Source organism: Felis catus, chromosome X (assembly GCF_018350175.1).
Source record: "Felis catus isolate Fca126 chromosome X, F.catus_Fca126_mat1.0, whole genome shotgun sequence".
Lineage (NCBI taxonomy): Eukaryota > Metazoa > Chordata > Mammalia > Carnivora > Felidae > Felis > Felis catus.
In genome coordinates this window covers 97,128,538-97,188,135 of record NC_058386.1, presented here as the reverse complement: position 1 = coordinate 97,188,135, position 59,598 = coordinate 97,128,538, and the positions used below count along the sequence as shown (strand labels likewise).

At 48.9% G+C, this 59,598-nt stretch overlaps 3 long non-coding RNA genes across 3 annotated transcripts in view; 1 reads left to right on the top strand and 2 right to left on the bottom strand.

Moving 5' to 3' along the window:
- Positions 1–88, bottom strand: part of LOC123383443 — a 1,358-nt gene extending 1,270 nt beyond the window's left edge. The window contains exon 1 of the long non-coding RNA XR_006593166.1: positions 28–88. This is a non-coding gene — a long non-coding RNA (uncharacterized LOC123383443). The remainder of the gene's footprint in view (positions 1–27) is intronic.
- Positions 89–28,012: 27,924 nt separating this feature from the next.
- LOC123383518 lies at positions 28,013–32,519 on the bottom strand. Its single transcript, XR_006593359.1, has 2 exons — positions 32,308–32,519; positions 28,013–28,212 (listed from the first exon to the last, which is right to left on the bottom strand). It is a non-coding gene; the product is annotated as an uncharacterized LOC123383518 (long non-coding RNA).
- Positions 32,520–32,980: 461 nt separating this feature from the next.
- On the top strand, positions 32,981–38,571 carry LOC123383455. Its single transcript, XR_006593198.1, has 3 exons — positions 32,981–33,051; positions 34,966–35,039; positions 38,360–38,571. It is a non-coding gene; the product is annotated as an uncharacterized LOC123383455 (long non-coding RNA).
- The last annotated feature ends 21,027 nt before the right edge of the window (positions 38,572–59,598 follow it).

Below are 59,598 nucleotides of genomic sequence, written 5' to 3'. Positions count from 1 at the left end.
TGCCAGGAAGTGACATTCTTTACTCACCTGGTAAGCCTGGCAGGAATTCTGTAAGCAAGGTATCAGCCCAACATTTCCAAGGGGCTTTATGGCTCCAGGTTTCATAAAGTCAACCTTAGCTCCTTAGAGCCGTAGGGTCATATCTGAGTCTATGCATGTCTCGCAAATATGACATTCCAGTCAAAGCCTTGGTAAAATAACCAGCCTTTCCAATGGTGACCTGTTACAAGGAGAATAGACTCTCATTGAACTTGTGCAAGTAACTGATTGTCACGAAAGAAAGAATACTTACGGAGAGCTTTTGAATTTCAGAGGGTTCAGCCAGAGAGAAAAGTTGAACGCCTCAATCTGTACACAAATGAAAACTTGAACACATTTCTATATGCCACAGATATTTTAAGGGAAAGTTTCCTCAATCTGGAAGAGCAGTCATCGGAGAGCCAGCAAAATTTCCGACAAGAGTTACAAAAACTACAATCTTCCTCCGTTTAGTCCCCTGTTACTAATTCTTGTTCAGTTTTGAACGCAGCTTTTTAGTTCTGGAAATCTTTAGCATTGGTTTTACTGTCTTAAAGATGTCAAATACCTGTATTTGTCCTAAAAGTCCTTTTTATAGATCTCCTTGAACATGAAACACATTTTCTAAGTGCATCAGAATAATAACTATAAATGACAAAAGACTCAAAGGTGAACATGGTTAATAATCTGATATGGGAGTTCATCACGATGCAATTCACAAGGAAATTTCGTTATTTCTGTGACACATAACACTTCAGTAATCAGAATATCAAGTGATGACCTTATACCAAAACATATTAATATCTTAGGAATTATATATATATATATATATATATATATATATATATATATATTTGAGCAGTTATAGCATTTACCCAAGCAATACAACCTAAGGTTTACCATTATTTGTTTGACAGGGCTTTCTAAATTTTTTTTTTATTTTTTTTTTCAACGTTTTTTATTTATTTTTGGGACAGAGGGAGACAGAGCATGAAAGGGGGAGGGGCAGAGAGAGAGGGAGACACAGAATCGGAAACAGGCTCCAGGCTCCGAGCCATCAGCCCAGAGCCTGACGCGGGGCTCAAACTCCCGGACCGCGAGATCGTGACCTGGCTGAAGTCGGACGCTTAACCGACTGCGCCACCCAGGCGCCCCTGACAGGGCTTTCTAAGTAACATACCAAGTAAAAAGGCCCAATTGGTTAAAAAGATTTCATTTATAACTTAAATCGTGGGAAGTTTGCTAAAACCTTAGAAAGATATAAAGCACATCCTAAACAGGATTACGGGTCATGACAAATCTTAATTATTTACTTTACCAAGGTGTCAATAAGAGATTCTAAAGGCAAATATGTAGGGTTGTGTAGTTGTTAGCAAAACCTAGCTCCTTTAACATTGAGAACTTTTAACTAAGTAATCAAAGACCTGATAAAGACAAAACATAAAGCTTTGGTTTCCCTGGCAGACAAAAGAGAAAAGACCTTTGTTTACGGGTTTTTTTTTTTTTAATCAACAAAAATGTACTTCCATTCCTTACACATTTCTTTTTTAATTTTTTTAAAATTTTTAATGTTTTTATTTATTTTTGAGACAGGGAGAGATAGAGCACGAACGGGGGAGGGTCAGAGAGAGAGGGAGACATAGAATCTGAAACAGGCTCCAGGCTCTGAGCTGTCAGCACAGAGCCCGACACGGGGCTCGAACTCACGAACAGTGAGATCGTGACCTGAGCCGAAGTCGGACGCTTAACCGACTGAGCCACCCAGGCGCCCCTTCCTTACACATTTCTAACGTATCTCCGGCTTTTCTACATACAGAGTTCCTTTCCTTATTTTCATCAGTCTTAATTACATTTCGCAGAAATTTAACTCTAAGAAATCTTAGTCTCTAGTGAAAACTAAGCGCTAACCAATTGTGAGCTGTGACACCAGAATTCTTCAGATGGCAAATTTATGAATCAACTAAGCATGAAGCAGGTTTTCCAACAGACCCAAATATCCTTAGTTTCTCTGCAATAAGTTAAACACACAAACCTACAGGGGCGCCTGGGTGGCTCGGTCTGTTAAGTGTCTGACTTCAGCTCGGGTCATGATCTCACGGTTGGTGGGTTTGAGCCCCGCGTCCGGCTCTGTGCTGACAGCTCGGAGCCCGGAGCCTGCTTCGGATTCTGTGTCTCCCTCTCTCTCTGCCCCTCCCCTGCTTGCACTCTGTCTCTCTCTGTCTCTTGAAAATAAATGAATGTTAAAAAAAAATTAAGAAAAACCACAAACCTACATTTAATCATTAATGCTTTAGCATTTTATCTGATTTGGAAAAGGCCTAAATGCCCAATGAATTCAATCCAGTTTATCATCGAAACAAAACTCAAAACTTTCAGGTTACCAAAGACCTTGAAAGCTATCTGAACAATGACCCATGAATTGAGACAGAACTGACCATCATTTTAATCATCTTTTTGTTAACAAGTTGCAACAGAGATATTCATGAGCTTATCCGACCTTCAGTAAATCTAGGTTAGAGAAAGTTTTACATTTAATGCTGATAACTCTAAAGACATGTCTATCTTAACTGAACCAACAAACATAAAAGTACCAAATATGTTCCGTTTGGGTCCACTTAAAAAAATTTTTTTTTACATTTATTCATTTTTGAAAGACAGAGAGAGAGCGCAAATGGGGGAGGGCTAGACAGAGAGGGAGACGCAGAATCCGAAGTAGGCTCCAGGCTCTGAGCTGTCAGCACAGACCCTGACACGGAGCTCGAACTCACCAGCCGCAAGATCGTGACCTGAGCCCAAGTTGGCCGCTTAACCGGCTGAGCCACCCAGGCGCCCCAACTTGGGTCCACTTTAAAAGGTAATTGCTTTGTTCACCATTGTTATTTTTTACCTGGGGCCCCAGTTGGGGGGGGGGGTCCGAAGTGGGCAGTGTAAGTCCAAGGGGGTGTTCTTCACTCCTTGACAGCGAAGGCAGGAGGAGGGACTGATGGTGGCAGTGGCATGGAAGATGTAGGGCGCTCCCAAGACGGTGCAGACGCAGGAGGAGGGGCAGGAGGAGACGGAAGAGGTGAGGTAACTCCAGGAAGGCTGGAGGTGATAAAAGCCCAGAGGACAGAGAAAGAAATCTCTCCGTCCTAAAGCCCATCAGCTTCGACAGATGAGCAGATTTTTTTTTTCCCCACCCACAAGCGGAAGTGGGCAGTCCATGTGGGGCCAGAGAAGACAGGGGACTTCCCCCAGACACAAGGAGTTTCGGGATAGCTGCTTGGGAATATTCCATAAAGTCTCCTTCCCAAGGTAGACTAACCAGAGGCAATAGGCTCCAATTTTAATCGTCATTAACCCAGGGAATGAATGAGGGAGAAGCCCCCACATACAGCTAGAGGAACCTGAGTCTATTAGGAAGGAGGAAGGGTGAGAGAGAGTGTCGGAGTCCCCTTCATCAGGGCCTGTGTTTGCTCCAGCAACGTGGGTTTATTCGGAGGAGGCCTGTTTAGAGAATCATCCAATATATCAGGAGGGAGTTTAGCAGCCTGGTTAGTGGCCAAACACATTCTGCGAGAGGCCCCCGGTTCTGGACCCTGATTTAGGACCATGAAAGCCTAGACATAGGGTACTTCAGTCCATTTGCCCTATTTCTTGCAGAAGAGATATGACTGATAGATTATATTAAAATTTAATGGCCCCTTAATGGGCCATTTTTCGTCATCTGCTAAGTATTGAGGCCAGGCAGTATTACAAAAGATCAGTTTTTTCCTTCTTAGATCTTGCAATCCAAATTGATTCCAGTGCGTTAAAAGGCATCCCAAGGGAGAGTCCTTGGGGACTGAAGAAGATCCCATGTTTCTAGAAAAGTACAGAAAGTCCCTTACCAAAATCCTCCCTGACTCCCAGGTGGCGTCCCACGCAGGATATGTCAGAGTTTCCTCATGTCAAAGCGACTGGAGGCGTCCCTCAAACAAAATTGCTCTGATCCCCGAACAGCCACTGAGGGCCCCAGAGAAGGGATGTTAGTGTCCCTTCGCTTCCCCATTGCATCCTGGGCTACAAATGGGTGCCTGGCGTGTGGTCCGAAATACCGTGCTGTGCTGTGCCTTGAAAGCCATCCCGTAAAAGGCTGTACCTTAGTTTACCTTGCCTTGAGGAGCATGCCATGAAGGTCATGCCTTAGTTTCCTTGAAGGCTGTGCCTTTTTTTTTTTTTTTAATATTTTTTTATTTTTGAGAGACAGAATACAAGTGGGGGAGGGGCAGAGAGAGAGGGAGATACAGAATCCGAAGCAGACTCCGGGCTGTCAGCACGGAACCCAACATGGGGCTTGAACCCACAGACCACGAGATCGTGACCTGAGCCGAAGTCTGACACTTAACGGACTGAGCCACCCAGGCGCCCCGAAGGCGATGCCGTTTTTAACCCACGGAAAACACTAGAAAAGTTTTACAAGGGGGAATTACCCAGTTCTGTAATTTAAGTACTAGGTAGAGGACATTGACAGAAAACAATAAAGATAGAAATCCATCATGATTTAAAGCGACATTCTAAAGTCTTTACAGCCAACTTCCCTAGGAAACAGTCCCCCGTTGGGTTTTAATCCAAATGGGTACTGGTTTCCGCCGGCTCCCAATGGTGGTCTCTTGGCCAGAAGCAGCTAGACTAAGTATAGGGAGGGGATCACATTAGACCAATGAGGAAGAAACCTCACACGGGAGTCTTAAGATTGGCAGCCATCCCGGTGACTTAGGTGGCTGTCCCGCGCCCAAGGCAGACAACTTTGTATGAGGACAGGAATAGAGGGCATCAAGTTTCCGGGTCTTACTACCATTCCGGCCAGGGTACTAACTTCCAGCCGAAAGGCCGGCTTTCTCCTCCCCGTCGAGTAGCCACGGGCTAGAGGATTGCGACCTGAGCAATTGACATGAAAGTGTTCCAGTAAGACCATACGCCTCGAAAAGCCCCTGAAATGGGAGTAAAGGGAGAAAAGAGAAAGTACTCACCGGGTTTGCACCAGCTCAGAGCCCAGATGAAAAGACTCCAAGCCCCACGTAAGGATTGCAGAAATGATGGGGTTCTTGAGCCAATGGCTAAGAAAGAATTCTTGAGACGGCTTTGGTGCAAAAAGGTGGTTTTATTAAAGCATGGGGAACAGGACCCGTGGGCAGAAAGAGCTGCGCTGGGGTTGTGAGGAGTGACTGATTATATACTTTTAAGCTAGTGGGGGTGAGGGAGAGCATAAGTCTCTAAGGAATTTGAAAGCAAGGCTTGCAGGACCTTGAGGGGCTAGCTGCTGTTAAGATAAGGTTAGTTTTAGTCTTTAATGAAACAGAAACATTAAGGAAGTGAGGCAGACAGGAGTTCCTTGAGCAAGGTGACACTCTGCGTGTTTCAGGTGTCTATCAGTGGGCTGCAACCTATAAGGAGATTTAATTTCAGCTACATTTCTCTTGCCCTTGTTTCCCTCATCAAAAGACTGTAACGATTTCTAAAAATAGAATTATTGGGTGAGAGCTTGTCGATATTTTTAATGCCCTCGGTGTGATGGTTGATTTTATGCGTCAGTCTGATGGGGCCGCAAAGTGCCTAGATTTCTTTCCTTTTTTAAATTCAGTTTAAAATTTTAATTCTAGTATAGTTAACATAGAGTTAACATATTAGTTTCAAGTATACACTTATAGTGATTCAACAGTTCTGTACATTACTCAGTGTTCATCATGATAAGGGTACCCTTAATCCTTTTCAATTATCTCACCCATCCCCCCTCTCCCCCCACCTCCCCTCAGTATGTTCTCTATAGTTAAGAGTCTGTTTCTTGGTTTGCCTCTCCCTCTTTTTTTTTTCCTTTGCTCATTTGTCTTGTGTCTTAAATTCCACATGAGTGAAATCATATGGTATTTGTCTTTCTCTGACTGACTTATTTTGCTTAGTGAGATAGTCTCTAGCTCCATCCATGTTGTTGCAAATGGCAAGACTTCATTCTTTTTTATGGCTGGGTAATATTCTATTTATATATATACACACATATACATATATCTGTATATATATTATATTCTATGTATCTATCTATATTATATTCTCTCTATATGTCTATATATCATATATATAATATGATATATATTATAGTCTATGTATCTATATTATATTCTATATAAATGTCTATATATATCATTACATATGTGTCTATATATATCATATATATATATATATATATATATATATATATAACATGTCTTCCTTATCCATTTATCTGTTGATGGATACTTGGGCTGCTTCCATGATTTGGCTATTGTAAATAATGCTCCAATAAATATAGGAGTGCATGTATCCCTTTGAGTTCGTGTTTTTGTGTTTTGGGGGTAAATGCCCAGTAGTGCGATTAATGGATTGTAGGGTAGTTCTGTTTCTAACTTTTTAATTTAATTTTATTTTGTTTTTGAATTTTTTTTTACTGTTTACTTTCTTGAGAGACAGAGACTGAGCATGAGCAGAAGAAGGGCAGAGAGAGAGGGAGACACCGAATCTGAAGCAGGCTCCAGGCTCTGAACAGAGCCCGACGCGGGGCTCGAACTCACAGACTGCGCAATCATGACCTGAGCTGAAGTCGGACGCTTAACCGACTGGGCCACCCAGGTGCCCCTTTATTTTTTTTATTTTATCTAAAGTTTATTTACTTTGAGAGAGAGTGCGTGTTTGCACGCGCACATGGGGGACGGGCAGAGAGACAGAGGGAGAGAGAGAACCCCAGGAAGGTTCCGCACTGTCAGCACAGAGCCCGATGCGGGGCTCGAATTTATGAACTGTGAGCCAAAATCAAGAGGAACTTTTTGAGGAACTTCCATACTGTTTTCCACCGTGGCTGCACCAGTTTGCATTCCCATGAGGTACTCAGATTAAAAATTATTCCTGCGTGTGTCATGTGGGCGGGCGTCATCCAGTCCATTCAGGACGTGAATAGAACAAAAAGCAGAGGAAGGGAGGCTTCGCCACCTTCCTGCTTGCTTGCTTGCTTGAGCTGGGACATTGGTCTCTTCCTGCCCTCGCACTGGGATTTACACCATCGGTTCTCTGGGTTCTCGGGCCTTCGGGCTCAGCCTGGAGTTACACTTGTGGCTGTCCTGGGCTTCCAGCTTGCAGACGGCAGACTGTGGGACTTCAGCCTCCATAATTGTGTGAGCCGATTCCTATAATGGATCGCCTTTTATGTATTTCTCCTACTGGTTCTGTGTCCCTGGAGACTCCTGACTAATACACTTATACTAATAAACCCAGCAATGTATGAGACTACTCGTCTCCCTGCGCCCTCCTCACCTAAACTAGGTGTGATTGTCCAAGTTTTTGCGTTAAGTATGTTCCATGCAATATTTGCATACTTGTAGCAAAAAACCATCCAGGGGCTCCTGGCTGGCTCAGTCGGTAGAGCGTGCGACTCTTGATCTCGGGGTTGTGAGTTTGAGCCCCACGTTGGGTGTAGAGATTACTTAAAAATAAAATATTAAAAAATAAAAGCATTCATTTTTTTCCCCCTGAAATTCACACTCAGCTGGGCGTCCTGTATCTTCTATGGTAACTCTTCCTGCAGTGGGTATCCAAATCCTTTTTTTTTTTTTTCAAGATTTCAAAAAAAAATTTTTAAGTAATCTCTGCACCCGACATGGGGCTCAAACTTACAACCCTGAGTTCTACCAACTGAGCCAGCCGGGCGCCCCAAACCTTCTTTCGTGAGGCAATCCTTCGCTGTGAATCTGGAAGGCTAGGTCTCACCTCCCGCCATGAAACCCAAGGGAAGCTCATTGCCTCTTCTCACGCCCCAGGCAGTTAGCGCACCACTAGGGGACCCAGGGTCTCACCAAAGACTTTAAATCTTGAGAGATTCATGCAGAAAGTGGCGGTTTTTGGATTCATTCGTGGCACCTGCATCTAGCCGAGGCCCCAGCAGCCGATATCCGATCAGTGGGGTCCAGAGGCTGGAGTGATTTGTGATGGCAGTATCCAGAAGCAGTAGAAATCGCCTTTGCCAGTAGTGATACACCAACCAGGCCAGTCCTATGGCATGACCTTAACTCGGGCCTCCTTTTCTTCCTACCCATTTTCCCAGGCCGGCTCATCTGCCTCCCTGTTGATTCTGCGAAATTCTCAATAATCTGCCACGGTCAGTTTCTGTTGCTTGTAATCAAGAACATTGGCTGTTAGGAATACAAGACCAGGTCCACGAGAGAAGAAGGTGAAATCGTCCTAAGGTAGTTCCAAAAAAATTTTTGTAGCCCTAAAAATGGTTCTTATTACTTTTGGCACGATATTCTCCCCGGGCGCCCGGCTGGTTCGGCCAGTAGAGCACGTGACTCTTGGTCTCCGGGGTCGTGAGTTTAAGCCCCACGGTGGCCACGGAGCTTACCTAAAAAATAAAGTGTTGTCGCAAATAAAATGTATGTATATGAGGAAGCTAGTCTCCCAACCCAATGATGGTTGCGTGAAGGACAGATTTGGAATTTCCCAAAATAAGCCCTAGATGGTGCTATGAGGTAACGTATTCTTGGTTGTGGCATGTGACCGACTAACTAGGTTTAAGACTGTCAGTAATATCACCACCAAGGGCGCCACTAGGAATAACTAGTGCTTTTTTAAGAAACGTATTTTAAGTTTATTTATTTATTTTGAGAGAGAGAAAGAGAGAGAGAGAGGCAAGGAGGGGCAGAGAGAGAGGGGGAGAGAATCCCAGGCAGGCTCCACACCATCAGCACAGAGCCCGATGCGGGGCTCGAACTCCTGAACCCGTGAGGTCACGACCGGAGCCGAAATCAAGAGTCGGACGCTCAGCTAATGTTAATCGAGTGCCTAATATGTTCCAGAAACTCTTCTGGTTTGCAGCATGAACTCATTCCCGACAACCACTAAGGCAGGTACTTTCACTACCCAGATTTTGGAGAAGAGGAAACTAAAGCATGTTCAGGTTAGATAACTTGTCTACAATCTGGAAATTAGCGATGAAAATCAGATTTGAACTCCGGAAGTCTGGCCCCAGAGCCTGTAGTCTTCTATGCTCCTCTACCTCTCATAACCATGCAATTTACCGATCGCCTGCTCCGAGTCAGATTCTGAGCCATTCTGCATCATGAGATTATTACCGCCACTTCGCAGATGAGGGGACTGAGGCTCAGAGAGGCGAAGTAACTAGTTCGTGTTCCACAGACAGAGGCAAATCCCAGAGCATTTGTGAACGCACTTCCCTCACGTTAACGATAGAAGTAAGTTAAACAGAAAGAATATTTGTCACCCGAGGGAGTCATTCCACTTTGGAGAGAGGGAAAAATAAGCTTTAAAAGGGGTCGGCATGGCAAACGATTCCTTTGCATTTCAGCTTTTAGACGAGTGTGGCCAAAATATTCTCCCTCTTTAGACCCCCTCCCTCTACGGGCTAAAGACAGCATGAAAGCTAATGGCTCAGTTGGAACCTGGTTCGTGTGGGCTCTCGCGTTGTTTATTCTAAGGATGGGGGGCTCGAACTCACAAACCGTGAGATCATGACCTGAGCGAAAGTCGGACGCTTAACCGACTGAGCCACCCAGGCGCCCTCCAAAACCACGGCGTTTAAAACAGTGTGATAGTTCCAGCAACAACATAAAACCTAGAGAAATGGGCCCTTTGGACTGAGATTCTCAGAAATACCCATGCTGCCTCTTGGCCCCTCTTGGCATCGGTAGGGTCAGTCCTACCCGGGGAGCTGGACCCTGGGCGTTTGGGGACAACTTGCTCAGCCATAGGGCTCTTCCCCATGGGCTTGATTTTGCCCTGGGTAGTTGGGCAAAACTCCGTGCTGAGTTGTTTTCTTTTTGTGAATCGTTGCATCTTATTTAATACTGACTTTTTCTATGACAGAGGATCAGAACAGCACAGAACCTACAATAGCTGAAGGATATCGAGAAACAGGAAAGCTAGAAAGTGGAGGGAAACTGGTCACCACCGAGGCACGGAGCTCTGTGCATGGAGCTGTCTGCATCGGCGCAGCTGGGCCTGGCCTGTACCCCTCGGGGCCTGAAGCTTTCTGGGGCTCCCAGGAGGCGGCGTGGGAGAAAGATGTCCTGAGTTTAAGCGGCCTGATATCCTTGTCACAGGGAAGCCCTGTGACCTGGAAGCCAAAGGGCCGGCGTGCCCTTGTTCACTGTGTAAGCAAGAGTAGAAGAACGTCTCGTGTATGGCAGAACCTTGTACAGGACAAATCCCGGTTTCGAGAAACAGAAGGGTAGTGGCTCAAGCTGAGACAAGTCAGTGGGATGGAATAGACGGCCCAGAAAATAAACAAGATAAAAACATGTGTGGATGCACAGATGTATACACACATATACAGGAATTTACAAGGTAGAGGAAAGGTCACAAATCAATGGGAAAGGGAAGGATTATTGAAGAAACGTGGTAGAACTATTGGCAATTTGGGAAAAATCACCCCATCATACACTGAGCTAAATTCTGCGTGTGTAAAAGATAAATGTTTAATTTTTTTCATGTTTTTATTTATTTTTGAGACAGACACAGAGCACGAGCAGGGGAGGGACAGAGAGAGAGAGAGAGAGAGAGAGAGACATGCACACACACAGAATCCGAAGCAGGCTCCAAGCTGTCAGCACGGAGCCTGATGTGGGGCTCGAACTCACGAACTGTGAGATCGTGACCTGAGCTGAAGTCGGTCGCTTAACCGACCGAGTCACCCAGGCGCCCCAGATAAATGTTTAATTTTTTTAATGGTTATTTATTTTTTGAGAGAAAGAGACACACACAGAGCACGAGCAGAGGAGGGGCAGAGAGAGAGAGAGAGAGAGAGAGAGAGAGAGAGAGAGAGACGGAGGGAGAAAGGGAGACACAGAATCGGAAGCAGGCTCCAGGCTCCGAGCCGTCAGCACAGAGCCCCACGCGGGGCTTGAACTCATGAACGGAGAGATCATGACCTGAGCCGAAGTGGAACGCTGAACCAACTGAGCCACCCAGGTGCCCCTAAAAGATACATTTTTAAAAGGAGAAAATGAGATTATCCATCTGATTCCTGGATGGGGAAATGAGTTCTGGGCAGACGTGATAGAAGAGATCATAAAGGAAGAAAGTGTTGTGCTTACATAAAACAGAAGCCTTCTGGACATTAAGAAACAACATAAACAAAATTAAGGGCAAAAAACTCCCCCCTGAAAATTCTTACAATAAATATCGAAAACAATTGATAAAGAGATGATGTACTTCAATAGGCAAGACACTGGGACCCCTGGCAGGCTCAGTCGGAAGAGCGTGCGACTCTCGATCTTGGGGTCATGAGTTCGAGCCCCATGTTGGGTGTAGGGATTACTTAAATAAATAAACTTTACAAAAATTGAAAACATAGGAAAAGACACTAAAAGAGCAAAAGACAAATGGGCAAAGAACTGAACAGATGAATCGCATGCAAAGAAATATAAATGTGTCATGAAATATTAACAAACTTTGACATCGCTTGAAATTTCAAAATGACAGCACGTTTCACCTACCCAGTCAGCAAAGATGTTTTAAGAATCATAAGCCCCAACATTATAAAGCGCTCTTAGGTACCGATGAGCAAAACGAATTGGTCTGGCCTTGTGGGATATTAATTTGGCCCAGATGCTTCAAGAGCCGTCTTTTGTCCCGGAAATTCCATGTCTAGGAATTTATTTTAAGGAACGAGTAATACAGATAGGGATTTTTGTACAAACACATTCATTTCAGCCCTGTGATTAACCTGAGGAGAACCGTTCGGGGGATGGTTAAATAAACCATGGGACAGCCATACAATAGAATATTGTGTAGCTATCAAAAATAATGTTTATCAAGGACTTTTAATGATAGAGGGAAATGTACAGCAATGAACCCGATAATCCAGATGAAATGGACAAATTCCCAGAAAGACACAAATTACCAAATTGACTCAAGAAGAAACCAGAAAAGTTGAGCAGGCCTATACTAAATAAAGAGGTTTGTGTTTTAAATGTTTATTTATTTATTTTGAGAGAGAGAGAGAGAGCAGGGGAGGGGCAGAGAGAGAGAGGGGAGAGAGAATCCCAAGCAAGCCTGACGTGGGGCTTGAACTCACGAACCGTGAGATCATGACCTGAGCCGAAACCAAGAGTCCGACGCTTAACTGACTGAGCCACCCAGCTCCCCCCACCCCCCCACCAAAGAAAGAGATTCAATCAATAATCAAAACCCTCCCCTTGTCACCCAGGCCACTCCCACTCCCGGTCTGTACCTTTCATAAAGAAAAGTCAATTTTTTTTTTAATTTTTTTTTCAACGTTTTTATTTTATTTTTGGGACAGAGAGAGACAGAGCATGAATGGGGGAGGGGCAGAGAGAGAGGGAGACACAGAATCGGAAACAGGCTCCAGGCTCTGAGCCATCAGCCCAGAGCCCGACGCGGGGCTCGAACTCACGGACCGCGAGATCGTGACCTGGCTGAAGTCGGACGCTTAACCGACTGCGCCACCCAGGCACCCCAAGAAAAGTCAATTTTTGATGAAACAAAAACTATAAGTAGTTTGAGGTTCAGGTTCTGGACCAAGGCAACACTGGAGCTAAATAACATTTCTCTTTACCTCCTTCTTTATATGCTTTTGCATCATCACAAGGCCACTATTTTCTCTTTCCAGTGGCCCCCTGGTACCACCCCTTTTCCCTCGAACAAGATTTTCTCGAAGGCGAAGAGCCAGGAAATGAATTAATAGTCGTAGTTGGCTGATACTGCGCATTTCCTAGGAATATTTGCGCTTTGATAGAGGCCAAAGCCTTAGCCGACAGAATGAATCCTTGAGGGGCTTGAATTCAAGGCACCTTCTCACCTCCTCTGGCCAGCCTTCTCTCCGACTACCCCCCCTGCAACCTGAGTCAGCCTTCTGACTACCCCCCATCTTCCAGCGCCAATGGATATACTGGCTGTATCCCCGGCCCCCGCTCCGAGAACCTTATATATGCTCAGTTTTCTCAGGATTTCCATTTGGAATCCTTCTTGCCTACCTTACCTAGCCAGCTCTCACCGCATCCTCTGGGACCCCCTAAATCCCGCATCCCTACCCGAATGCTTCTTTCGCGTGTTGAATAATTCAACAGTCATTTCTTGGGCACTTACTGTCTTCCTGACACCCTCTCAGCTACAGGAGATACGTCCAGGGTGACTAAATCACACACGGGCCTGGCCTCATGGAACCCAGTATACTGTTTGTACACTAAGCACAAGTAACAGGTAAACCAATACACGTCTGATTACAAAGTGTGCTATACGCATTGAAGGAAAAGAACATAGTGAGAGAGAATAATGAAGCCAGAGGAAGCAGCTTCCTTGCACAGCCCAGCTGACCCTGACCTCTCCCGAACTCAAGCCTCTAAAGCTTTATTGTGGGAACCCCTTAGGTGCTCACTCTCATATATATTTCGCCTCCTTTAAAAAAAATTTTTTTGGGGGGGCGCCTGGGTGTCTTGGTGGGTTAAGCGTCCGGCTTCGGCTCAGGTCATGATCTCGCGGTCCGGGAGTTCGAGCCCCGCGTCGGGCTCTGGGCTGACCGCTCGGAGCCTGGAGCCTGTTTCGGATTCTGCGTCTCCCTCTCTCTCTGCCCCTCCCCCGTTCATGCTCTGTCTCTCTCTGTCTCAAAAATAAATAAACGTTAAAAAAAAAATTAAAAAAAAATTTTTTTAAAATTTATTTTAGAGAGAGAGGCAGAGGGAGAGAGAGAGAATCTCTCAGTGTGGAGCTTGATGTGGGGCTCAATCCCCTGACCCCGGGATCACGGCTTGAGCTGAAATTAAGAGTTGGATGCTCAACCGACTGAGCCACCCAGCCTCCCCTGTATTTGGCATCCTTTATTCGCCAGGCCCTGTGCAATGATGATACTAAGTACCACTGAGTGAGCAATTATTATATGCTAAGCCCTGTGCCATGCCCTTTATATATATCCTCGCATTTAATCCCTAAAATGATTCTTAACATGAGAGAAGTCCGAAGGTCAGTCATTCCGTTCGTGACAAAGCTGGGTCTCAACCTCAAGCTGTCTGGTTCCTGAGCTGAGTCACTTAACCACAACAGTCTACTGGGCTCTGTAAGATGTGGTGTGTGTGTTTGGGGCGGGGGGGCTTGGTTGAAGAGATGGGCCTAGCTGGGCAGTCTGTCTGCAACACCCTAGTCCTCTCCTTGGTGCACATGGGAAAGGGAAAGGAATCTAATCTGCTAGGACTGGGGCAGCGGGGCGCGTGGGCAGTGGGGTTAGCGAGATGCCGTGATAGTATTTGAGCTATATCTTGGCTGAATCTGGAATTTGCGTGTGGAGAAGGGGAAGAGAATGAGAAGCCTCGAGAACAGTGTGTCCAAAGGCATGGGGATGGAAAGAACATAATGTGTTTGAGGAATGAGCAGTCTGCTCTTGACCCTGTTTGGGGCCAGGGCCAGGGCGGGAGACCGGGGAGGCCGGGTGGTGTGGACTTGTCCTCTTTCCTTCCATTTTTGGAAATACATGTTCTCTTTTCCCAGGGAAGGTGCCCGTTTCTTCACTTGGCAAGGCCGAGTTCATTTCACAATGCAAAGCCTGGCCTTGAGGAGGCATGGAGATAGGAGGTCACATGCCACCCCTCCGCTTTCCAGAAAGTGAACCATGGTAGTCGTAGAAAGTACGAGAAAGGCTGTTAAAAGCGCATTCGATCTCTTACAAAAACAGAGACAAGCTATGGTTCTCTTTGTTCCGGGGTAGTATGAAAACGGGAAATTTGTCCCCAAGCTAAAAGATGAAAAGACCACTGGCAAAGCATCTCTGATCTTCTTCGGCTCTTGCAAATCCTTTTAGTGACTTTAGCCCACTGTAGATGCCAGGGCACGTGCATCGCCCACAGTTCCTGGATGAGTGCTGGGCACAGACAAGGTGCCTCAGTTTCCCCGTATGTAGGACAGGCGTAGTGATAGCCCCTACCTGGTCGAATTGTCAGGAGGATAAGATAAGCTTTTGGATGAAGTTCTCAGCCCGGATCCCCTCCCCGCAGCACTGTAAGCCCCTCCCCCGTTTATGTTCATCTGATTGTTGAGGTCTGTTGATCGCAGGTGGACTTTTTGTTTTGTTTCGTTTTGTTTATTTTGTTTTATTTTGTTTTGTTTTGTTTTTGTAATAGTTAAGCCGGGAAAAGAGGTATTTGGTGGTGGCAAAGGAGTCTTTCTGTTTCCAAAACTCCTAAACAGAGACAACTTATAAGGTCCATCCTCCTGGGGTTATTTGAACCATTATGAATTTTAAGAGAAGCTCCTAACCCGTCACCAAAATAACCCCCATTTCCCTTGGCTTGCTTCTTGACCCAGGGCAAACAGAAATACCCTGCAAATCCCTGGCTTCTTTCTCCGTGGAAATCAGCCTACATAAACTTGAAACTGAACCAGCCACACCTTCTTGCTTCCTGCCCCCCTTTTTCTTGGCCGCTGGAAGCCTCCCCCGCTGATTCTCAATCCCAGGCTCAGCATTAACCCCCTCCTGGCTGCTCTGAGTTGGCACGCCTCGCCTCGTTAGCTTTGGTTCTGTAAACCATAAAATGGCCAGGCTGGAAAAGACCCTTAGATAACAAGCCGTCATGCTCCTTGCCTCATTGTACAAAGGAAATGTACCAGAAAGGGGGGAGGGGTGTGATTTTTGCCAAGGCCACACATCGAATTTGTGGCAGAGCATTGGTCCTTCCAGGTGCTTGGGGGCAGACCCCAGTTTGCCCTGGGTATAAATTAAAATCAAGTCTTGAGAGTGGCCAGGCGTGACCAGGAACTATCCCACGGAGGCGGTTCAGGGCTCTCGGGCTGACTCAGCAGCAGAGCTAGCCTGGGACAGGAGTGAAGGTGGATTTTGGCCGGTGTTCCTCACACCTTTCCCTCCTCACGGGGGTATTTTGGCGCCCAGTAAGCACTGCTCTGGACAGCGATTATGCAGCCAGGGGTGGGGGGAGCTAGCCCGGTGAGCCAGCTTGTTCTTCTTGTGCCTCGTATGGCGGGCACTCAGCAGCCGTTTGTTGAACTGAATTTCTTACAGTTCTAAGAAATATTCAGTGCGGTGTAAATGAGGATGTGCGCCAGAGGGTGCATTGCAAACCGCCTCAAGCAGCACATTCAAAATGGGGAGGTGAATCAGACGCCAGCCGCGTGTTGAGGGAAGACACGTTCGTGCCCAGAATCCCAGGGAAAGGGATGTGCAGACTTCATTCCTTTTATATTTATGTATTTTGAGACAGGGGTGGGGAGGGGCAGGGAGAGAGGGAGACAGAATCCCAAGCAGGGTCTGTGCTGTCAGCGCGCAGCCCGACTCGGGGCTTGATCTCACGAACTGTGAGATCATGACCTGGGCTGAAATCAAGGAGTCGGACGCTTAACCGACGGAGCCACCCAGGTGCCCCGAGCACGGTTCATTCTTATGTCAAGATTTCTCTGCGGTACTTCCGGGGCCGAGGGAAGCTTAGGTTACCTGAAACGTAAGCGCTGATCATTTTCATGGGGTTTGTTGGGCTTTTGGTTTCGTTTTGGTGGGTTTTGCTTAGGCCTTTTTTTTCCTTTTGAAGCCAGTAGCCTCGTCATCAGAGAAAACGGCCCTCCAGCAAAGGACCATTTAGACCACGTAAACACAGTGGCTGAGTATTAATATAGTAATATCAACTCTTAGGAGCAATAGGTGAACGAGATTAAGAGGTACAGGCTTCCAGTTATAAAATAAGTAAGTCATGAATGGGGCGCCCGGGTGGCTCGGTCGGTTAAGCGTCCAACTCTCGGTTGCGGCTCAGGTCACGATCTCACGGTTCGTGGGTTCGGGCTCTGTGCTGACAGGGCAGAGCCGGCTTGGGATTCTCTCGCTCTCCCTCTCTCTCTGCCCCTCCCCCCCTTGTGCTGTCTCTCTCTCTCTCTCTCAAATAAACAAATAAACTTTTTAAAAAACTTAAAAAAGTGAACTTTCCAAAAAAACAATTTAAAAATAAGATAAAAGAAGTAAGTCATGGAGATGAAAATTGTAGTATAGGGAATATAGCCAATAATATTGTTGGGGCGCCTGGGTGGCTCGGTCGGTTAAGCGCCTGACTTCAGCTCCGGTCATGATCTCATGGTCCGTGAGTTCGAGCCCCGTGTCGGGCTCTGTGCTGACAGCTCAGAGCCTGGAGCCTGCTCTGGATTCTGGGTCTCCCTCTCTCTCTGCCCCTCCCCTGCTTGCGCTCTGTCTCTTTCTCTCAAACGTAAATAAACATTAAAAAAATTTTAAAAATATTGTGATAATGTGTTTGGTGACAGATGGTGACCACACTTACCGTGGTGAGCACCGAGTGATGTATAGAACTGTCGGATCACTGTGTTGCACACCTGAAACGAATGTAACGTTGTATGTTCACTCTACTTCAGTAAGGAATTTTTTAAAATTGCGACCTGTCAGTGAAAATGCAGCTACCTCTCAGTGTGTATACACATTTGTGGGTTTCCTATGAGACACGGAGGCAGAAACCTGCTCTACCGTTTTCTTAAATAACAGATCTAATTTATTGAGATATAATTCACATATCATAAAGTTCATTCCTTTGAAGTGTGTAATTCAGTGGCTTTTAGTACATTCACAGTTATTCGACTATCGGCACTGTCGCGTTCTGGAACATTCCGTCACGCCCGAAGGAAACGCGATAGCAGCCACCCTCCATTTCCTCCTTCCCTGCCCCCCGAGCCCGCACTCCCGCTCTGGCGACTACTAATCTGATTCCCATCTCTATGGATTTGACTGTTTTGGACATTTCATACAAATGGAATTGGACAGTATGTGGCCTCTCTGATTTCTATCTCGTGTCCCAGTAACGAGCCCTTTGTATTAGCCTCTGAACACTTTTGTCTATGTCGTTTTCTAGACAACAAGCACAAGTGACAGTGCCACTCGGGTCATCATGACAGGGGAGTTAGGGATGTACCCAGAGTAATGAAGACCTGGAAAGTTGTTATCATGGAAGGTCATCTCTCTTCCCACCAGGGAGACCTGGGATGGTGGAATCCCAGGGCTGACCCCACAGCCCGCGCTTACCAGGCAGTGTGGTGCGGCTGAGACCTTCCAGAACTACCTCCACAGCCTCACAGGGTACGGCCCCTGGTCTGTGCCTCGCCCAGCTCACACTATCAGACAAACTGAACCGCTCAGAACCTCTGTTACCAGGCAGCACAAAGGAACACAACCCCAAGAGAAGGTTGATGTCCAAAGCATCACGTTCATCCTCATTGCCGTGGCAATGCAGACAAGTTCCCTAATCGCAAGTTGAGCTCTAAAGCCACATTCTGCTTCTCCCTCTCTCCTTTTAGGCCAATTTTTAAAAGACTTTGTTTTTGAGAGACAGAGCAAGAGAGAGAGAGAGCGTGTGTGAGCACGATCGGGGGAGGGGCGGAGGGAGAGAGAGAGAGAATCCCAAGCGGGTTCCAAACTGTCAGCACAGAGCCCGAGGCGGGGCTCGATCCCACAAACTGTGCGATCGTGACCCGAGCCGAAATCAAGAGTTGGATGCTTCTCTCACTGAGCCACCCAGGCGCCCCAAGGCAGATTTTTTGTGGTCGCAAACATCGGAGGATCCAAAAACCAGGGACCTGGCCCAGTATCTTAGCATTCCCTAAGGATACGCAACCTTTCCAGTTGTGTTCCCTGCCTGTACGGCCCGCAGAATCAAGTGACCTACTTCAGTGGCATATTTTGCTTCACTTTGCTGTCCCCAGGACACAGCTGGCACGTACCCCTAGTTCCCCCTCCAAACGGAGCCCCGCTTCCTTGTTCTCTTAGAGGCGGCGCCATAGCCCCCTGGCGAGAAGCCCCATGGCCACCTGGGATTCATCCTTTATTTTCTGCACCCAACAAGGCACCAGGTCTCAGAACCTGTCACCTTGCCTCAGTCCTTACTGGACTCTCTGCCTCTAGTCCTGTCTCTTTCCACATCAGCCTCCACGCTGCTCCTGTATGAATCCTAGGGACCATGACTTTTAGCGTGTCATGGTCAAGCCCACAAACTCTCAGAGCCCCTCCCCCCCCTCTTCCCGGCCACCATTTCCCACCCCAGCGGTCAACTGGGAAGCTCAACTCCATGGATTCAGTATCAGCTTCCACATGTAGATAAGGCTCTCTGGTCTCTCTCCCTGCTTCCTCCCTGCTCCCACTTCTTTTTTTTTTTTTTTAATTTTTTTTTTTAACGTTTATTTATTTTTGAGACAGAGAGAGACAGAGCATGAACGGGGGAGGGGCAGAGAGAGAGGGAGACACAGAATCGGAAACAGGCTCCAGGCTCTGAGCTGTCATCACAGAGCCCGACGCGGGGCTCGAGCTCACGGACCACGAGATCATGACCTGGGCCGAAGCGGGACACTTAACTGACTGAGCCACCCAGGCGCCCCCCTGCTCCCACTTCTCAGAGCCCATGAACCTGTCAGTACCTTCCACCATACAGACACCTACACACGCCCCACCCCCACCCCCATACACTCACCCCCCCCTCACTTCCACTTCCACTCGCACACACACACTCACACAACAAGCCCTTCACACACACCCCCACACACACTCACCCCCCCCCACGGTGAGCCCAAGTTTTATGTAGTTTCTTTTTTTTAAGGTTTAAAAAAAATTTTTTTTTAAAGGTAACCTCTACCCCCAACATGGGACTCGAACTCACAACCCCGAGATTAAGAGTCGCACGCTCCACTGACTGAGCCAGCCAGGCGCCCCTGGAGCTTCTTTTACAAAAAAGTACAACCAACCCACTTTTGAGTACCCATTGTATGCGGGTGCCGTACCCCCATCATCTCATCTACTCCTTACAACGAACCTATGGTAGCAAAGATTTATCTTTATACTACAGGGGAAGAAACTGGGCCTCAGAGAGGTCAAGGAAATTGATCAAGCACCAGAGTTGGCATCAGAACCTCGATCTACTGACTCCAGTGACATTTAATCGCCAGGTTCCTAAAGACAGGCACTACTGAGGTCACACTTCTCCCGGCATTCAAGGCTTTCCCTAAACCCGTCCCATGAACCCCCAACGCACCCCCATCTGCTCTAGCCATTTATTTCCGGTGGGTAGTCTTGGGTCTCCAACTAACAAAGGAGTCCCCTAAGGGCAGTGACAAAGGCTTTACTCATCTTGGGGTGGCTCACAGGGCCTAGCGCAGGGTGCAAGGTATTAGTTCTTGTGGAATAGAATCGACTTGTTTAAAATGGAATCCAAGCACTAGCAAGTTGTGTAGACGGGTGCTTTGCAAAGACTCGTTCCGTGATCTCTGATTACAAGTGAGGAGCCAGCACCTTTGTGTTTGGGGCAACAAACTGGAAACATTGAAAAGAAAAACCAATTAAGACTTGGAGAGGAGGTAATAAAGCATGAAACTAGGCGGCAGAGGAAGGGCAGAGAAGACACAGTGCTTGCCTCCGGTGAGAGAGCCTGAGGGGGGACAGACTGGGAAGGAGGCTTTTCCCTGAATGCCTTTTGGTACCTTTTGAGCTCTGCACCATGGAAATACCCTGACAATTTCAAAAGTAAATGAAAAAGAAAACATTTTTTTTTTTTTGAAAGAAAACACTGCAGAGGCGCCTGGGTGCCTCAGTCGGTTAAGCATCTGACTCTTGATTTCGGCTCAGGTCACGGTTTCACGGGTGGTGAGATCAAGCCCCGCGTCAGCCTCTGCCCTGACAACGCAGGGCCTGCTTGGGATTCTCTCTCCCCCTCTCTCTCTCTGTGCCTCTCCCCTGCTTGTGCTCGCTCTCTCTCTCTCTCTCAAGATAAATGAATAAACTTAAAAAAAAATAAAACACTGCACTACTGAGTGACATACAGGACGGTCTGATTTTCAGCTCTTGTCCTGAGAGGTTTCATTTTTTTTTTTTTTTTACTGTTTATTTGTGAGAGAGAGAGAGAGAGAGAGAGTGCGAGCAAGGGAGGAGCAGAAAGAGACAGAGACACGGAATCCGAAGCAGGCTCCAGGCTCCGAGCTGTCAGCACAGGGCCCGATGCAGGGATCGAACTCACGAATCGCGAGATCATGACCTGAGCCGAAGTCAGACGCTTAACCGACTGAGCCACCCAGGCGCCCCGTGAGGGGTTTCATTTTACTGGACTCTGCAAACCGGAGCTCACTGTGCCTCATCTGGCTCCAGGGTCTGAGGCCAGTACCCTAGGGTGCAATGTGTCCCCGGCATTGCTTAGCATCACACTATCCCACTGCTTCCCCTGATTTGAACACCGTCTCTGGTTATCCCTCCGAGCCACTGGAGCACGGAAGTCAGCACGTGGTAGAAATACACACACATGGGCAGGAATCTGATGCAACACTCAGTGAATCCACAGGTAACTTCCAGGCCCCGGAGCTAGAGCTACGTGGGTACAACTATTTATATTTGTGCCAGAGCAGAAGCCTCGTGTTTGGGACGGCGGCTACTGAATGATCCGGGTACGTGGCAAAGGGGAGAGACCAAGGCAGGTGAGGCTCTCCATATCACTCAGCCACAGTCCTTGGAATGTTCCCGACAGAAGGCTCACTGGGCCGACGGAGGAGGTGGAGCGGGAGAGCCAAGTCAACTGTCGTGTTCCTCTTGCCTGATGCAACAATCCAAGGATGATCTTGGCGGAGAAAGCCTGACATAAATCAGCGACTATAGAGTGAGTGACATCATAAAACGAGGCAAGATGCCTTTTGATCTCATTTCACTTAGCATGATGCCCTCAAGGTTCATGCTACTATGTCCTAGCGTAGTGCAGGATTTCCTTCCTTTTGAAGTCCGAATAATATTCCATTGTATGTGCACACCTCGTTTTCCTTATCCATTGACCCATCGCCGGTCACGTGGGTTGCTTCCCCGTTTTAACTCTCGTGAATAATCCTGCCGTGAACACTGGTGTGCAAATAACTCTTCAAGACCCTGCTTTCGATTCTTTTGGGTATGTATACCAGAGGTGGAAATGCTGGATCCTATGGTAGTTCTTTTTTTTCTTTATGTTTATTTATCTTTGAAAGAGAGAGACAGAGTGCGAGAGGGGGAGGGGCAGAGAGAGAGACACAGAATCAGAAGCAGGCTCCAGGCTCCGAGCTGTCAGCACAGAGCCCGACGCGGGGCTCGAACTCACAAATGGTGAGATCACGACCTGAGCCAAAATCGGACACCTAATGGACTGAGCCACCCAGGTGCCCCACCCCTTGCCCCTTTCTGAATGGGTTTGTTGTTGTTGAGTTTTAGGAATTCTCTATATATTCTGGATAATAATCTTTTCAGATACATGATTTGCAAATATTTTCTCCCATTTTTGGGGTTTGCCGTTTTATTCTGCTGATCATGTCCTTTGATGCACGATATTTAAAAATTTTCATGAAACCCAATTTGTCTATTTTTTCTTGTTGTTCCTTGTGTCTTTGGTGTCATATCCGAGAAGTCATTGCCAAATCCAATGTCATAAAGCTTTTGTCCTATGCTTTCTTCTAAGAATTTTATTTTAGATCCTTGATCTGTTTTGAATTCGTTTTTGTATATGCTGTTAGGTAAGGGTCCACTTTCGTTCTTTTGTGGGTGGATATCCAGTTTCCCAGCACCATTCGTTGAAAAGCCTGTTCTTTCCCCCATTGAATAGTGTTGGCACCCTTGCCAAAAATAATTTGCCCTTCTATGTAAGGGTTCATTTCTGCACTCTATTCTATTCCATTGGGCTCTATGTCCGTCTTAATGACAGCACCACACTGTTTTCATTACTATAGCTTTGTAATAAGCTTTGAAATCAAAAAGTGTATCTTCCAGTTTTGTTTTTCTTTTCCAAGATTGTTTTGGCTATTTGGGGTCCCATAAGATTCTGCTTACCGTCTTTTGCCATTGGATATAACAACAAGAAATCTTGGCCACTCAAGATGGAGGGGATGCTTTGGGGGGACAGAGACAAAGGAGGCTTTCTGCCATCTGAAGGGAAAGAAGGACACAGAGGTTGCGACTTTCTCTAATCCAGAAGTTCTTAGGATGGGGTACAAGGAATACTCCTCAGGGGGTTGCAAACACACCAAAACTAAGGGCATAACTGTAGGCCCATCCCAAGGGCATTTTCCCCCTGGGAATAAAGTCCACAACTATTTTATCAATTTCTCAAAAGACTGTGGGACCCATTGATGGTTAGGAACCACTGCCTTTGACTGCTTTCTCTTCTGGTGTCCCTCTCCTCTTCCTGTACCTGGCCCCTTTGGGAGACCAGATCTGAGCTCCAGCCATACTTTGGGAGTTTGGGAGTGGAGGGGTGGGGAAATCTGGTTAAAACTTGGGGTTCTCCATGTACCCCCCTCCAATTCCTTACACTTTTAGCCCCACCTCACTGGGAAAACTGCAGCAGGGGGTATGAGGGTCGGGGCTTGTGGGGCTCAAGCTCGGACAGGAGGTGAGGGCAGCGAGGGCAGTGTGCTCCTTGAGGCTGGAGCAAAGGAACAATAAATGCTAGGAGAAAATCGTGGCCCTTACTGGTGCTGCCCCAGGGAAGAAAGGAACGAAGGTGCTCTCTTTGGTCCTTTGGCTTTGACCTTCTGAGCTACCTGCACCCTGGAGAACTGTGCCCAGATGAGCATGGACATCGGGCTGGAAAGACCATCCCAGGGTGGAGGCCCAGGCCTGGCCAGTTGAGAAACATCAAGAGTTCCTTCATTCCCATGTGCCTAATGGGAGCCGCCATCGTCCCGAGGGCCTTCACACCAGGCTCCCACAAGCCCACCGGGCCAGGAGGCGGGCCTTAGGCAAACAATAGAATAGGTAATAGAAACAATTTCAATGGAAACTCCAGTGTAATGCTTTCTCTTTCTCATGCCCCCTTCTCCCAATCAAAATCCTCTTGCAGACCAACCAATCTCAACATCCCTCTCTGTGGGTGGAAAAGACTTAGACGCCTAAATGTATCTTCTCCCAGGTGCTTCGTCCCAGAGAACGTGGAGCTTTAGGTCAGCGAAAACCCTCACATTCTGCATGTGCATGGGAGAGACTTAGGGTCAGGGAGTCCTTTTTTCCTGGTGCCCCTTAAATCAGGTTTTCATTTCCGTTTTAGTCCCCAGAGTGGTGGGTCTCACGTGAGGGCTGCGCTTCATCTCCCCAAATCTGGTTAAACATATGGGTGCCTGAGACAAAATCAGCAAGGGTGAAGAAGAACTCAGTAACATCGCCGACCAACTAGATCTAACTGACATTTCTAGAACACTCCGCCCACTCCAACAAAATACACATCCCCCTCCTCCACCAAGTGTACAAAGAACATTCCAAAAGGGGCCATATCCTGGGCTACAAAACAAACCTCAGTACATTTAAAAGCATTCAGGGGCACCTGGGTGGCTCAGTCAGTTGAGCCTCGTGACTCTTGATTTTGGCTCAGGTCATGATCCCAGGGTCACGGGGTCAAGACCCGCATCGGGCTCTGCACTAAGCATGGAGCCTGCTTAAGATTCTTAAAAAAAATTTTTTTTTAACGTTTATTTATTTTTGAGACAGAGAGAGACAGAGCATGAACGGGGAGGGTCAGAGAGAGAGGGAGACACAGAATGGGAAGCAGGCTCCAGGCTCTGAGCCATCAGCCCAGAGCCCGATGCGGGGCTCGAACTCACGGACCGTGAGATCGTGACCTGAGCCGAAGTCGGACGCTCAACCGACGGAGCCACCCAGGCGCCCCTAAGATTCTTTATCCCTCTGCCCCTTCCCCCTGCTCACGCTCTCTTTCTTTCTCTCTGAAATAAAAATAAAATAAATAAAATTTAAAAGCGTTGAAATCATATGGCGTATGTTCTCTGCCTACAATGGAATCAAACTAGAAGTCAATAACAGAAAGTTAAGAGAAAGTATCTAAATACTTGGGAACTCAACAACAGATTTGTAAGTAATCCATGGGTCAAAGAGGAAGATTCAAGGGAAATGAGAAAATATTTCGAACTGAATGAAAATGAAAGTACAACGTATCAAAATGCATGGGGTGCAGCTAAAGCAGTGCCGAGAGGGAAACTGATAGCACTAAACTGCTTATATAAGAGAAGAAGAAAGGTCTCAAATCAATCATCGAATTTTCCACCTCAAGAAATTGCAAAAAGAACAAAATAAACCTAAGGCAGACAGAAACAAGGAAATAATAAGAGCAGAAATCAAAGCAATTGAAAACAGAATAAAAAAAGAAAAAGAAAAAGAAAAAAGCAATAAAATCAAAAGCAGTTTCTTTGAAAAGATCAGTGAAAATGATGGACGTCTAGCAAGACTGACGAAGAAAGAGAAAGACACAAATTGCTAATATCAAGAATGAAACTGGGGATATCAACACAGACACGGTGGGTATCAAAGGAATAGTAAGGGAACACTTCTAACAGCTCTGCACATAAATTTGGCAATTCAGTTGAAATGTTCCAGCTCCTTGAAAATCACAAGCTTCTAGGGGCGCCTGGGTGGCGCAGTCGGTTGAGCGTCCGACTTCAGCCAGGTCACGATCTCGTGGTCCGTGAGTTCGAGCCCCGCGTCGGGCTCTGGGCTGATGGCTCGGAGCCTGGGGCCTGTTTCCGATTCTGTGTCTCCCTCTCTCTCTGCCCCTCCCCCGTTCATGCTCTGTCTCTCTCTGTCCCAAAAATAAATAAACGTTGAAAAAAAAAATTAAAAAAAAAAAAAAGAAAGAAAATCACAAGCTTCTAAAGCTCACTCAAGAAGAACTAGATAATCCAAATAGGTCCATAATTATTAAAGAGATTAAATAAGTAATTCAGAACATTCTCCAAGAAAGCTCAGACCCAGCTGGCTTCGTTGGTGTATTCAACCAAACATGCAAAAAAAAAAAAAAAATGATAACACCAGTTCTACATAATGTCTTTCAAAAAATAAAGGGGGAAGAAGTACTTCTCTACTTATTTTATGAGACCAACATTAGCCGGATACCAAAACCAGACAAAGATGGTCCAAAAATCAATCACTCAAACCACAGGCCATACCCCCATGAATATAGGTTCAAAAATCCTCAACGATGTATTGGAAAATAGAATTCAGTAACATATAAAGAATAATATACCACAACCAAGTGGGGTTATCCAATAATTTGATGTCAGGAAGATTCTATATTTGAAAAATCCATCAATGTAATCCATCATATTAACAGTTTAAAGAAGAAAATATAGATGCCTGGGCCTCAGGTTGAGGCCAAGCGAATCAGCGTCTCTGGGAACAGAAGTGGGAAACCTGAATTTGAACACCCTTCCCTGCTCCCCAGGGTTTCTGGGGATGCTTCAAGATCTACAACCCTTCAGGATAAAGATTGCCTTTCTTAGCTTGGCATGCAAGGCCCTTCATTAGCAGGTCCCTGCTTACCACTCTGCCCTCATTGTTTCTCTCTTCCTTTTTTTGTTTAAATTTTTTTTAACATTTATTTATTTTTGAGAGACAGAGAGTCAGAGCATGAGTGGGCGAGGGGCAGGGAGAGGGAAACACAGAATCCGAGGCAGACTCCAGGCTCCGAGCTGTCAGCACAGAGTCTGACGCGGAGCCGGAACCCATGAACCTTGAGAATCGTGACCTGCGCCGAAGTCGGCTGCTTAACCGACTGAGCCACCCAGGCACCCCTCTCTCTTGCCTTTTAAAGCTGGGGAAACAGTCAACGACATAGGTTAACCACCATCTTCCAAACACAGACCGTGCAACCCCATCCACCTGTTCCAGAGCCCTCTCTGGCCTTAGCCTAGCCCAGCCTAGCCTTTGGCTTGCAGATTCTCTTTTTTCACAACTTAGCTCAAATATCACCTTCTCTGGGACCCCATCCCTGACCTCCCAGGCTGGTCCCGGTGCCCTTCTTGGGGATCCCACAGTCTCCTTGGGCTTTCCTCTCTGAGACCCCTGGCCAAACTGCACTGGGATTGTCTGTTACTTGTCTACCTTACCCGTGTCTTTCAGGCACGGCCGACACAGAGTAAATAGGTGCCCAGCACTTAGCACTTAGCGGCAAGGCAAGTGTCCCTCAAACAACTGTAGGGCAAAGGGCATCAAGCAAGCAATGGACACCTCTGGAAATTCCTCCAAGGCCAAGTGGCTAGTGGCAGACATCTGGAACCCCTCCTCCATAGCAGAAGGCCGAGTGGGATTTTGTTCTGAGCCTCATTCCCCCAGCTGCGCCTTACTTTCGTGTGGTCCTTTCATCCGTGTGGAGGCAGCAGTAGGCCAAGGGCAAGACCCCGGATGACGGTCTACTATCTATTTTAAGTGAGGGGGGAGGTGAGGCTAAAGGGATGACAGGTGTAAGCCATTTAGCGAAACTGCAGGCTTAGCACAGTGATTCTCAACGGGAGGATTTTACCGCCCAGGGACCTCTGCCAAAGTCTGGAGACAATTTTGACCGTTTCACGGGGGTGCGGGGAGGTGTGCTACTGGCCGCTCATGGGTAGAGGGCAGGGATACTGGTAAACATCTTCTAGTGCACAGGAGAGTCTCCCTCTGCCCCCAGGGATCTAGCCCCAGTGTCAATAATGTGAAGTTGAGAAAGCCTGGATCAGAGACGCGTGAGACAGGTGGCTCAGAACTGCCCCGGATGTGGAAGAGATCTTGTCTGGCAAAATGGCCTAGATAACGGTATGGACTCATGTGCCTTGGCCCCATGAATGAATGGGATAACGCTGAAGGTATGCAGTGGGTAGCCGGTCTCACAGTTTTGGAATGGTTAGTAGGTAAAGGCCCTCTAGCATAGTCCCATTCGCAGACTGTTTACAAATAAGTGACTTCCAAGTAAAACAGAAACCCCAAATAGTGCCTAACGGGACGACACTAAGTAGAGGTTCCCTTGACTTTTTTTTTTAAAAATAATTTCCTTTTCTTTTTCTTTTTGATTTTGTGAAAGTACTCTTCACACCCATCGCGGGGCTCGAACTCGCGACTCCGAGATCAAGAGTCACCCGCTCTACCGGCTGAGCCTGCTAGGTACCTACTCCCCCTTGATTTTTATGAATGAATAGATCAGGTAGGGTAATCAGCATGCAAAGGATGCTGCTTCTGAACTAGATGAAGCCATTTTTATTCAGATGGTTAATTTCCATAGCCGACTCCTTTTTTTTATAGTTACGACAAGGGTAAACTTCAGCCGCCTCTCCTCCTCCTCGTGTAGAGTGGATTATGGTTCTTGCCATTAATGAGATTTTGCTCCGCTGTTCAGACGTCCAGCCAAGGTTCCGTTTTCATGTGAAGTGAAGACTTTGAAACTGAGACCAAATCGTGTAGGAAAAAAGTATATGTGTGTAAGATACATTTACATCTCCATTCATGTAATTCCAACTAGCACACGCACACGCACCACACTCGATATTTTCCAGCAGTGGGGGAACCATGGCCAGCTCAAGAAGAGGGTGTTAGAAGGTTCTTCTAGGATTTGGGCTCGCGTTCTGTGATTTGGGGAGGGTTTCAGGAAGGCGGGGCTTGCTCTAGATTGGATACTATTAGGAAGCAAGGCCACTTCTATGATGGGAGACTCCAATAAATCTTATCTCGAAGGAAGGCAGACCCGAGCGAGGCTAAAATTGTACTTGGTAAAGCAGCAGCAGCCACGCAGGAAGCCAAGAGAAGGGGGTGTTTGGTCATTTCTGTGGTTTAGACAACGTTCGTGTTTTGTCCGGGCTCGGACATGATTAAGGAGCGGTCTTGTTTTTGCCTTGGGCCATTACTGTCACAGAGTGGCCTTGTCTGATGTTGCTGTTTGTGAAATTGTTTATGTTCAACAGGAGAACACCAAGGCCTAGCTGTGCGCGCAAGGCCAGTGGCTCGCCACGCCAAAGCCATCCTGGCAGGGGATGCTTTTCTCTTTCTCAGTATATTCTATTGTATTCTATTATATATATTCTATGAATATGTTATAGACACATACATGTATGTATATCCGTATTCCCATACCAGACTCGACTACTATTAACCTAGTGTTCTTTGCCCCAGTCATTTCATCAGTGCCCTGGCTTTCATTTGTTGGTTTTCATTTTTTTTTTAATGTCTATTTATTTTTGAGACAGAGAGAGCATGAGCAGGGGAGGGGCAGAGAGAGAGAGGGGGACAGAGGATCCAAAGCGGGCTCCATGCTGACAGCAGTGAACCCAGGGTGGGGCTTGAACTCATAAACTGCGAGATCATGACCTGAGCTGAAGTTGGACCCTCAACTGACTGAGCCACCCAGGCGTCCCACATTTATTGGTTTTCATGGTCCTTCTCCCTTCCGATCTGCCCACCTATCTGGATCTCCACGTGCGTTAGAAGATTTTCCTACTTGAGAACGCCACAGTATGGGTTCTTTCCCGGGGCAGGGGTGGGGGGCGGATTGCATTTTGGCAGCTGAGGGGACCTAGCTTGTCCCCACCCCACACAGTAGAAAGGAGGTCGTAAACGAAAAGGATGGAAGTTGTGGCTTAGCAAATGAGGGGAGGGGCAGGCATCCTGAAATTATACCATTCAGATTTTGGGCCACCTCGGTTTCTGGTTGAGGATTGGGGGATGTCCAGGTTGATGGAACAGGAGGCGCGAAACCGAACTTGTGACCGCGTAGGGGGCCCCAGCATCCCCTGGCTCATTAGCTGATCGCCATCTTACAGACTGAAAAGGGGAGCTCTGTGTGAGCATACGCTGGTTTACTGTCGAGGATGGAGGGAGTGTCCGGAGAACAGTCCCGTGGACATTTCCTCTGGAAAGCCTTCCCTGACCCCTCCATTGGATGAGGTCGTCCCTATTATGGTTTCTTTCAAAGCAGTCCTTTGGGGCCAGACAAGACTTTGGCTCCTAACCTGGTTATACCATGCTTCTTGGTTTCTCTGAAGCTGTTTCTATACCTTTGTTTTAATTTTTTTTGTTTTAGAGAGTGGGGAGGGGCAAAAGGAAAGAGAGAGAGAGAGAGAGAGAGAGAGAGAGAGAGAGAATCTAAAGCAGGCTCCATGCTCAGCTCAGAGCCCGACGCGGAGCTTGAACCTATGACCCTGGAATCATGACCTGAGCTGAAATCAAGAGTCGGTTGCTCAACTGTTTCTACACCTTTAAAGAGGTGCTAACAATAGTGTCCTCTTTGTGAGATTTGTTGTGAAAGTGAGAGAAAATGGCACGGTTGTTGGCACCTAGTGGATGCCTAAAACGTGGTAGTTCCCATCATCATCCCCATCATCCCCATCATCATCATCATCAATCTGCTTGCTCTGCTGTGCTCAATTGAGCACTCAGCAATGAATAAGAAGGGTGAGGAATGTACCATGACAAGATGAGTCGTCCACAAAAGCCACTAAAAGAAGTCTTCTCTCCCTCCTTACCCATATCCTCTGTTCCCTTCTTCCCTTAGCCAAGAGCTGGCGTGGTCTCCCCTCATTGAAAATCTACTCTTAGCTAAGATTGAGGTTGTAACAGGGAGTCTGGTTTAAGCCGAAGGAATAAATCCCTAAGGGCGAAATAAGTACCAATCAGTGGATAGGAAAGAACTGGATGGGGTAGATTCACCGCAGTGCCCTCCGAATCCCAGCCTACTCTACACACGCGAGAAAAGTGAGTATTGGTCAGAAAGAGTTATGAAAGTAACATGGTCCTAGTAGGACACGGTCATTGCCACTGACAAGCTGCCAGTGGGAGTTCCAAGCTTTCCGGCTAAGATGTCCCTGATCTTTGCTCCTAAGACTTTCGTTAAAAAGTTACTATTCTGTAAACAAATTCATAAATGCAGGCTGGTGTTTCAAGGACTTTTAAGGGGACCCCTTCTGTAATCTCACCTTGTAATTTGCCTAATTTGTACTTTTGATTTAAAAAAAAAAAAAGCCCTTAGGGGCACCCAGGTGGCTCGGTTGGTTGAGCCTCCACCTCTTGATTTCGGCTCAGGTCATGATCTCATGGTCCAGTTAATGAGTTTGAACCCTGAGTCAGCTTCTTTGCTGACAGCGCGGAGCCTGCTTGGGATTCTCTCTCCCTCTTTCTCTGTCCCTCCTGTGCGTGCACGTACATGTGCGTGATCTCTCTCTCTCTCTCTCTCTCTCTCTCTCTCTCTCCAAATAAATAAGGGGTGCCTGGGTGGCTCAGTCGGTTAAGCGTCCGACTTCGGCTCAGGTCACGATCTCGCGGTCCGTGCGTTCGAGCCCCGCGTCGGGCTCTGTGCTGACAGCTCGGAGCCTGGAGCCTGCTTCCGATTCGGTGTCTCCCTCTCTTCCCCTCCACCACTCATGCTCCGTCTCTAAACGTTAAGAAAATTAAAAAAAAAATAAACATTAAGAAATTAAAAAAATAAACATTAAAAACAATGAAAAACGATAAAAAATTTAAAACCAATAAAAAAAGCCCTTATGGATTCCTTTCACCTCTCTGTCCTCCTTCTGCCCCCTCTATTTAACACAGCCTAAGTCCCCCCAGCTCAGAATGTCACCACAGCCTCATGCCTTTTTATTTCCCTGCCACAGGGCTGACTTAGAGGGTCCTTGAAAACAGGGGGCAACCTCTGGTTTTAACAGTAGCTACGTTTCATCCGCTACTTTCTACAAGCCATGTCTTGTCTCTTTCTTCGCCAACTGTAAAAATTTTTTGAAGGACAGAGTCACAGGAAGCTGTGGAGATAGCACAGGGAGTTCTTGTGTATTCTTTGCTTAGTTTGCCCCAGTGGCTAAATCTCCTATTACTACAGCACGATGTCAAAACCAGGAAACCGGCGCTGGTACAATGTGTGTGTGTGTGTGTATGTGTGTGTGTAGTTCTGTGTCATTTTACCACATGTGTAACCACCACCGCGACCTATCCCCCGAGCTACCCTTGTATAGTCCCCCGCCCTCCATCCTTCACCCCTGGAAACTACTAATCTGTTCCCAGTCTCTATAATTTTGTCACTTCGAGAATGTTACATAAATGGAATCATACAGAATGTGGCCTTTAGAGGTTGGCTTTTCCCCCGCAGCATAATGCCCTTGATGGCCATCCAAGTCATTGAGTGCATTCGTCGTTTGATTTCCTCTTTCATTTATGGGTGGTGCTTTGGTATCTAGTTTAAGAATTCCCTCAGGCCCTTGATTCTGGAGGTGTTCTCTTACGAGTTCTCACCTGCCACTCTAGATAATGGGAAAGATAATGGGAACGGATCCTCCCTTCCCTGAAGCCCCATGGCCGACCCACCAAAATGGCCTGGGGGTTGCACTTCCCCCAAGCGTCTAGACTCTTGGGCTGCCTTCCATCTTCCCCACACCGTGTGGATCGAGGCTTCCGACTTTGCTTCCCACCCGAATGACTGTAAGCAGGTTTCCAAGTGTCTCCCCACATCCACTCTCGGCTGCTCCCCCCCACCCCCCGCCAAAGCCAATGCAAACCTGATTCTGTCTGTCCCCTGTCAGGAGCCCTTCCGTGGCTCCTCAAAGTTCTAAGGCTGCAAGCGAATGCTTCTCACGGCCTGTGAGGCCCCGCCTGTCTGGCCCCTCCTTGCCTATCTCCCAGAATGCACGTTGAGTCTCATTCTCCTTACTTTGCTTACTTTGCTTACTTGCTTTGTGTTTGCGGAAAGCACCGCCCTGCGTGCCGCCGCCCCAGCCTTCACTTGTCGCGTCCCCCATAAGACAACGCTTCCTCCCTTCCCGCCTCTCAGCCCAGCCAAATCCTGCTCACCCTTTGGGTTTCACCTTTTCAGGAAAGCCTTCCCTGACCCCTGCCTTGAGTGAGGGCCTTCCCATCAGTCTCCTTCAAAGCATTGAGCGTAACTGTAGTTGATTAGTTAGGCGTGAAATGAATGCATCTCTGTCGCTTCCGCTGATCGGACTGTGAGCTCCCCCAAGAGCCCATGGCCGTCTAGTTGGCCGTCGGGTCTCCAGCTGCCGGAGAAGCCGCAGCAGCTCTTTGCGGCCGCGCCACAGATTCCTGTGCAGCCCGCGAACGAAGGGAGGGAGAACCAACTGGGCCTAAGTTACTGACTGTCGCTTTAAAAGACAGGGAGGAACTTCTGGAACCCCGTGGAGGGGGTGGGGGGGGGGAGGGATTGCCTGCTCTACAGCTGGGTGTTCAGGAGGCCTCAGTGCGAGCTCTCAGGCTCCTCGGTTCCCTCTTCAAAGCTTCCTTCACGGGTGAGAGGCCCTGCGAAGGGAGAAGGTTTTTATGAGGTGCTAGGGACCCATTTTTGAGGCTTACATGTCTGCAGAATGTTGGCAGTTTCTTCGGGACACTTAGGTTTCAGGTTTGGCAGCACTAACTGGAAAGCATCTGTGGGTCTTTAAGAAGGAGGGTGCGGCCTCGTGGCCATGAGAGGCCTCTTTTAACCACCCTATCTGAGGGAGCCCCCTCCGGTCCCCCTGTCCCCCTCCTCCCACTTAGGCCGGAAGCTCCAGAAGGCTCAGAGCCTGCCGGGTCGCCCGGCACAGAACAGGCACCTGATAAATATTCATGAAGTGAAGGAATGGGCAGCGAGTGAACGAAGGAATGAGCAAACGAATGGTTAGGCGAGTCGCCAAAGGTTCCGCCAGTCGCCTGGAAGCCGACTGGCTGGCCTGAGCCTGTGTCCTCGTCCTCAAACGTCCTGCCTGCCTTGCACCTTGCCCGGGCCCTCTGGCCCCTCATCCCAGACTGACTGGCAACCCGAGGGCGGGAGCAGTGGCCCCGGGGACACAGCGTGGGGCCAGGCACAGGGGGGCTATTCAGTAAGGGCTGGCTGCAAAGTCCTCACCGCCCCCCCCCCCCCGCGCCCCCATTCGAACCTTCCCCAGGCCAGAGCGCTCTCTGCTTTCCTGCAAATGAAGACTCCAAGCAGCTTGTCTTCTCAGAGACCGGGTGGGGGGGGGCAGTGGGGAGAAGGGGCCCTTGGGGGAAAGCATCCAGCCTGGGGGGACAGGGTGGGGCCGCGTAGGACTGCCATCCCCTCCTCAGCCTGGGTTCTGGAAAGGCCCTGACTTGTTCTCCTCAGCCTCTGAGTGAGTTTCCAAGGACACTCTGGGCTCTCAGGGACAGGTAAGAAGAACAGTGCCCGCCCGACCCCACCCTCAGCTGTCACCACCGAGGATAAGGTGGAAGAGGAGCCTAGGAAGGCCCCGGGGAGCCGCGTGGGAGAGGCACCCGGGGAGACCCAAACCCCAAACTGGTTGCTCTGTCTTTAAATAGGTCACTGAAAGCTCAAGGCCGAAAGGGAGGGAAGCCGTCTCCCAGGGCAGCACCCTGCCCGGCCCGCTGGGACAGCAGCTCCTTCAGAAAGGAAGTTGGGTGGAAAGGCCCGGCGACCTTGGCCGCAATTCCCTCAGGAGAGGCTCCAGGTCCGGGCAGGGAAGAGCTGTGTTTTCTGTGGCTTAGTTTTTCCATTTGGACACCATCCCTGCTGTGGAACATCTCCGGCTCCTGGGTCTGGGCCCGGCCGTGCCGCTGACTCATGGGCCGGGCGAACCTGGGGCAGGCCTCAGCCCTGTCTCCCTTCAGGGTTTGCCCATGGAGGACGGGGCTGCCCCCCCCCCCCCCCCGCCTGCCTCAGGAGGGTGGTGGGGAGCGAAGGTGGTGACGGGTAGGGAAGTTCTTGGTCCGAGCGACGAGCTTGTCTTCTCTCCAGTCCTCCCTGGTCCCCCAACCTGGCAGCTGGTCTGTCCCATGGGCCCTGCCTCTCCGGCCCATGATGTCTCTGGTGCAACGATTTCCAGGGCAGGGAGCTATTCCCAGGGGGTGCGAACAAGTGTTCTTCAGAGTCTCAGCCAAAGACACAGCCAAGGCCTGTGTCCCGCTGGGGGCAGAACCTTCCTTCTTCCTCCGTTAGAGCTAACCCCTGGTTTAAACACTCTGCCATTATCAGCATTAACAAGCACTTCCTAAGCGCCTCCTGGGCAGGGACTTGGGCTAAGTCATGGGAATACAAGGAGACCTAGGACACAGTCCCTTCCTCTAACTGGAAGTAATAAGGACAGGAAAGGAGGAAGGCAAGGAAAAAGACCTTGTTTGGGGGGCTGCTTTACAATTTACCACGTGTTTTCATTTTTTTCGTTTAATCTTCAAAAATCTGTTTACAGGTGATGAAATGGAATCTCAGAGAGGCCAAGCCATTTGCCTGAGGTCACAAAGCATTTTCAGACCAGGCCCCAAGGTAACCTGATTTTTAAATTCAAGGCAATTTCTTCTGTAAAGAGTTACCTTTTGTGATTGCCAGGACCCCCCCCCCCCCCACCTCCCCGTTGAGATAGGTAGGAACTGGGGACAGTATCGGTCCCTTTACTACCCATTAGCATCTCCTCATGGATTATTAGAGCAGGGCCCAAGAGAAGGGGATAAACAGAGGAAGAGAAAGGACTTTTTTTTTTTTTAATGTTTATTTATTTTTGTGAGAACGAGCTCAAGAGGTGGAGGGACAGAGAGAGAGGGGGGCCGTGGAGCCCAGCGTAGGGCTCGAACTCACGGGCTGTGAGATCACGACCTGAGCCGAGCCCGACAGTCAACACTCAACCGACTGAACCACCCAGGCGCCCCAGAAAGGTCTTTTCTTTTTCAGCTGAACCTTTTATTTTGACCTAGGTTCATGCGCAGTTGTACGAAATAGCACAGAGAGATTCCATATACCTTTGATCCTGCTTCTCCCAACGGTAGCATCTTGCAAAACTATAGAATGCTGTTCACTCCCAGGCTGTGGACATCAGCACCGTCAAGGCACAGAACGTTCCCGTGGCCACAGGGGTCCCTTCTGTGCTCTTTTTATAGCCACACCCACTTCCTTGCCACCTCAAACCTCCTCAACTTTGGCGATCGCTAATCTGTTCTTCATTTCAAGAATGTTCTCCGAGTAAAATCATAGAGTCCGCACCTTTTGGCTTTTTTCACTCGACAGAGTTCTCTGGAAGTTCATCCGGGCTGTTTCATGTGTCGACTTGCTTCCTTGTTGTTGCTGAGTGGTTTTCCATGGTATGGATGCATCACTGGGGGCTTAACCTGCTGGGGGACACCCGGGCCCATTCTGGCTTTTGGCTTTTAGGAATAGAGATGCTACGAACATTCGCTGACCGGTGTTTGTGTGAACGTATGTTTTTATTTCTCCGGGATACATGCCCAAGAGTGTCACTGCCGGATCGTCCCGTAGCTGCGTGTTTATCTTTTGAAGAAGCTGTTCAAACTGCTTTCCAGAGTGGCTGTGCCATTTTACAACCCCACCAGTAACATAGGAGTGATTCAGTTTCTCTAAATCCTCACCAGCATGTTGGGTGCTGTGGCTATTTTTTTTAAAGTAAATTCTACCCCCAATGTGGGGCTCAAACTCACGACCCCAAGATCGAGAGTCCCATGCTCTATGGACTGAGCCAGCCAGGTGCCCCATTTTGTTGTTTGTTTTGACCTTTCTGATAGGTATTGTGGTTTTAGGTTTCATTTTCCTAATGGCCGGTGATATTGAACATTTTCTTTAAGAGTCTACGGTTTATTTCTTTAAATTCCAGTTAGTTAACGTACAGTGTAGTCTTGGTTTCAGGAGTAGAGCCCAGTGATTCATCTTTTACATATGACACCCAGTGCTCATCCCAACAAGTGCCCTCCTTAATGCCCGTCACCCATTTAGCCCATCCCCCCATCCACCTCTCTCCGTCAACACTCTGTTTTCTGTATTTAAGAGTCTGTTATGGGAGGTGCCTGGGTGGCTCAGACGGTTAAGTGTCCGACTCTTTGTCTCAGCTCAGTTCATGATCTTGAGGTTCGTGGGATCGAGCCCCGCATGGGGCTCCGTGCTCAGCACGGAGCCTGCTTGGGATTCTCTCTCTCTCTCTCTCTCTGCCCCTCCCCCATTTGCATGCTCACTGTCTCCCTCAAAATAAAGAAACTTAATAAAAAATTTTTTAAAAATTAAAACAAAGAGTCTCTTACGGTTTGCCTCCCCCTCTCTATCTTATTTTTCCTTCCCTTCCCCTATGTTCATCTGTTTTGTTTCTTAAATTCCACGTCTGAGTGAAATCATATGGTTTCTGTCTTTGACTTATTTTGCTTAGCATAATGCATTCTAATTCCATCTACGTTGTTGCAAAGGGCAAGATTTCATTCTTTGTGATCACCAAGTAATATTGCATTATATATATGCAAATACATATATAATATATATAAATCATGTGCCCTTTGAGTCTGCATTTTTGTATCCTTTGGATAAATACCTAATAGTGCAAATGACTGCTGGCATTACCTTGATTCCAAAGCCAGACAAAGACCTCGCTACAAAGGAGAACTACGGGCCAATATCCCTGATGAACCTGAATGCAAAAATTCTCGACAAGATACTAGCGAATCAAATTCAACAGTACGTTACAAGAATTATTCACCGTGATCAAGTGGGATTTACTACTCCTGGGCTCCTGGCTGGTTAAATATTCGCGAATCAATCAGCGTGATACATCACATTCGTAAAAGAAAGGAGAAAAACCATGCGATCCTCTCAACGGGTGCAGAAAAAGCCTTTGACAAAATACAGCATCCTTTCTTTTTTTTTTATTTAAAAAAAATTTTTTTTAACGTTTATTTATTTTTGAGACAGAGAGAGACAGAGCATGAACGGGGGAGGATCAGAGAGAGGGAGACACAGAATCGGAAACAGGTTCCAGGCTCCGAGCCATCAGCCCAGAGCCCGACGCGGGGCTCGAACCCACGGACCGCGAGATCGTGACCTGAGCCGAAGTCGGCCGCTTAACCGACTGAGCCACCCAGGCGCCCCCCTTTCTTGATAAAAACCCTCAGCAAAGTAGGGATAGAAGGATCACACCTCAACACCGTAAAGACCGTGTATGAAAGACCCACAGCTAATGTCATCCTCGATGGGGAAAAACAGAGTTTCCCCCTAAGGACAGGACAGGAACATGGCAGGGATGTCCACTCTCACCACTGTTGTTCGGCACAGTCCCGGGAGTGCTAGCCTCAGCAGACCGCAAAAAGAAGTAAAAGGTAAACCAATCGGCAAAGACGAAGCCAAACTTTCACTGTTCGCAGACGACACGATACTCCACGTGGGAGACGCGAGAGCCTCCATCAGAAAGCTGCTAGAACTGATCCATGAATTCAGCAAAGTCACAGGATATAAAATCAATGCACACAAATCGGCGGCATTTCTACACACCAATAATGAGGCAGCAGAAAGAGAAATCCAGGAATCGACCCCCTTTACAACTGCAACCAAAGCCATAAGGTACCTAGGAATAAACCTCACCAAAGAGGGGAAAGATCTGTACGCTGACCGTGTTTTCAAAGTTCTTAGTGGCCATCTGTACATCCTCTTTGCTGAAATGTCTGTTCATGTTATTTGACCGTTTCCTAATTGGGCTGTGTGTTTTCCTGCAGTTGGGCTTGAGGGTTCTTCGTGTGTTCTAGATACTTGTCCTGTGTTGGATATGTGGTTTGTAAATATGTTCTCCCAGCCAGTCGCTTGTCTCTTCATCCTCTTGACAGGCTCTTTCAGAGAGGGATGGGAGGAGAGGAGAAAAGTGCATCCAGTTCATCTCCCCGGAAGGAGAAGCCACCACAAGGGGGCGCCTGGGTGGCTCAGTCGGTTGAGCGGCTGACTTCAGCTCAGGTCATGATCCCTCGTTCATGAGCTTGAGCTGCATCTGGCTGTGTGTTGACAGCAAGGAGCCTGGAGCCTGCTTTCAGATTCTGTTTCCTACCCCCCCCCCCCCCCCCGTGTTCTCGGTCTCTGTTTCTCTCTCAAAAATAAATAAACATTAAAAAAACAAAACAAAACAAAACAAAAAAAACAAAAAGAAGCCACTGCAGGAAGGTTTTGTTTGGTAAGGGAGGCAGGAGGGAGAGGAAGAGATTTGGGATACAGATTTATAACCCCGCCTAGGTATGGCGGGCCTGCTTCTGGGCAGGGACCATCGTGAGCCCAGTTTAAGTCATCCCGATGGTCCTGCCTGCCTGAGGTAAGAGGTGTTGAGAGCGATGCATAAAGGGGCAGGTGGGAGGCCCCCAAACATGGCCTTGACCCCACATACCCAGCTGGACCATGCTGGGGCTTCAGGTGGCTTGGGGAGGCCCCCCGGCAGCCTGGGCCGGGGTTCCTGAGTGAGTCGGCCACATTCCCAGCAGCCTGTGGGCGGCACCGGGCACGAAAGAATTGGCATGTGGGCCTTCCAGGGAGCCCAGGGGCTGTGGCCATGGCTGGTTGCTTCCAAGTGTGAGCTTGGGCCCTTCAACCGGTCTTCCTTCCCCTGAGCCCACAGGGCCCCGCGGTGAGACTGAGCCCCTACCTCCGAATGCAGAGATTACGTTGGACAACGCTGCTCAGAGAGTGGAAGGTTCTCACAAGGCATTCTGAACAGTGCTTAACACGGGCCTGCTGACCTGCGAGCACGGTGCGGGCCTTGGGGTCGGGCTTCTGAATGACAGTGTGGTCTGGGGTTCTCAACCGGGCCCACGCCTCAGAATCACCCGGGGTGGGGGGAGAGTTGTTAAAAATGTAGCTTCTTGGCCCTTTTCTTTCTTTCTTTTCTTTCTTTCTTTCTTTTTCTTTCTTTCTTCCTTTCTTCCTTTCTTCCTTTCTTTCTTCCTTTCTTCCTTAAATGTTTATTTACTTATGTTGAGGGAGAGAGAGAGCGAGTGGGGGACGGCAGAGAGAGGGAGACAGAGAATCCCAAGCAGGCTCTGTGTGTCAGTGCAGAGCCTGATGTGGGGCTCCAACCAACAAACCGTGAGATCATGACGTGAGCTGAAATCAAGAGCCGAACTGAGCCACCCAGGCTCCCCTTCTTGGCCCTTCTCTAAGATCTACGGAAAATGACTGTCTAGGCCTTCTGTCTGTCTGCCCTTCTGCCCTTGAGCGAATCGAGCACTGACTCATTCAGTCAGGGTCTCTGCACTCGGTCTTCCTTCGGATATAACACCCTTCCCATGGCTGGCTCCTTCTGTTCCGTCAGGCCTCAGGCAAATGTCACCTTCTCAGAGACGCCAGCCTTGGCCATGCTCTCTAAAATCACAACCACACCCTGGCCTCTCCGTATCACATCCATGGGGTTGTGCTTCCTGGCACTTGTGGGTATTTGCAGTTAGCTTCTTTCTTCCTTGCCGATCCCATCCGTCAAATTGTAAGCATCCCAGGGACGGGGGCTCTGTCTTGTTCACTGTTGGATCTCTAATGCCTACAGTAGTGCCTGGCACAGAGCACATGTTCCCTGAATCTCAGCTGACTACCCGGTTGGAGTGACTGGAGGCGACCCCGGGACTCTACCTGTTAAACAAGTGCCCAGGCGATCCTGACGCCCATGAAAGGTTGACAGCCATGGCCAAGAACCAGAGGTAGAGAAGGAGGAGACCGGGCTGAATGGGGGTGGGCTCCAAACGTTCCCCACTTAAAAATTTTCCCCACTATCTCGTCATGTGGCTCATTTCCGTATAAGGGGTTGGGGCAAGGCAGGACAAGGCTGCTGGTTATTTGAAGTTGCTGGTCAAGACGGTTTCCATTCATTGAGGTCCAGGTCTAGCAATTGAAATATTTAAAAAAAATTTTTTTAGGGGCGCCTGGGTGGCTCAGTCCGTTAAGCATCCGACTTCAGCTCAGGTCACGATCTCGCGGTCCGTGGGTTCGAGCCCCACGCGTCGGGCTCTGGGCTGATGGCTCGGAGCCTGGAGCCTACTTCCGATTCTGTGTCTCCCTCTCTCTCTGCCCCTCCCCTGTTCATGGTCTGTCTCTCTCTGTCTCAAAAATAAATAAAAGTTAAAAAAAAATTAAAAAAAAATAATTTTTTTTTTATGTTTAATTACTTTTGAGAGAGAGAGAGAGAGTGAGTGAGGGGCAGAGCGAGAGGGAGACACAGAATCCGAAGCAGGCTCCAGGGTCTGAGCTGTCAGTACAGAGCCCGACGCGGGGCTCGAACTCAAGAACTGTGAGATCGTGACCTGAGCCAAAGTCAGATGCTTAACCGACTGAGCCCCCCAGGCGCCCCAAGTATAGTTGTTTTGAAATCCACCACAGTGACGCACAGAGCACACGAGCTGCGGGTGCCTAAGGACAAGTGGGCTTTGTCGCATCTCTCGCCCAGCTCTGTGCCCTCCCTCGTGACCCCCACGTTCATAGCTGGATCCACGTTGCCCAGAGGAACGAACTGCTTTGCTAACACACGGGCTCCCGGTCCCACCCCACGTGATGTGTCTATCGCTTTGGAACCCGGCCTCGGGCTCGGGGAGAGAGGCAGCGATATGAAAGGGGGTCTGGGGGCACTGGGCCGCAAGGCAGACAGTGGGCTGGTGGCCGAGTGGCTCCGTGGAATGACCGCTCTGCTCCTGCAGCGGTCACGTGGCGGAGGCGCTGAGTGTCCCTGCAGTAACACCCTCTGTGAGCAGGGCCCGGAGTGCATATGCCACGATTTCCCCTTGTGGCTTTTCACAGGCGAGCCTTTCGTCAAAGACGGCCGGAGCCTGCCCCTGAAAACCCGGCTCCGGAGCAGAACAAGGGGACCAGGAGAACAACGAGGCCAGTGTCACCCAGAAGGTCTATTGTTGGAGAGATGCTAATAGGGCTCCTTGGACTCCAAGCCGCACACAGTTTGTCATCTGTCAGCCCCTGCTCGCCAGGCCCCCAGAGCCTGTGGCTCTTTGCAGATGTGGTGTCCAGGGTCCCGGAGGGAGGTGGCGGTGGGCAACGGCAGGCAGCGGGGTCTGTTTTGTTGTGTAGCTGGCTTCGCGCCGAGCGGGGTGCTGACTCTCTCCTTATGGTTTTTGATACAGCCACTAAAGAAAGGTGGTTGTTTTTTTTTTAACATTTATTTATTTTTGAGACAGAGAGAGACAGAGCATGAACAGGGGAGGGTCAGAGAAAGAGGGAGACACAGAATCGGAAACAGGCTCCAGGCTCTGAGCCGTCAGCCCAGAGCCCAATGCAGGGCTCAAACTCACGGACCGCGAGATCATGACCTGAGCCGAAGTCGGACCCTCAACCGCCTGAGCCACCCAGGCGCCCCTAGAAAGAGTGTTTAAAGAGAGGCGCCTGGGTGGCTCAGTCGGTTGAGCATCAGAATCTTGATTTTGGCTCAGGTCGTGATCCCAGGGTCATGGGATGGAGTCTCCACCCCCCCCCCCCCGCCCCCTGCCTAGCGCTCGTCCGGATGAAATGCAAGGAAAAGGTGTTTGAGTCACAGCGGCTGTCACGCCGTTCTAGCCAAGGAATGCCTGGGCCGGTAGTGTGGCCGGCCAAAGAAAACACCATGAACGAGAATTAACTAACTTCTACCCAGGGTTCACTCTGTGCTCGGGCCCTGTCCCTGGGGGCTTTCCCTAGACAGGCTCGGGGAAACTTCATGTCAACATGTCAACCCTCCGAGGTGGGGACCGCTGTCAGCTGTTTTGCGGAGAAGCTATAGAGGTGGAGGGACACGTGCTGTAAAAAAGGGAGTTGTATGAGGCCATCTCCGCGGATGGCTGCGGGCTTAGTCACTTCCCCAGCACAAGGGCTACAGTGTTTTGGGGGGGCGGGGGGCGCACGGGAGAGGCCTCTTTAGGCTCCACCCCATGAAGGGAGATGAGGGGACTTTGCAGATGTCTGCCTATAAGCACTGATGCCACTCCTTACCCCCCACCCCCACCGCCTCCTCCATGGCAAACCCGTGGGTGATTATTTCGGTGTCGGCTTGCTCGCAAAACTCGCCACCAGTTGCTAGCTTTAAGAAGCGTTCATTTTTAGGGGCGCCTGGGTGGCTCGGTCGGTTAAGCGTCCCGACTCTCGAGTTCAGCTCAGGTCGTGATCTCGCGCTCTCAAACTAAATACACGTGAAACAAGGCCTGTGCTTTTCAAAATCCATTCAAGCACCTTCTGGCTTCTTCCGGGCTTTAGGCAGCAGGGACGTAGATGTGGGATGTCTGCTACGTTTCGTGGCCCCTTGAGAGAGAGTGTGGGTTCCTGCCGGCGAAGTTTCTTTTCGTACAGTGCTCTGAATGTGGATGGTCAGGGATAGTTATCACTATTGGGCTCAGCAGCAGCAGACTAATGCCCATTATTAGAGGCAATTAGGCCTGTGTCTTGTGGTCCTTCGTATTCAACAACTGGTCTTCTCAACCCTCCAGTGAGACCTGCTTAGAGGGGTTCCCGTCACCTTAGCAAGGCCAAGACGTTGGGACTACCTGTTGCCGTGACCGCAAGCAAGAACACTCTGGAAAGGACACGATTCTCTCTTGGCCTTTAGTGTGTCCATTGGCAGGTCCAGAACAGGAGGTTAATTTAAAAAATAAACAGCTTTATTGACATATGATTCACACAATGTGTAATTCAACTTAATCGTCTCCAGCTTTTTATTATGGACGTTTAAAAACACATACGGAAGCAGAGAGAACAGTAGAGGGAACCCCCGTCTACCCCCCTCACAGCTTCAACGGTGAACAATTCGTGGCCAATCCTCTATCTATCCTACTGCTCCCCATGCCCCATAACCCTCCATAACTGAGAATATTTTATTATTTGTTTAATGTTTATTTATTTTGAGAGAGAGAGAGAGAGACAGAGAGAGAGTGTGAGCAGGGGAGGGGCAGAGAGCAAGGGAGAGACAGAATCCCAAGCAGGCTCCAGCACGGTCAGTGCAGAGCCCGACGTGGGGCTCGAACTCACGAACTGTGAGATCATGACCTGAGCTGAAACCAAGGGTCAGGCGCTCAACCGACTGAGCCGCCCAGGCACCCCCGGGGAGTATTTAAAAACAAATCCCAGACAACATATCATTTTGCCTACAACACTCTGGGGTGTATCTCTAACAGAGGGGATTAGAAAAAAAAGACCACCACGGGACCTAGTCTCTGTCCAGATTTCTAGGTCAGAAGGTTCTGTGACGTGGGCTCCTTGGGCTGATTGGGCAGGCAGTTCATAAAGGAGCCTTTGATGATCTGTGTGCTTCCTGAAAATATGCAAAGGCGCGCGCGCGCGTGTGTGTGTGTGTGTGTGTGCGTGAGCATTTTGCGAAGGGGCCACCAAGAGACTGTGGGCCTCCGCGTGTATGTTCCTGGGGAGGGGGGAGGGGAAGAACCAGAGGTCTCAAGTTCTCAGATATGAGCCCAGAGAGGCTTTGAGTCCACGGTGCAGGTGAAGGGTCCGCCTAAAATAGCCCTGACATTCAGTCACGGGTCCTGGGCGGCAGGTGTGCAGGGAAGATTGCTGAGTAGCGTGAGATCTGACACGCAGGCCTCAGCATCCCGGCCCGTGCCCTAGACCACACTCAGGAGGCAGCACAGTGTCAACCAGGCCCCGGAGCATCCCAGTGCTCCAGGACCCCCCTCCCCCACCACACACACACACCGGGGTAGTTGGTGTTAAGCGTTTGCATTCCGGGGCGCACCCTTCGGGATTCTGAGTCAACAGGTGTCGGGCGGGGCCTGGGAAGCTGCTCCCCCTTCGAGAAACGCAGGCACAGTGGCATAGAGCGTGCATCTCTGGGTTCCACAGCCCTGGTTCTGAACCTTGGCGCTGCTTCATATCAGCTGTGTGGCCTTGGGCAAGTCATTAAACCTCTCTGCGCGTGGGCCCACTTATAACACCTCTGCCCTCGGGTTGTTGTCAGAGTTAGGTTAGATGGGGCCCCTGGGTGGCTGAGTCGGTTAAGCGTCCCACCCTTGATCTCAGCTCAGGTCACCATCTCACGGTGGGTGACTTCGAGCCCTGCGTCGGGCTCTGCACCGAGCCTGCTTGGGATTCTCTCTCCCTCCCTCTCTCTTTGCTCCCCTCCGCAACTCGTGCTGTCTCTCTCGAAAATAAATACATGAACTTAAAAAAAAAAAAAAAAAGAATTAGGTTAGATACCATACGTAAAGGGCACGCTTAGTGCCTTACACGGAGAATAGTGTCCAGTTGGATAGTAGGTCCTTATTTTGTTAAAAACAAGAAGACCTTGGAAGGGCTCCCTTTATTTCCCTCGGGATTATAAGGGTTTATTGTCATGTTCCTACAATCGAGGAGATTTAAAAGAGTATCGGAAGGTTTATCTGATTCATGGGTCCCCTGGGCTCTTCTGACTCCAACGGACGGGAGTAAAGCTCAGAAAACTGATGGGCTCGGGTCGTACTTTCACCCTGCAGGGGTCAGGGGGACACTGGAAAGTTTCTTTCCGTACGTCCCTCCCGGGCCTCGGTGGTCTTGTTATCTCCGATGTTCGGAACACGGTGCCTCTGTCAGGAAACTCTCTGATAGCAAGCCAGCCCGATTTGGCAAATATGTTTCCTTAAGCCACACTGAACGCTCCATGCGAGAATGTGGCTGAATCTCACTGGTGGAGAAAGAGCCAAAAGTTCACGTCCAGCCGTCGGGGGAGCGGGGAGCGGGGAGCGGTGACGTTAGCCTCCTCTCATGCACACTAGGGCTCACTGTAGCCCAATGACTTTCTCTAGCTTCAAAACAGTGGTGGCCCTTGGGGACCCAGAGCAGGGAGGCACCAATGCCGGGACTGGGTTTCTTTCTTTCTTTCTTTCTTTTTAAGTTTATTTATTTATTTTGTGTGTGAGAGAGGGTGTGTGAGCAGGGGAGGGGTAGAGAGAAAGAGAGGGAGAGAGAGAATCCCGAGCAGGCTCTGCACTGCCAGCATGGAGCCCCACACGGGGCTCGAACTCACGAACAGTGAGATCACGACCTGAGCCGAAACCAAGAGTCAGACATTTAACTGACTGAGCCACCCAGGCGCCCCCGGACTGGATTTCTTTAGATGAGGGAAAGGCCCTGCTAGACTTCAAACTCCCTGAGGACAAAGCCCTGTCTAGACCCCACCAGAAAACTGTAGCCTCCCCCCGGGACCTCCCGGCTTTAACCCAGGATGACCGACCCACAAACCCTGAGGCCTATGGCTATGTCTCAGCTACCCCACTGCCAGCCCTTAGTGTTTACCTGGTCTGGCTTTTCAGGTCTTACCTCTTGTGGCCGGCTCTGCACTAGCCCTTGGAAATTAACAACTGAACGTGGCCTTCTGCTCCCCCCACCCCCTGCCCCTGCAGACCCTCTGCTCTCCCAGGAGACAGCTCATACTTTTTGGGGGGACTTCAGGTAGTTGTCCTGCCTCAGAGCCTCCTGCTCAGAGGTGCTTACAAGGTCCCCTCCACCTCCAGAGGCCCCTGCAAATGGGTGACCAGTGAGTTAAGTGAGCAGCTTGTCCTTCTTCTGGCCACCGCCCCTCCCTGTCCAACTGTGCTGAAAGATCCACGGACGGGGCAGCGGCCTCTTGGCAATGGAAGGAATTTGAGGCCAGGCTGGGGCCGGTCTTGTGTCTGATCTGTGTTGGTTGACAAGCAGGTAGGCCCCTCTTCTTCCCAGAAGCCTCTGGCTGCAAGGTCAGTGGAGCCAGTGGTGGGGGGGGATGGGGTAGGCCTGAAGTGTCTCTGGCCTTCTTAGCAGAGGGAAACCTTGACTGCTCAGAATCTTGGGGAAGGGGCTTGGTGGGAATTTCTGGGAAACTGAGGCTCAAGGAGAAAGCGTATGTTGTCATCCTCCTTGTTGGAAGAGTTACCAAAGTGCCCGAGGTCACCTTCCCTGCCTTCATGAGCTCGGCCTGTGACTGTAGTGAGCCTTTGTGTGGTCATGAAGCTTCCTGACTACCTGGGATCACTGCCCAAGCTGGGCACCCACAGAGTATAAGATGGTGACCCCAAGGGGCGCCTGGGTGACTCAGTCGTTTAAGCGTCCAACTCGTGGTTTCGGCTCAGGTCATGATCTCATGGTTTGTGAGTTCAAGCCCTGCGTCGGGCTCCGTGTTGACAGCGTGGAGCCTGCTTGAGATTCTCTGTCTCCCCCTCTCTCTGCCGTTCCCCTGCTCGCGCTCTCTCTCTAAAAATAAATAAACATTAAAAAAAAAAAGATTGTGACCCGAGTAGATGTCCAGGTTATCATGCATTTGTGTGTGTGTGTGTGTGTGTGTGTGTGTGTTGGAATGTTGAGTTTCCTCCCAAAAAGAGAGTTAAGAAAAATGTTCGAGGGGGTCCCAGTAATCGAATCTTTATTTTCCTAGGAAATAGAGTCTTCTGACCCGAAACCATTTTGGTCAGGGATGACCTGGGCACCGGGACCATCGGTCAGAAAGCAGCATTTGGGAAGTCCGGCCAAAGCTACCTCTTCCTCGGTGCCTTCAGACAGACTAACGTCAGGTTGGGCTTCTTTGTTCACTTGAGTTTGCTCGTGAGGACACAACCCAGCAGCTAAAGGCTGAAGACAGCTTTATAGGGCACCGCTGTATTGGATGCCACGGGAGACACAGAAAGTGAAGACGAAAGCCTTTGCCATCGAATAGCCTCTGGTGAGCCAGTCGAGGAGACACAACACAGATGGAGCATAGGACAGCCCGAGGCTTCTCAACAGACAGATACCACCCAGACCCTTATTTTGATGTCATGGGTCTAGGGTCGGGCCCAGGAATCTATTTGATCACACTCCCCGGGAGACTCGCCATCTACGGCAAGTGGTTTCTCCTTCCAAGCCTCAGGGTCCTTGGCACTGGGAGACAGTCAGACCAGATGATCTTCCCAGGGCTCTTCTTGCTCTGACATTCTGAGATTCCCCTGGGAAAGCCAATTAAACTAACCCAACACGCTGTCAACGATGGGTACCAGACTTGTGCAGGCAAAGAGCCTTCCAGGAGTTCAGAGGTGGAGAGGTCCTTTGCTGGGTGGGGGGGTGAGAATGGTCTTTTTTCTTCATGGATTAGCTGTAAGCCAGGCCTCCTGGGATGGAGGACAGATTTGGAGAGGGAGAGGAATTCTCTGGCCAAAGGCTCAAGGCCAAGTGGTATTTCTTCTCTAGTTCTCTATGTGCTTTTTATCTGGGGTTAGGAACGGGGAAGTTGAATTGAAGATAAGAAGTTACACGGAGCACCAGCCAAGGCCTGAGCTCAAGTCTCCCGAAATTTCTTAGATCTTGTCCCCGACAAAGTCCAGTAACCCTCATTCGGCACTGACCTATTGCTATTGTGGATACAGACTTCGTGAGGCCGTTTGTTCATTTCCCAAGCCTTTATTGAATGCCTACTTTGGCTAGATCTTGTGTTGCATGCTAAAGATACAAAGATGAGTAAGATATTGACATGAGAGGCCTGTTTGAGCAGACAAGTTCAATGTGATGGGGGTGTCAAGGACTTCTATGAAACTTAATGTGCAAAAGAGGGACTGTAGTTGTGGGGAGAGGACAGGGGAGACCCTGCAGTGGGGGTAGGTTAGATTCACCAGATTGGGGGAGGAAGAGGGGAGCACTTTCTGGGCAGAGGTGGGACAGAGGGTAAAATAGTATGACACATCAAAAATGAACCGGGGCAGTTTGTAGGCTTACGGTTGGTCCCTTGAGGCCCCCAGGGGACGAGGGAGTGGTGGGTGCCATTTAGCTGGGGCCATTGCTTGTGTCTTATCAAATGTTTACACTTCACCCTGAAGGCCCAAGGGATCTGGGGAGGTGCTTTGAAAGCAGGCACTGACTTGGGCAGATTTGAGTTTTAAGACGTTCCTTCCGGTGGTCTTGTAGATGGTGGGGATGGAATGAATGGAATAATGGCAAAAGCCCTATCGAGAAGACTGTTTCTCTGAACTAAGAAGAACTGGTGAATTGGGGCAGCTCAATGGGGAGGGTGAGCTATGGGTGCACTGGGGAGCTCCTTAGGAGTTCAAATCTACACAGTTGATTAGCTGGCAGTGGAAAGTTGAGGGAGAAGGGGGAGCTGAGGATGACTTCCCAGTTCTTGCCTTGGAAAATCGGGTGGTGGTGGGGGGGGGAGGAGGTGTAGCAGATTGTGGATTAAGGAGAGAAAATGGGTTCCGTGTTGGACAAGTTGAATTGGAAGTACCCGCGGGACATCGAGGCAGAGATATCCAGTAAGCAGCTGGATAGCAAAAGAGAGGCCTAGCATAGAGGTGCTTCTGAGGAGGGATTTCTGGATCCTGTGTGGATTCTTCCCTTTGCACTTAAGAAAAAAAAAACCTTTTAATTCCAGTATAGTTAACATACACTATTGTATTAGCTTCGGGTGTACAATAGAGTGATTCAGCAATTCTATACGTGACTCAGGCCTCATCATGGCAAGTACTCTTAATCCCCCTCACCCATTTCAGCCATCCTCCCACCCTTCTCCCCTCTGGTAACCATCAGTCTGTTCTCTCTAGCTAAGTGTCTGTTTTTGGTTTGTCTCTTTTTTGTTTCTTTGGTTTGTTTCTTAAATTCCACATAGGAGTGAAATCATATAGCATTTGTCTTTCTCTGACTTATTTCACTCAGTGTTATACTCTCTAGATCCATCCGTGTTGTTGCAAATGGCAAGATTTCATTCTTTTTATGACTAAGTCATATTCCATTCTATATATACATATATATGTATTTATGTGTACATATATATGTATACACACACACACACGTATATATGTATATACACCACTTCTTTACCTATTTATCTACCAGTGGTGGATACTTGGGCTGCTTCCATAATTTGGCTATTGTAAATAATGCTACAATAGGGGCACCTGGGTGGCTCAGTCGGTGGGGCGTCCGACTTTGGCTCAGGTCGTGATCTCGCAGTTCACCAGTTCGAGCCCCGCGTCGGGCCCTGTGCTGACAGCTCCGAGCCTGGAATCTGCTTCGGAATCTGTGTCTCTCTCTCTCTCTGCCCCACCTCACCTGTGCTCTCTCTCTCCTTTCTCAGGAATAAATAAACATTAAAAAATTTGTTAAACACATAATAGTGCTGTAATAAACATAGGGGTGCATTATCTTTTTGAATTAGTGTTTCTGTATTCTTTGGGTAAATACCCCATAGTGCAATTGCTGGGTCATAGGGTAATTCTATTTTTAATTTTTTGAGGAACCTCCATTCTATTTTCCACGGTGGCTGTACCAGTTTGCGTCCCCACCAACGGTGCACGAGGTTTCTTTTTTCCCCACATCCTGACACTTGTTGTTTCTTGTGTTTTAGATTTTAGGCATTCTGACAGGTGTGAGGTGCTATCTCATTGTGGTTTTGATTTGCATTTCCCTGATGAAGAGTGATGATGAGGATCGTTTCACGTGTCTGTTGGCCATCTGGATGTCTTCTTTGGAGAAAGGTCTGTTCATGTCTTCTGCCTATTTTTTTTTTTTTTATAAAATTTTTTTTTCAACGTTTTTTATTTGTTTTTGGGACAGAGAGAGACAGAGCATGAACGGGGGAGGGGCAGAGAGAGAGGGAGACACAGAATCGGAAACAGGCTCCAGGCTCTGAGCCATCAGCCCAGAGCCCGACGCGGGGCTCGAACTCACGGACTGCGAGATCGTGACCTGGCTGAAGTCGGACGCTTAACCGACTGCGCCACCCAGGCGCCCCTCTTCTACCTATTTTTAATTGGATTCTTTTTTGTACTGATTCGTATTAAGTTCTTCATACATTCTGGATACTGACCCTTTATCGGATATGTCATTTGCCAATATCTTCTCCCATTCCATCCATCGCTGTCTTTTAGTTTTGTTGACTGTTTCCGTTGCTGTGCAGAAGCTTTTTATTTATAGTCTTTTTTTGCCTTTGTTTCCCTTGCTTCAGGAGGCGTATCTAGAAAGACATTGTTATGGCTGCTGTCAGAGAAATTACTGCTTGTGCTCTCTTCTAGGATTCTTACGATTTCAGGTCTCACATTTAGGTCCTTAATCATTCTTTGCATGTCGCTGTCCAGTTTTCCCAACACCATTTCCTGAAGAGACTGTCTTTTTCCCATTGGATATTCTTGCCTCCTTTGTCAGAGATTAATTGACCATGTATTTATTCTGACCAGAATTTATTTCTGGGCTCTCTATTCTGTTCCATTAATCGATGTGTCCATTTTTGTTCTTTGCATCCCTAACACACTTCTAAGAACACATTTTGGTGATATCCAAGGTTGTATACTTTCTACTTTCAAGCACCCTCCTACCTGCCATTCATGAGACATCACATAGCCATTGAATTCCCCTTATTCGTAAAGACCTTTCCTCAAATCATGAGGGCGATTAGAAGGGGATTTCAGGGGCGCCTGGGTGGCGCAGTCGGTTAAGCGTCCGACTTCAGCCAGGTCACGATCTCGCGGTCCGGGAGTTCGAGCCCCGCATCAGGCTCTGGGCTGATGGCTCAGAGCCTGGAGCCTGTTTCCGATTCTGTGTCTCCCTCTCTCTCTGCCCCTCCCTCGTTCATGCTCTGTCTCTCTCTGTCCCAAAAATAAATAAAAACGCTGAAAAAAAAAATTTTAGAAGGGGATTTCAGATCATCACTTGCTGACTCCTATCACTCAAGTGTGGATATTCCAGCAGGCGAAGCAGGCAACCAGACATTTCTTAAAGCTTCTGGAAGTCACTGTACTTTTTTTTTTTGGCATGGGAAGGAAGTAACAGTGGACCAAGCCCATGGACATTGTGCTGTGAGGTCTGGCCTCCTGGGATGAATTGAAATCGTCACCATCACCATCATCATCATCGTCACTAAAGAACTAAGAGCTTGAAGAATTTCAAGCTTGACGCAGCGCTGAGGGCCTTTCATGCATGATCTCGCTGAAACGTGGTCATAGCCCCAAGGCGGCACTATTACTGTGCTTACTTTTATCGATGAGAAAACTGAGGCGCGGGGAGTATGAGTGAGTCGCTCAGGAACCTTAGTACTCAGGAGAGCTGGGTCTCCAAGCTGCTTCTATCTGACTCCAGAATCCCCGCTCTTAACTGTATGTGGCCTGCTAAGAAAGGCTGTTCAGTTGTCATTGGCATTGCTTTTCCTTCGGAAACCTTTCTAGCTTTCTTTCACCTTCAGTATGTAGCCACCTGAACGGGGCAGCCAGTCAATCGACAGCCGGGATCGCGTACCCGTTTTAAAGGAAGATGGCATACGCGTGGAGGGTGGGGCGTGGGACAGAAGCACAGTTCCTGTGACCCAAGGACCTACCCGGCCAAAGACACCCGAGCGATGAGTGAGACTGTGCACTCCGGGGCTACGACAGGGTGGAATTCATAAGGCGGGGCTTCCTGGAAAAGAGGCGTACTCGCTCCTTCCGCATCTAGAAGGAAGAGACAGACAGATGGGGAGAGGCGCGCTGGATTTCTATCAGGAGAACTCAGGAGTCCTCGGAGCTTGAAGGGACCACAGAAAGCATCTGGTTAACTAGATTCTGGCCCACCCTTCTCATTTCCTAGGTGAAGAAACATAGGAAGAGAAGAGTGGGGACCTTCTCGGGTGAGGGTTCATGGCTCCCCAGCCAGCGTTCTGTCTCTGGGACAGGGGAGGTGGGAGACCAGTACGAGCAGAGTCCTGGGGATGCTAAGAGGTCACGGGCCGGGAAGAATCAGACCGGGAGCGGCCACAGAGCCACCTTGTTCAGAACGCCCTTCAGCAAAAGTCTGGGAAGTTCTGTTGTTGTTGTTGTTGTTTTTTAATAATTTCTTTTTTTTTTAATGTTTTTATTTATATTTGAGACAGAGAGAGACAGAGCGTGAGTGGGGGAGGGGCAGAGAGAGAGGGAGACGCAGAATCGGAAGCAGGCTCCAGGCTCCGAGCTGTCAGCCCAGAGTCCGACGCGGGGCTCGAACTCACGGACCGCGAGATCATGACCTGAGCCGAAGTCGGACGCTTAACCGACGGAGCCCCCCAGGAGCCCCTGGGAAGTTCTGTCTTGACGTCCACCTGCTCCGGGGGCTTCCCTCAGCTCAGGGGACGCCGTGTGGCTAGCTCTTGCCACGTGCCTCCGCAGTCCAGGCTGACAGTGAACATTTCATCGGCCTGCCCAGGCCGAAGCCACGCCGTCGGTGGCACCCGCTTACGGGTTCTGTTTACCCAGCACGGAGAATTTCCGACAGGGAACCAAAGCTTCTTTCCTCCAACCACAACTGACACATTTTCAAACAAAGGAACCATAGAGTCCTCATTTATAAACTCCTGGCTGCCCTGGTCTTTGGTCAAGAAATACCAGGTTTTTTTACACGGTGTCAAAAATGAATCGACTGCCCCGTCTCCTCCCACAAAAATGTTGCTCTGCAGACATCACGATGTGGGGGTTGGAATCCCAACCTGCCTGCCTCCCACGCTGCCTTGTCGCGGAGCCCTCGTAAATCAGAAGGCAACCCTTTGGGCGAGGCCCCTGTTTACCTTTGCAGATGAACCGAGGTGCCACGTTGCGGACGAAATCCTTGACTCCAGAGTGGGGGTTCTGGGTGCCTTTTGCCGCCCGCCCAGCCTTGTCCTTTAGCTCTCAGCCCTGAGCGGGGAGCTCAAAGGAACGGCTGTTCTCTTGCTGTGTCTACACCGAGTCTGGATCCTGCTTTATGCTTGTTGGGCTCAGGAGTCGCCTCACTCTGGCTGGACGTGGGCAGAATGCACCCCTGATGTATGGGGAGGCGATACCTGCCGGCCATGGGATGGGGGTGGGGTAGTAAGGATCTGGAGGGAGGGAAGTGGATTTAGTGTCCATGAACCCGTCCCTACCTCATCAGAACACAGGCATTTTAAGAGACAGGGTTTTGAGGAGCTTTAAGACCCAGCAAAACACCCCACTGCTTTTATTTGGGATTCTTTTTTTTTTTCCCTCAACATTTATTCATTTTTTGAGAGAGAGAGAGAGAGAGAGAGAGAGACAGTGTGAGTGGGGGAGGGACAGAGAGAGAGGGAGACACAGAATTCGAAGCCGGCTCCAGGCTCTGAGCTGTCAGCACAGAGCCCGACGCGGGGCTCGAACTCACGGACCGCGAGATCATGACCTGAGCCGAACTTGGACACCCAGCCGACTGAGCCACCCAGGCGCCCCTATCTGGGATTCTTAAGATTAGACATCTTATAGTTTGGAAACATGACCTTCTGCTATTTTAATGTTTGTAAATGTTTCATTTTGTTCTTTCATTGCTCTCTGCTCTGGCCAGGCACCGTGCTGGCCATAGTGATGAGCAAAACCACACATGGTCCCAGCCCTCATGCAACTTATAGTCTGGTCGGCAAGCCACATATGAAGCACATAAACGCAGGAGTGAACGCTAAGATGCACTTGCGAAAAGTTCTAAAAAGGGGTTCTGACTTGTCAGGAGATCAGGGAGGCCTTCCTTGAGGCAGTGAGGATTTTGCCAACACCGGAGGGATGAGTGGACTTTAACCAGGGGAAGAGTGGAGGGAGCGGTGTTTCAGGCAGAGAGAACAGTACAGATCTTCTTTGCCTTACGATGGGGTTACGTCCCAATAAACCCATCGTAAGTTGAAAATATCCTCAGTTGAAAATGCATGTAAGACACCTAACCTACAGAACATCACGGCCTCGTCTAGCCTACCTTAAATGTTCTCAGAACACCGACATTAGCCTGCAATTGGGCAAAGCCATCCAACGCAAAGCCTACTTTATAATAAAGTGTTGGGTATCTCGTGTAATCTGTGGAATACTGTACTGAAAGTGAAAAACAGAATGGTCGTGTAGGTAGAGAATGAGTCCAGGAAAAAAAAAATCAAAATGCAAAATTTAAAATATGGTTTCTACGGAGGGTGTATCGCTTTCACACCATCATAAAGTCAGGACATCGGAAGTTGAACCGTCGTGAGTCAGAGACCATCTGTATGTGCAAAGGTCCTGTGGTGGGTCCTCAAGAAGGCCAGGCTGGTGGAGCAGAGGGAGGATCAAGGGGAAGCACGGTGCAAGCTGAAGCTGCAGTGGGCAGGCCTCCGAGGCCAAACAGTGCGGGGCCTTGAAGGCCCCGCTAAGGAATTTGATCTTTGTACTAAAAGCCACAGGAAATTCTTGGTCAAGTTCCTTTCGAAAATGTCAGGGGAAGTTTAGTACTTAAGAAAGAAAAGTGTTATTTTCTTACTCTGAACATATGTGGGTACCTGAATATGTAAATACATCTCATTTCCTACCGTCTTGGGTTCCCAGGGGAAAAGTCCTCCTGAAACGGAGCAGAAATCTTTGGATTTCTAGGAATTGTGGGTCTGGCGCTGTTCCTTTAACAGCGCTTTCCCAATTGGCATCTCCCTTTTGTAACCTGGCCTAGGTGTTGATCTTCCCTCCAGCCACTGCACTCATTTAAATTTTTATATTAAAAAAAATTGTGGTTGGGGCGCCTGGGTGGCGCAGTCGGTTGAGCGTCCGACTTCAGCCAGGTCACGATCTCGCGGTCCGTGAGTTCGAGCCCCGCGTCAGGCTCTGGGCTGACGGCTCAGAGCCTGGAGCCTGTTTCCGATTCTGTGTCTCCCTCTCTCTCTGCCCCTCCCCCATTCATGCTCTGTCTCTCTCTGTCCCAAAAATAAATAAACGTTGAAAAAAAAAATTGTGGTTAAATACACATAACATAAACTCTACCACCTTAACCATTTATTTTTTATTTAAAAAATTTTTTTTCACATTTATTTTTGGGAGACAGAGCAAGACAGTGAGCAGGGGAGGGGCAGAGAGAGAGGGAGACACAGAATCCGAAGCAGGCTCCAGGCTCTGAGCTGTCAGCGCAGCTCGACACGGGGCTCGAACTCACGGACCGCGAGATTGTGACCTGAGCCGAAGTCGGACGCTTAACCGACTGAGCCACCCAGGTGCCCCAAGATTTGATTTTAAAGTAATCTCTACATCCAACTTGGGGCTCGAACTCACAACTCCGAGATCACCGACGGGTCCACCGACTAAGCCAGCCGGGCGCCCCTCCACCTTAACAATTTTTAAGGGTCGAGTTCAGTGGCATTAAGTACAGTCACGTTGTTGGGCTCCCATCACCACCACCCATCCACACAACCTTCAGTTTACAAAACTAAAACTCAGAGCCCGTTAAACAACTCCCCATTCTCCCGCCCCCAGCCCCTGGCAGCGGCCATTGTACGTTCTATCAGTTTGACTGCTCTGGGTACCTCACGTCAGCAGACTCTCATTGTCTCTTTGTGACTGGTTTATTTCACTCAGCGTAATGTCCTGAAGGGTCATCCATGTTGCAGTATGTGTCAGACTTTCCTCCCTTTTTAAGGCTAAAATTCCATTATATGTACAGACCACATGTTGTTTATCCATTATGTCAATGGACATTTGGGTTCTTTCCACCTGTTTCCACCTGACTGATGCAAATAATGCTACTATAAATATGGGGGTACAGATCTCCTTTCAAGTCCCTGCATGTATTTATTTATGTATTTACTTATGAGAGAGAGAGAGTGTGCGAGCAGGGGAGAGAGGCAGAGAGGGAGAGAGAGAATCCCAAGCAGGCTCCGCCCTCAGCACGGAGCTCGACGTGGGGCTTGATCCCACAACCCTGAGATCATGACCTGAGCTGAAATCAAGAGTCGACGCTCAACCGACTGAGCCACCCAGGTGCCCCTCAGGTCCCTGCTTTCAATTCTTTTGGGTATATATCCAGAAGTGGGATTGCTGGATCATATGTTGGGTCTATTTTTGTTTTCTTTTTTTGAGGAATCTGCATATTGTTTTCCATATGGTTGCACCAGTTTACATTCCTGCCCATGGTGCACAAGGGTTTCAATTTCTCCGCATCCTTACCAACATTCATTGCTTTATGTTTTTTTCTTTTAATAGTAACTATCCCAATGGGTGTGAGGTGGTATCTCATTGGATTTTTAAAAAATGTTTATTTTATTTATTTTGAGAGAGAGAGAGAGAGCTTGGGCAGGGGTGGGGGAGGCAGAGAGAGAGAGAGGGAAACAGAATTCCAAGCAGGCTCTGCATCATCAGTGAAGAGCCCGATGCAGGGCTCGGTCCCACAAACTATGAGATCATGAGCGGAGCAGAAATCCAGAGTCGGATGCTTAACCACTGAGCCATCCAGGCGCCCTTCACTGCTGTTTTCATGTGCATTTCCCTACTGATTAGTGATGTTGAGCATCCTTTTGTGTGCATGTTGTCCATTTGTGTATCTTCTTTTTAAAAAAAAAATTTTTTTTAAGTTTATTTCTTTTTGGGACAGAGAGAGACAGAGCATGAATGGGGGAGGGTCAGAGAGAGAAGGAGACACAGAATCTGAAACAGGCTCCAGGCTCCAAGCTGTCAGCACAGAGCCCGACGCGGGGCTCGAACTCACGGACCGCGAGATCATGACCTGAGCCGAAGTCGGACGCTCAACCGACTGAACCACCCGGGCGCCCCAGTTGTATATCTTCTTTGAAGAAATGTCTATCCAAGTCCTTTGCCCATCTTAAAAATTGAGTTGTTTTGGGACACCTGGGTGGCTCAGTCGGTGAAGCATCCAACTCTCGGTTTCGGCTCAGGTCATGATCTCACGGTTTCGTGAGTTCGAGCCCTGTGTTGCCTCCGTGCTGACAGTGTGGAGCCTGGTTGGAATGATCTCTCTCCCTCTCTCTCTGCTCCTCCTCCATTCTCTCTCTCAAAGTAAATAAATAAACTCAAAAAACTGGGGTTGTTTGGTTTCTGCTATTGAGTTGTAGGACTTCCTTATATAGCCCGAATGTTCATTATGGTTCGCAAATACGTTCCTCCACTCTATGGGTGCAGTCATTTTTATAGAATGACTTTTTTCAGAACAAGAGTCCCAGGAATGGTCTTGGTGCTAGAATTGCCTTAAAAGGGGATAACACACCCCGCTCGGTGCAGTGGTAACAATAACACACATTTATCAAGCACTCACTCAGCACCAGGTACTGTTCTAAGTGTTTGCACATAAATAAAGTAGGTGCTACTTTATTTGCATCCTGATTTTACAAATGCCAGAGCTGGGACGCTCCCAAGCAACCTGCTTTTACAACCCAGGCGCTCCCCCATCCCACCGGGCGACTCTCTTACTCTGCTCTCGGGACGGGCCATGGTGTGAGGCAGCCCTGAAAACTGTTAAGGGCGTGAAAAGACCAGAGATGGCTTTCATTTCTGGACATATTCGGAGAACCGCGAGGCTCCGTTGACATGGACAAGCCACTTCTTGGCACACGAGGATCATGAGCATTCAGGGAGAGGCTCTTTCAAGGGACACAGCCCTTGGTGTGGACAGTGGGCTCCAGAGCCCAGCCGCGAGACACAAAGAACACAAGAAGACGAGCCCTCCCTCGTCTGGCCTCTCTCTGTCACGACCCCATTGTAAATATTTGTCCCCTGAGAATACTTGCATCTGTATAACACTCAGAAGATGAAACATATTCACGCACACATTGTTCCCTCAGATCTTCATAGTGTTCTGGCCAGCCAGGAAGGGTGGGCTGGTATTGTTACTATTTTATGGATGGGAAAACGGAGACCCAGGAACCTTCGATGGCTTGCCGAAAGCCCCAGTGGGTGGGCAAGTCAGACAAACAAACAAACGTCTTGGGATCTTTTCCTTCCTTCTTTAATAAATCTTCCGTACACCCATCGAAGGAGCCCGTCCCTTCCCCAGCCAGTAGGCCAAGTGGGCCCGAGAAACCAGGTGTGTTAACCTCGCCGCGACCTGGACCAGAGCCTGACCCCTGGTTCCCACACGAAATCTTTGCAGGTCATTACGTGTTTGCTTTCTAGCCCAGTGGTCAGCTGTGGGCGCTTGGCTGAGACCGCTGCTCTGAGGGGCGGGGACCCAGGCATTTAGATCCTTCTCTAAGTCAACATTGTCTCCCTTCGGAGATGCGATGACTCTATGAAAGAGGCCCAGAGGACATTATTGCCTCCACCTAAGAGATGTGGAAACTGAGGCCCAAGGAGGGTAAGTAACATGCCTGAGGTCCTATAGCTAATAATTGCTACAGTATCTGGTTTCAATATCAATATATATATATTTTTTTATCACGACACCGAGCTACCAAGTTGCCCAAAAGCCCCCTCCCGGGAGGGAGAGCGACTTCACCACGAAAAGTGCTGTATCACAATGTGGTCGGGGACGGTGCAGGTGTGCCCGTATAGACATTCTGGGCAGTCCTGGCGGATGGCAGGGAGCACGCTGGAATAGGCAGCCAGCTCTGTGCCATGGCATGGTGGACACAAACAAGGACTGCGCCAATGAGAACCAAAAGAGGCTATTGATCCCGAGCTTTCTATACGGGAGAGTCGGCCACCGTCATTTGGCTTTGGCAGAGGCTCAGAAGCAGGCAGGGGAACGGGAAAGCTTTATGGTGAAAGAAGGGAAGGCTTCGGGTATGACCTGACTGGAGGCCATAGGCATGGGGAAGCTGGGGGTGGGCTAACTCGAGGCGGGGTGTCCCACGTGATTGGTTGGTGATGCCCTACTTGGCTTCCTCTGGCTCTTCCTGAATTTGGAGGGGGTAGGATAGCGGCAAAAATGGGGAATCTGGAGTGATTACTGAGGGGTTGTAGCTTGCTTCCCTACCGGTTGCTGTAGAGGCATGGGTCAGAGTCCTGTTGTCATCTATGGTCTGGCTATTGTCCATTTGTACGTTCACCCTCTCAACACAAGGGAGTGAAAAGATTGCCCTTGTTGAAAAATCTATTGCGGTGGTCTCAATGTCCATTTGTCAGAATTAAAGAGAACGAAAACGGGGGCACCGGGGTGGCTCAGTCAGTTAAGCGTCCCAACTTTTGATTTCAGCTCGGGTCATGATCTCGCGGTTCGTGGGCTCGGGCCCCGCATCGGGCTCTGTGCTGACAGTGCGGAGCCTGCTGGAGATTCTCTCTCTCTGCCCCTCCGCCACGCTCTCTCTCTCTCTTTCGTTCAAAATAAATAAATTTAAAACAAAGAATGAAAATATTTCCTAAGGTTCTGAAACCTATGTGTCATTTCCCACGGGCTTAAGGTCCTGGGATGCGGGAGATTTTTAACACCAGCCCGAACAGAGTTTGCATTATTTGATTGACTTTGATTGACCCCTCGTGCC